This window comes from Momordica charantia (genome assembly GCF_013281855.1).
Source record: "Momordica charantia cultivar OHB3-1 chromosome 6 unlocalized genomic scaffold, Mcharantia_2.0 BLBB01000006.1, whole genome shotgun sequence".
NCBI lineage: Eukaryota > Viridiplantae > Streptophyta > Magnoliopsida > Cucurbitales > Cucurbitaceae > Momordica > Momordica charantia.
This window is the reverse complement of record NW_028275164.1, coordinates 15,824,058-15,896,146: the sequence shown is the minus strand read 5'-3', so window position 1 is coordinate 15,896,146 and position 72,089 is coordinate 15,824,058. Positions and strand designations below refer to the sequence as shown.

Genomic DNA, 72,089 nt, shown 5'->3' with positions numbered 1-72,089 from the left:
TAGAATTTGATTCTAATATGGTTGATTAATTTAAGTTTAATTTAATTAAATATGATTTAATTAAATTAATTAAATTAATAGGTTATGTTAATTTGATTCAATTAAATTAGATTTAATTAAATTAAATTGATAATTTTTTTGTAATTAATAATTAATTATTAATTAAAATAGTTTTAATTAAATAAAAAGAAAAAAAGAGGAAGAAAATCTCGTACTTCCCATCATTAATGGTGGGAAGTGGGAGGTGGTGAGTAGGGAAGTGGTGACTTTTTCTCACTCTTCTTTCCTTATAAAAGAGAGGTTATCCTCTTCTTTTTCAGGGTTGAATGAGTTTCCCAAAACTCTAACGAGAAACCGCTCTCTCAATTTCTCGATCTCCCTCTTAATTTTAAGCAGTTCCCACAAACCGAGTTCTTAACATCCAGAGAATAGCGAGATGGGCTTTTTGGTGGTGTTGGTGTAAACATTGAAGAAGTGTCTTCAAAGGTATGTTTCACTACTTCCGTTTTATAATGCTTTTGTCTTTTTTTTGTTGTATTTCCAAAAACAAAATCGAAGCACACGCGTTCACGCGCTTTCGCTGCAGGATTCGATCCCTTCAATTTTGAGAACAATTACTCCTCGGAATCTACTTGATAAGCTCAACATCCTCCAGCTAAAAAACCATATTTAAGCCTGAACATCCCAATCCCCATTGATACCAATAAAGTTCGCCACTTTTAATTTAGAGTTCACTAGCTGTGGAGAAATTGGTTTAAAGGTGCTTTCCCTAGGGATCCAAAGGTTCTTGAAAGCGTAAACAAATCTTTCATCCCCAATTCTCCAACGCAAAACTCTACTTAGAAGCTCACTCCCCCACAGAAAGCTCCTCTAGAAATAATAAGGGTTATGACCCTGCGTAGCATTCAAGAATGATGAACTAGGAACGTATCTGGCTTTGAGAATACGAGAAACATGAAGATTTGGGCAAGTAATTAGCATCCTCCAAACTTGTTTTGCAAGAAGGGCTTTATTAAAACCCTTGATATCGTAAAAGTTGAGACCCCCAGCTCCTTCAGGAGACACAAATACTCCCAACGAGCCCAACTGTTAGGGTTGACTTTTTAGTGCAGAAACATGTATCGGTACCCCTGTTTGACCACGTTTTTTACCCCTTTCTCATTATTATTTGCCAAAAAGGACCACATATTCTTAAAGTAGAACGTGTATAGAACATTTATGCATAAAAGTCAAACTAATGGTACTTTAGGAAAATTATGAGAAAAATGCGGTCAAAGTTGGAAGAAAATAACAGAAATCTGTTTTTGCAGAATTGCGTCTAGCGCATTTTTGGAGAACAAAATGGCAAAACGCACGTTTTGATTAATGAAGGGCAAGGATGACATTTCCCACATGTTCGAACACATCCCAAACCATGAGTCCAAGTCCAAGTGAAGTGGTTAGGTGAATCTCAACCCATTTCCACCTAAAATAGTGGGGAGTTTCAACCAATCTATGGTGCTATAAAAGTAAGCCATCCCTTCAGCAGAATTTGATCCCTTCCAAGCTTCATTTCATCTTCTTTTAGTTGCTCTCTAGTTGTATAACACGTTTTAAGGTTTATGTTTATATTTTAGTTGTTCATTTCTTTGTTTTTCACACTTTTATCTTTTGTATTGCTTTTAATTCAAGTTCATACTTCCGTTCTTTGTTCATTACGTTCTTTTAAAGTTCTTTAGCGAGTTTCAACTCCTCTCACGCTCGAGAGAGAAAAAGGTCAAGCTAGAACTCATTGTACGACTTATTTATTAATTTAAATTCAATGAAAAATACTTTCTTTATGTTTTCGTGCAGTTATTTTCCTTTAATTATGTTCTAAATTAGTTACCAATCTTTTTGTGGAATGCCTTAGTCAAAATGATTTGATTTTCAACACGCTCGAGATTTTGGCCAGATTGCGTGACAATTTTTTGGGTTGGTTTCCAAAAACTTCTATTTACATCTTTTTTCCATTCGGCCGGTGGGAACTTGATTTATACACCAAAACCCAACCTTGGGAAAGGTGAGTTAGGTAAAATAATAGGAAACCAATATGGGATGTGACTTAGGCATAAGCGCATAAAACATGGTCCTAGACATAGACCCTCTGACCTATAATGCAGTGAGTTGGTAGATATTCTCTAGGATTGTAATCACACATAGGCATATGATTGTAGGTTACCCTAGCCTCTACAGCAATAAAAAACAGTAGTGAAATAATAGAACTCAAATCCCAAGAAAAGTCAGGAATTGTGCTTGGCGCAATTTCTCCAACATAGTGTGTTTTCTATGTTTTGCATCAAGACTAAGGTAGGAAGCAAAGAAGTTGAGTTTTATTAAATTGCTTGTTAGTTTAAACCCCAAACAACAACATTTCATCACATTTTTTTTCCTAAATCACAATTGCATATTTGAACCATTTCAAGACATTACTTGATTTTGAAAAGCAACAAGTCCCTGAGGATTCGACCTTGGATTACTTCCGAGTATTACTTGTGATCGTGTGCGCTTGCACAAGTCTCTAATCTTTTTAAAGGTAGAGAAAGTCCCAACACCAAAAGATCTTCCTTCTGTCCTCCGACGAGCCCCACCAAAATCTGGCAAACATTATAGAAAGATCATCCCATAAACCCTTCGGAAGACGAAACACACTTATGGAATATGTCGGGATGAAGGGATTGAATCTCTAGCGGAAGCGCATGAACGCATTGCTCGAATTTTCCGATTGAATTAAATCACATAGAGAACTAAAAATAGAGGACAAGTGGTTACCTTTGAAAAACCTTTTCTTCACCGTAGACCAATCGAACACCGACACCACCACAAGGACTTCCTCGCTATCCTTTAGATGAAAACTGATTTGTGGAAATCGTCTTTGAAACATGGAATTTTTTAGAGAGATTGTAAGAGAAATTAATTTGAGAGAGTGTTATAGAAATATGCATAGAAAACTTAAGGAAACATGAAATTAAATCATCCGAACCCAACATAGCGTTGTTTCCTTAAGACAATTTTGTTCCCTCTACGGTGCTCAAGGTTTCATGAACAATTGTCTCACAGGATAGGACGGATATACCAACCTGTGAATGCAGCACTTCATGCACAGGACTTAACGAACATTTAGTATTCAAGTACTCGTACAGAAAGAAACGAGAGAATTTTTAAGGATAGTTTTATGTGTTGCGAAACTGAAAAGTGCCATATATTTATAGACTATTTGTGGTCATTCAAATAGTCATATCTTTTCATGTAAGGTTATGTCTTTTGATAAAAGGACATAACCTTTACAAAAGACGCACCAATTCATAAAAAGTTGTGATTTTTCATTTTTAACAAAAGAAAATTTATTCAAAAATTCCAACAATCCCCTAGATGAATAAAATTTATTTTTAGAAACGTGTACGATTACTCATGAAGAATAACTACATCAAGATAAGTAGTCTAAGACGTTGAATTTTCCTTAGTAAAACTATGAAGTTTACAAAGCCGATCAGTAGTTAAATAACTTTGAACTGTCAAATTTTTAAGAGTAAATCAAATCATATTAATTACATAGATATTCTTCGAAATACTAATGGTTCTCATGTTTGTATTCATTTTTGCCCTGAATACTGCCTGGTTTTATAAGTGTTTTTAGATAATTCAGCCTTGAAAATTCTCATAGAAGCAGCCCCTTGACACCCACATAGGTGACTTCTTTAAAGAGTATCTTGACAATACCACACTCTTATGAGTCATTAAAAGCATATCTTAATCTCATCCGTTTCCAGGTTAGCACTAATTTTTACAATAGGAATGGTTGGGAATTTATAATTCCTTTTCTTAGTGCTCTTATGAGTTGTATACATAAATTTGTTTTCCCTTTGGAACCTAGATCTTGGGATCTCCAGTCAGCTAGATTGGTTACCATTATGTTAACTCTTATATAATAGGCTTTAATCCCATTCCTATTGAAGACAGTTTCACTTGCCCTTTTGCTAAAGTTTTCATAAGCGGATCCGAAATATTATCCTTTGATTTCACATAATCAATTAATATAATTCCATTAGAGAGCAATTGTCTTATGGTATTATGTCGTCGCGTATATGTCGAGACTTACCATTATAAATTATGTTTTGCGCTCTTCCAATAGTGGCTTGACTATCACAATGAATACATATTGGGGGTACATGTTTCGTCCAATTAGGATCTTCCAAAAAGTTTCGTAACCATTCAGCTTTTTCCCCAGCTTTGGCCAAGGCTATGAATTCAGATTCTATAGTTGGCCTTGCTATATAAGTTTGTTTGGAAGATTTCCAGGATATAGCTCCACTTTCAAGTGTAAAGATATACCCACTTGTTGACTTTGAATTTTTCATACTAGTTATCCAACTTGCATCACTGTACCCTTCAAGTACAGTCGAATATCTAGTAAAATGTAAACCGTAATTTTGAGTATATTTTAAATATCCCAAAACTCTTAAAGATCTTTCCAGTGATTTGGACTTGGATTATTTGTATATCGACTCTATATTCAGTCTTTTACAATTAATAACATACATTAAACTTCCTATTATACGAGAGTACTCCAATTGCATACTATCACTCGTATTTAAAGAAAATTGATGGCTAGCATCCAAAGGTGTCTTTACAACTTTTATATCATATTTTTTGAATTTTTCAAGATTTTTTTTCGATATAATGTGACTGAGAAAGTGCTAATTCATTAGATGTTCTATGGATCTTGATTCCCAGGATAACATCTATGACACTCATATCTTTCATTTCAAACTTTCCAGTCAATACTTGTTTTGTAGCAAAAATAATTTCTTTACTGCTACCAATTATTAATATATCATCAACATACAAGCATACAATTACGAACTCCATTTGATTTCCTTTAACATAAACATATTTGTCACATTCATTTATTTTGAAGCCATTTGTTATCATAACATGATCAAACTTTTCATGTCATTGCTTAGGCGCCTATTTCAAACCATAAAGAGATTTGACCAATTTGCATACTTTCTTCTCTTGTCCAGGAACAACAAAACCATCTAATTGTTTCATATATATTTCTTCCTCTAACTCACCATTTAAGAAAGTTGTTTTTACATCCATTTGATGTATTTCAAGGTTGTATAAAGCTATTAACATGCGAATAGAAGTAATTCTAGTAACGGGTGAATATGTATCAAAATAATCAAACTCTTCTTTTTGTTTATAACCTTTGGCTACAAGACGAGCTTTATACTTATCAATTATTCCATCTGCTTTCATCTTCCTCTTAAAAATCCATTTACAACCCAATGGTTTAGAACTAGGAGGAAGACCAACCAATTCCCATGTATGGTTTTGCATTATGGAATCAATTTCACTTTGTATAGCCTCTTTCCAATATGGTGCTTTTGGAGAAAAAATTGCTTCATCAAATGTTTGAGGTTCATTTTCCAACAAATTTTTCAGAAAGTCTGGCTCAAAAGTTTTTTCAACTCTTGTTCTCTTACTACGTCTTGGCTCTTGAATATCATCCAAATTTTCTTGATAAGATGATGATTCATGTGTCATTTTCCTTATATTTGACTCATTTTTCATATTATAAGGAAACACATTTTCAAAGAATGATGCACTCTTGGACTCAATAATTGTATTTGCACGTATGTCAAGATTTTCTGACTTATGTCCAAGAAACCGATATGCACTATTATTAATTGCATACCCAATAAAAACACAGCCAACTGTCTTTGACCCTATTTTAACCATTTTAGGTTTAGGAATCGCCACCTTGGCCAAACACCCCCACACTTTCATAAATTTATAAGTCAATTTTCGTCCCTATTTTAACCATTAGAGCTTCCTTCATTACTCCTCCTCTTCCGAAGAGTCCCCCGTAGGCTGATATTCCTCTTCGAAACTGCCAAATTGCTCCAGCGAAACCTTCAAGCCAGCAGATGTCACAGTTGATGTAGATGGGGCTTCTGCCTTCAAACGCTCTAGCGCTGCGAAGATGTTAACTTCTCTCTTCTTTGCCTGATTGGCAAAGGCCGACTGTGCCTCCTCCATACGCGTTAATTGCTTCTGGATATTTGCGAATTAGACCATCATTTTCATTGATGAACGTGGTAGGCGTAGCTCCTCACCTTGTTGGATCTTGGAGCATCAGATGCTCCAACGTATTTTTGTTGATCACCAATTTATCTTTAATATGATCCTCATTCTCAAAGACGGGAACATCCCTGCACAAGCACAACTTGGTGATGAGGCTCGGGAAAAAGAGGCGACCGGTTTTCTTGGAGGCACATTGGGCAATCTCCCTGTGAATGAGTTGTCCGACATCTATTGAGCGCCCCTCTAGGATACAGGCTAACAAAAGGTCCCTGTCCTTTGTAACAGACGAATCATATGTTATGGGTATGTCTCGACTCTTGACAAAGTAGTGTCAGACGTTGGCCTCCGATGTGAGCTGACTAGACTTCAGTGAGCGGGCTCCTTTATCATTGACTTGCCATGAGTCACCTTCTACCCCTACCAGTTGTAGGGCATGGTCAAGTTCACGAATGAAGGGCTGTTGACTAGCTCATTGAAGTCAGTGCGTGGGTTGTTTTTTTTTAGGATTTTTTTGATCCTCTCTGGCGTCCAATCCACCTCGATATCCCTCACGGCTGTGCAGCCCACCCTATCAGCATCAAAGTTCAAGTAGAACTCTCGAACAAGCTCCGTCAGCACTGGGATAGAGGGTCACATAAATGCTCCCACTTCAGCTTTTTCGCTCCCTCCTTAATGAATTGGGGCATATCCTCTATTTTGAACCCTTTCTCCAGGTAGAGATCTCTGCTCTTGATGGCTCTGTATTAGCCCGTGCCGCTGGGTCCACAAACCTCTGAAAGGTTGTCTGGTGCAAGGGCACGATGTTGATTCATTTGGTGGAGCTAGGCATCGGTTAGACCTGCAAAACAGAGGGCATGCTATTGCGCCGCTTCCCCTCAGATGGGGAAGCGGACTTTACGGATTTCGATTTAGCAGGCGGGGGCGGAGGTACGCTTGGGGCTTTTTGCTTTTTGGTTGGGTTAGGGCTGGGTAGGGAGGATGAAAGGCGCTTACTCATACGAGTGGGCGAAGCAGGACCGGAGGCGGAGGCGTTTTTGGGTGCCGCCGGCGAGTGGATCTCCTCAACTACTATGGACGAGTGGAGAGTGATAATAGGAGTGGGGTTGGCGGGGGTTTGTGAGACAGCCGTTTGGATGGGAGGAGGGGGCAGATTTTCATGAGTGGAGGTCGATTCGGCGAGGCTGAACAATGGAAGGTTTTCAATAGAGGGGGGAGGGTTTTCGGTTTGGTCTTGCTGGAGAGGGGCGTTGAGGTCAGAGCACTTACTTAAGGGTAGGCGACTGGTGGAGGCGGTGGCGGGAGTTTCGAATTAGCGGAAGTGTGCTCCGAACTAGTTGGCGTTTGCTGAACAGGGCTCCACTCGCCTGAAGCTTCCGACGGCATGATCGTCTCCCTGGCTTCTTGGAACTTTTCGCTAGAGCTTCGCTCGCAGAGAGCTCCAGCTTTAATGCCCTCTTTCGATTCGCCTTGTGTTTGACTCTAAGCATGGCGAGGCTAGGGTTTCTGGCATGCACGGAGAGAGGAAGGGATTTTGGTAAAGCTTAAAGGAGAGTAAGGAACGGTTATAGAACATAATGAGGGAGGAAGGTGTAGGGAACGTGGGTCTTAAAAAGGAAAAATGAGATTTGTATTAAACACAAATCTTCCCCACGATTTCATTTTTAATTTTCAATTTGAAAATCCTTCCCAAAATCATAAATAGCCCCAAATCATGATAATTAGTTTATCTTCCCCAAAATCATGATAATTACTCACCTCTTTCCTTAAGTGATGTAGTCGTATTTGCCTTACATGCAAACCTGCATGCCTGCCACGCTTCAACGCTCCCACCTGCCCTCTCTCTCTTTCTCCGTCAGCGACATCACTTCATCGTTACTGCTGCCCGCATTTTCTTGTAAACCATTCTATGCATGATTTAAACCTTATCCCCTTCCAAAATAAAATTGCAAGAATTAAAAACAAACCAACAAAATATCTAAAACTCAAATTTAAAATGTGGGAGCAGGAAAATAATTTGGCATTGAATCCTGCTCTACTATTCCTTCTTTGATTGTGCTCGATCTATAGCAAAGTGGTGAGCTTCGACATCTCTCACCACATTCTCGCCATAGAAATGCTTCAGCCTCTATCCGTTTATTGTAAATTCTCTTCCCGAATCAATTTCTTGCACCTTAATAGCTCCATGAGAGAATACATGTGAGACCAAAACTGAACCTGACCATCTGAATCTGAGCTTTCCTGGGAAGAGCTTCAATCTTTAGTTGTAAAGCAACATTTGTTGGCCTTTTCCAAACTATCATGGCTGGATTCGCGCATCATGCCATCACTTTGTTTTTTCCTTATATATTTTGGCATTTTCATATACATCTCGTCTTAACTCCTCAAGCTCCAACAATTGCAAGCGACATAAGTCCACTACTGCAGCATGGTCTAGATTTAGCTTCTTGAGGACCCATAACGCCTTATGCTCCAGCTCTAACGGGAGGTGGCATGGCTTTCCAAAACCAACTTGTACGGAGAAGTACTCAGAGGTGTTTTGAACGTTATGCGGTAGGCCTATAGAGCATCATCCAGCTTTATAGCCTAATCTATTCTATTAATGCTGACTACCTTCTCCAAACTGCTATTTATTTCTCTGTTGGATATTTCAACTTGCCCATTCGATTGGGGCTGGTAAGCTGTAGATACCTTATGTCTGATGTTGTACTTGGCAAGGAGCGATGCCACAACTTTGTTGATGAAGTTGGAGCCTTCGTCACTGATCACGGCTCTGGGTGTGCTAAACCTTGTACATATATTCTTGTGTAAGAACTTGGCAACCACCTTTGCATTACTGCTGGGGCATGCTACTGCCTCGACCCATTTTGATACATAGTCAACAACTAACAAAATTAAGAGATGCCCATTGGATGGAGGGAATGGTCCAATAAAGTCCATGTCCCAGATATCGAAGAGCTCCACCTCTAAGATGTAGGTGAGAGGCATTTCAGACCTCTTGGAAATGTTTCCAACTCTCTGAAATTCGTTGCAATGCTGGACTAACTCATATGCGTCATTGAAGATTATGGGCCAAAAATATTCGCTCTGAAAGACTTTTGCTGTTGTACGCTACCCTCCAAAGTGCCCACCATAAGATGCGGAATGGCATTTGATCAGCACCTGGCGTGCTTCAACATTGGCAATACACCTTCTTATCATCTTGTCCTAGCAAATCCTATAAAGGAATGGGTCATCCCAAAGATAGAATTTGCTCTCATGCATAAACTTCTTTCAGTTGTTTTTGGTTCATATCAGATGGCAATATCCCACTGGCAATATAGTTGGCCAAATCAGCAAACCATGGCTCGTCCCCCTACTCATTTAAAATTTCAATAGCTAACAACTATTCATCCGGAAATGTTCCTCTGATTTCTAATTCTTCCTTGGAGCTTCCTACACCAGTCAACCTGGACAAGTGGTCAGCAACCAAATTTTCCGTTCCTTTCTTGTCTTTGATATCTATGTCAAACTCTTGCAACAACAAAATCCAGCAAATCAGCCGCAACTTAGCGTCATTCTTTCTGAGCATATATTTCAATGTTGCATGGTCTGTGTGGACAGTTACCTTGGATGCCACCAGATATGCTCTGAACTTTTCAAATGCGAACATCACTGCTAATAATTCCTTCTTTGTGGTGGTGTAATTGATCTGTGCTTCGATAAGAGTTTTGCTGGCATAATAAATCGGATGCAACAACTTTCCTTTGCGTTGAGCAACGACTGCTCCCACAGCATAGTCACTGGCATCGCACATCAATTCGAAAGGATGCGTCTAATCTGGTGCTGTTATTATTGGTGCACGGGTGAGAACATATTTCAGTGTTTAAACGCCTGCAAACAATCAGATGTGAAGTTAAATTCTTTATCATTCTCAAGCAAAGAACAAAGAGATTTAGAGATTTTCGAAAAGTCCATAATAAATCTGCGATAAAACCCATCGTGCCCCAAGAAGCTGCGAATGCCCGTGACATTCACAAGTGAGGCAATTTCTCTATTGCCTCTATCTTTGCCTTGTCCACTTCAATGCCTTTGCTGGAGACTCGCATAATTCCTTCCTGCACCATGAAGTGGTACTTCTCCCAATTTAAAACTAAATTTGTTTCTTCACATCTTTGCAACACCTTCTTCAAATTTTCCAAGCACTCTACAAATAACTTCCCAAACACTGAAAAATCGTCCATGAACACCTTGACCACTAATTCTACTAAGTCAGAAAAGATGGTCATCATGCACCTTTGGAATGTTGCGGGGCATTGCAAAGCCCGAATGGCATCCGTCTGAAAGCAAATGTTTCGTAGGGGCATGTAAATGTCGTCTTTTACTGATTTTGAGGTGCTATTGTAATATGATTATACCCACTGTAGTCGTCTAGAAAACAATAATACCCCTACCCTGCCAGCCTATCCAACATTTGATCAATGAAAGGGAGAGGGAAATGGTCATTCTTTGTGGCTATTCAGCTTGCGATAGTCCATGCATATACGCCACCCTGTCCTTGTTCTCGTGGGTATCAACTCCTTCTTCACATTCTCCATTACAACCATGCCTCCTTTCTTAGGCACATACTGCACTTGGCTTACCTACTCACTATCTGAGATGGGGTATGATAACTCTCCAAAAGAGAGTTATTTTGCAATAATTCCATATAAATTAGCTAAGGATTACATCACTAACACCCAATCTACACTGATATTGTGCAAAAAATGTTATGAATTCACTATCCTCATTATTTTTTATGATAATGTTGAGAGTTATGAAGAATGATCTAATTTTGAATGTTTTGTTGCAGCATCAACAATGCTGCAGCATCAGAATCAAAAAGGCACAGTTTGCATTTACAGCTTTTATCCAAGAAATTACTGCAGTAAAACGAAAAAAGTACCTGATATTTTGAGCTGGGACCCACTTTATCATTTGTGTTGCCCTAAAATCAAGAGGGGTATAAAAGTTTGCAGGTAAGGTTGCCTCCAACAATAGTCCAAGACTCTTCATCCCATCACTTCACTCTCACTTAAACAAAGCTTCCAAGAAACCGTTGAAGAAGACAACAAAGAGAGAAGAGCAGCTATTATTATTCATTTTCCTCTTCTTTTGTACTCTTAAGTGCACGGGTTTTGTATTTTCTTCCTCTCTTTTCTTGTATGATGTTGAGTACCTAAGTTTATTTGTAAGGGGGAGGATGTTGTGAACTTGTTCTTAGGCTATAAACTTTGCTTTGTCTTTAATGATGAATATATATACTGAGTTGAAGTTGTTTTTAACGTTTTATTTTCAGTGTGTTTGGTCAACATATGGAATATCTTCTTATTAACTGTTGGAAAATTTTAATAGGATGTGTTTGGCTTCAACTCGTGCTAGATCTACATGAGTTTAGAGTATGGGTACTTAGGAATAAGACTCACCTAGCAAGGTTATAAATTGAGTATATATGATGTCAAGTTTGTCTAAAAACATGAATAGTAGAAAATCTGGAAATCTGTGAAGATTTTGTGTCTGTTTGGCCAGTATATCAACATCGTTAATGCTGCAGCATCATTAGAGTAGCCCAGAAAAAATCGCATAAACTCTTCCCCGTTACCCTTTTAAATATTAATAGTTAACCTCTTGTTTGCATATTTTTCTTTAATCGATTTGGTTTTGCTTGTTTCTGCCTTGTTTTTAATCAACAAATCATGTATACACTATTTTGTTTAAGTTTCTTTAGTTTTTCTTATCTAAAACATATTTCGTTAATTTGCTCGTTTTCTTAAGTAATTGTTGGAGTGTTTAGTTATCAATCCCTGTGGATACGATCTTTTTATCATTTGCTACAACAGTTGTGTACACTTGCACAAAGGGTACTAAACCGTAACCAACAAGGTATATAATGCCTGCGTCTAACCACTTTATAATTTCTGTCTTCACTACTTCCTTCATTGCTCAGTTAAGTCTACGCTGGTGCTCAATAGAGTTTCTGCATGCTTCTTCTAGTACGATCTTATACATACAAAAGCTGGGGCTTATTCCCCTGATATCAGCAATAGTCTACCCAATTGCTCTCTGATGGGCTTTCAGCATACTCAGCAACATCTGTTCCATTTCCATGGATAGGTTCCTGCTATGATGATCGGCAATGTCTCTGGCGAACCCAGGTAGGCATACTTCAGATTCTGGGGCAATGCCTTAAGTTCCAGGACTTGCGACTCTTCTATAGATGGCTTCAACAATTTATGCTCACGTTTTGCGAGGTCTAAGGACTTGTGCATGTGCTTAGTTGACGTTTCACTGTTCTTCATACTGTCTAGGTAGATAACCTCAGGGTTCTCCTCTACATCATCAGCATCACTTCCAGAGTCGACAACTTCCAGATGCTCTAGCATGGCTTCTGCTTCCAACTCTTCCATTAATGCTTCATCTAGAATCTTTAGTACTAAGAACTCTTCTGATTCAGCAGGGAATTTTATTGAATCATACACTGAGAATTTTACTTCCTGATCTTGAACACGCATTGTCAACTTCCCTTTGTGGACGTCCACCAATGCTCTTCTAATTGTAAGGAATGGCCTCCCAAGGATGATAGGGACCTTCTTATCTGCATCATAATCCAAAATAATAAAGTCAGGAGGGAAAATGAATTTATCTACTTGTACCAGAACATCTTCAATTTTTCCTTCTAGGTGCGTGATGGATCTATCTACGAGCTGCAAGGTAACTGTGTGGGTCTTGCTTCTCCTATTCTTAGCTTGTTGTAAATAGATAGAGGCATAAGGTTGATGTTGGCTCCCATATCACATAGTGCAAGCCCTATTTTCTGTCATCCAATGGAAATAGGTATGGTGAAGCTCCCAGATCCTTCATCTTTGCTGGAATTATGCTTGTGAAGATATTGCAGCAGGCCTTAGTCATTGTCACAGTTTCATACTATCCTAGGTTTCTCTTCTTTGTAAGTATCTCTTTTAGGAACCTCAAATAATTTGGCATTTGCTCTAGAGCTTCCACCAAAGGTATGTTAACATGCAGTTGCTTCAGCACATCTAAGAATTTCTTAAACTGAACATTCTGTTCTTTCTTCTGCAACCGCTTCGGATATGGTGGTGCTGGTCTGTATTCTGCTGGAGCATCATCATCCTCTGCCTGCTTTCTTTTCTCGAGCACTCTAGTCTGCGTTGATCCTACATTAGCTGCTTCAATATTCACTGGGATGACCTCCTCACTAGAAGTATTCTTAACTTCCCTTGGTTGCTCAACAATTTGCACGGTGGGCTCAATAGTTTTTGTTGGCTGAGATTCTCCTTGTTCTACCTGAGTAGGCTCGCTCAGTGTGAGAGCCTTACATTGCTCCTTACCATCTCTCTTTAGCACTTCAGTATAGTTAGGCAATGCTCTGTAAGGTCTGCTTTTCAAATCGGATGCTAACTGGCCTACTTGCAACTCTAGGTTTCTTAGTGATGTGGCCTAGCTTTGCACAGCGACGTCATTATTTGCCATGTACTGCTTCATGAGCTTTTTCTAACAGTGCAAACGATCCTTCTGAAGGGTTCTGCGCTACCATCTAACCTTGATTCACAAAACCTGGGGGATAACTCCTTTTCTGCTGATAGCTGAAGCATTTGATGTACCGTAGTATTTCCTCTTTGATTTCCACTCTAACTAAAGTTGGAGTGATTTCTCCAGCCGGGGTTGTACGTATTGGAGTATGGGTTATTTCTACTGTTATATGGATTCCCTAAATAGTACACCAACTCTGGATTGCCAGGGCAATTATTATAGTGATGATCTCATTCGCAGAAAGAACAAGAAATCCCTTGGATGTGGCTAACATTAGCTTTACTCGCAGATGCTCCCACTCAGTTTTGTTGTGTCATGCTTTTTATCACCAAGTCTGTCATGTTCTCAATCTTCGAGTTCAGAGTAGAGTATGACTCAGATTTGTTAAGTCCCTTGCTTCCGCTACCTTGAATAGCTCTGGGTCAGACCATGAATGGTTGTTGGATGATATCCTTTCCAAGATGCTGAATTATTCAGCATAACGTTTTACTAGCAAAGCCCCATTTGCTAACGCATCGATGACCAAGCGCGTCACATCATCCAAACCATTGTAATACATTTCGATCTGGATGCATCTTAGGATCTCGTGATGGGGGTATTTTTGTAAAGTCGCTTGAAACGCTCCCAAGATTCGCTAACTGACTCCTCAACAAATTGCTGAAAATTGTTGATATCCCTTATGTACTTAGCATTTTTGCTAGGTGGGAAGTATTTCATCAGACATTTTTCTGCCAAGTCGTCCCAGCTTGTAATTGATTTTGACGGAAGTGATTCCAACCAGGTTCTTGCTTCGTCTCTGAGCAAATAAGGGAACAACTTAAGCTGCAGCACTTCTTTGCTGCATACTTCATCCTTAAACGAATTGCACTCCAATAAAAAATTCAGATGCGAATGTGGGTCTTCCGTAGGATGTCCGTGGAATTGACCCACTATTTGGAGCATCTGAAACATCACTGGCTTCAGCTCAAATTTGGGGGCTGTAATTTCTGGCTCCGTGATTATTGGGTTGAAATTATAAAATGTCGGAGCTGCGTACGCCATGATTTCTCTGTCGATGTCATCTGCTAGTAATACAACATTGAAAGGGGCACTGCTACCTTAGGGTTAGCAACAACAAGAACCCCGTCTACTATTTCCTTAATCCTCACATTCAGTGGAATAAGCTAGCGCAGATTTGGGTTAGGTGGATTCATATTTGCTTCAGCTTGCGCTCTCCTTTGTTCTCTTCGATTTCTATAGAATGTGCGTTCTATCTCGTGATCTATAATATACTTCAAGCTTTCAAAATCGTTCATGCACCTACAACCACACAAAAATGTGAGAAGAAAAAACTCGATTAAGCTCTGTATCCACAAACACTATTGTTTAAAATAAAATCACTAAGTCTCCAGCAACAGCGCCAAAAATTTGTTGCATCCACACAACCGTATTGACAACACGTGCAAGTATACACTAAAATTGCCGATTTTGGCACGAAACGAAGTCGAATCACAGGAACTTTGGAATATATTCTAAACTATATTTGCAGATACCAAAAATATAAAAATAAGAAAATATAGATGATTGTGTTGAAAGTAAAAGAAAATATCATAAACAAAGCAGAAAATGATCTCAACAACAGACACACTTCAAAATGTTGATAATAGAAAGAAGTTACAGCACAGAACAGCGAAAATAAGGGTTAACAGATACGGAAAAGTGGCAGAGACATAACATGCTTTCACTGAATCTCAACCTACACTCTAGCAAGACAACATTTATTAGCGCTCAACTCGACATGGTTCCCTTCTGAGACACCCAAACATGGATACCCACAACTCCCGTTGCTAGGTTTCCAAGCAATATACACAAGTTCTAAGCATGATTAGGTGACCTCATTCCTGAGCATCCACAAATTACTAGAAAAAAGTAACTAATCATAAATAAAGCAAGTCAGCTACTCGTACACTGTCTCGGGTCATACAGACGCTAGAATACAGAACAGAGTGGCCAACAATGTTAGGTAAGATTTAAGAAATAAACGCAGCCCTATTTAATAACAATGAAATCAGCTAGAGTTTTGGTTGTTCATCAGTTACAACATGTAAATCTCCCTCAAAATGAAGTTTAGCTCACGGAGGAATAAGAAAATACAATGGGTAAAGAGAGGTTACAACTCATTTCAAGAAAAGAGAAGAAAACCGAGAAAGGAGATGATAGCTTAAAGCAGCAGCCGAATATCCTCTTTTATCGTTAGCTCTTCCCCTAAAATGGTGAGAGATTCCTCTTCCTTGTCTTTTCCAACCTTCTAAAATGTATCTCTATTGGGATCTGTGTGTGCTGGCTAGGGTTAAATGTCCCTTTTATATCGGGAACCAATTTTAGGGCACCCAACTAAAGGTTGTACGGGCACGATAATTTTCCCGTGTATGGGACATTAGCTCCGCTGTAATTCCATGCTCCAGCGTTGTTTCGCTCCAGCCTTCGTCTATTCTACCTTGCAAATGCTTCACCCACTCTTGTCTGGGCTTGACCCTCTCTTCATGCTTTGTCTTCTTTTTCCAAACCTGTACATTTAAGCCAGATTTAAGAGAGTTTAGCACAATTTTTAGCCAAAGCATTTAAGACCTGGGACTTTTAGCTCGAACTTCACTTTCTAATATTATCTATGATATTTAAGAGCTAAAATGGACACACTTTGACAATTCTTTGTACAGAAATAGCCAAATATAGTCTAGAGTAACTCTCTTTTAGAAAGTTATCAGTAGTCCATTCGAATTTCTCCCTTTCCTCAAAACCTTGAAGAATGGGAGGAATTTGTCGGTTGACCTTGAAACGAACTGATTCAGCGCAGGCACACGCCCGTCAAGGTGCTGGAGTTATTTGAGGTTCTTGTAGGGCTCCATCTCGAGCACGGCTTAAATCTTGTCCAGGTTAGCTCGATGTCGCGCCGATTCACCAAAAACCGAGGAATTTGCCTGAGACAACCCCGAAGGCGCATTTCTCTGGGTTCAACTTCATGCCGTAGCAGCGGAGGACTTTAAAGGCTTCTGTCAGGTCGGTTATGTGTGAGCTGACCTGTTTGCTCTTGACTAGCATGTCGTTCACATAAACCTCCATATTCCTGTCGATCTGCTTGGCGAACATCATGTTCACCATGCGTTGATATGTGGCTCCCACGTTTTTTAGGCCAAACGAAATAAGTGTGCTCCTGGTCAGGTACATGCATCTTGATTTGGTTGTAGCCTGAGTATTCATCCATAAATATAAATATTTCATGGCCGGCAGTGGCATCGACGAGCTGATTTATTTGAGGCAGAGGAAAGCTATCCTTCGAACAGGCTTTGTTCAAGCTTGTGAAATCAATACAGACGTGCCATTTACCGTTAGCTTTTTTAAATAATACTACATTAGAGAGCCACGCGGGGTAGTGAACTTCTTTTATAAAGTTAGCTCGTAAGAGCTTATCTACTTCCCTACTTATTACAAGGCTACGCTCAGCATTGACCGGCCGACGCTTTTGCTTTACAAGTTTAAAAGAGGGATCTACGTTAAGCCTATGAACCATAATGCTCTAGTCGATCCCTGGCATATCTTCATGTGAACATGCAAACACGTCGGCATTTGCTCGCAGAAAAGTAATGAGCTTTGTCCTGGTCTCTCCCCCCAACTTGGCACTGATGCTGACCTGCTTATCTGGGCTCAGGAGTGACATAAGCTCAAGTTCCTCGGCTAGGGTCCCGCGGGTCGACTCATCCGGCGGCGGGGCCTCGGCTATGATAGCTGCACAAGTGGCGGAGCCCTTTAATGCTGTAGTGTAGCATTCTTTCGACATCTTCTGCTCGTCTTGGATGGTGGCTATCCAGCAGCAGTTGGATACTTCATCATTTGATGATATGTTGAAGGGATAGCCTTCAATTGATGTATAAAGGGTCGGCCTAGTATAGCGTTGTAGGCCGACGTGCGATCGATGACCACAAATTTTGTGACTGAGGTGACCTGATGCTCTCATTCGCCGTGGGTGACCAAGGGTGAGATACAACCCTCGGCAGTTACTGACTCTCCGGTAAATCCGACCAACGGTGTAGGACTCGGCTTGAGCTGAACTCGCTCCCAGCCCAAAGCCGAATATACTAACATTGATAGCACATTGGTCGATGCTCCTCCGATGAGGACTCGCTTGACTATAAAGTGGTCAATCATGGGGGCGATGACCAGAGCGTCGTTGTGAGATAGATAGACACCTTTAGTATCTTGTTCGTTGAACAGAATTGGAAGGGTCGGCTCCTTTGAGTATGAGGTGCAGACTTCATGGACCGCCTATCTAATCAGAGCCTTGTGCTTCTGCCCAGACTGGCCCCTGCTGGGCCCTCCGGCAATAGTGTTGATTACTGTAGGTCGATCCTCGACGCGACGAGGTGGCGACTGGGTCCTCACCCTGTGATCTTCCTTATTAGACCTGGTCGGCTCATCCCTACTGTATGAACCTTCATATTTCTTCAAGTAACCGCAACGGATCAGGTCTTCAATCTGATCCCTCAGCGCATAACAAGTTGATATGTCATGCCCGTCGTCCTTGTGGAAGCGGTAATATTTGCTTTTGTCTTTCTTTGACTCAGTTTTCCAGGTCTTCCCAAGTGGTGAGAGTAAATTCTCAAACCCGCCTTCCTCCACAGCTAATAATATCTCAACTATGGATTTGTTCGTAAGTGTATACTTAACGAACCGAGGACCTCTTTTAAAGTCAGATCGACTATCATTGCGGCAGTCCGGCTTGTCTTCGGTTCGACGAGTTGAAACCCAGTCATCATCCCACCGCTTTTGAGACTTGTCGTCTCGGTTGCTATAACGCTTCCCACCATTGGCCTTCCATAGTTCTATGCCTTCAATATACCTCCGAGCTCTTATGAGGAGCTCATTCAAGGAGGTAGTTGGATTGCTGCCGAGCTTGACCACCAGATTCTTGTCATTTAGCTCGGTGGTGAAATAGATGATAACCATCTCGTCAGTGCAATTTACAACTTTCATGTGCTCATCTATGAACTGAGTAATATAATCGGTAAAGGACTATAGATCCTGTTGTTTGACTATACAAAGGTGAGATACAGGCAGTTTCATCAGCTGTTGAGTTGAGAATTGGTTGATGAACATTTTGCGCTGTTGTTGATAGCTGCTGATAGACTTTGGTTTCAGCTTTCTGTATCAAAGCCGAGATGAGCCTTCTAGAGCAATTTGGAAGGCGCGACATTTGATTGCGTCACTTGCCACAAGAAAGTCCATCTTTCCTTAAAAAATCTCGACCTACGAGACAGGGTCTCATGACCCATCGTACAAAGTCATCGTTGGGGCTTTGAACTTGTGCGGGATCGGCTCATCTAGGATCTCCTAGGTGAATGGTGGTTCCTCACGCTCGGATAAATCCACTTGATTTGGAGCTTTGTATTGCTTTTTGAGATCCTCTATCTCTTTCTGCATTTCTTCCTTCAACTGGTCCATCTTGGACCGCAATAAGAGGCGTGAGCTGAGGCGCGATGGTCATCTACCTCCTCGCTTCTCGCCCTGATGCCATGCCTGAGGTCGTCTGGGTCATTCCTCTTACACTGAAGAGTCTCGCGATCGTTGTGGCGCACACGGAGCACACCACGAAGATCGTGACTGCCTGTAAAGGCCTCTAATTACCTCCTCGGCATTCTGACCCGAGGGCTCTTCGTTCAGTTCAGTATTGTTCGATACGGTTACACTCGGAACGATCACTGGTCCTTCCGCGTAGCGGAGAGAGAATTCCACACTCCAATGCGGGGCCAACAGCGGTGTTCCATGTGGATACCTCTGATGGGTCAATGTGGAGTGTTAGCTTTTGCCCGAGGAGTCAGGTCAGTTGATGCTTTTCCTTTTTTCGGCTCCCAACGAATCATGGGGATAGAATCCCCCTCGCCTTTCTCCATGAAAGCCAAACGAGCCTTCACCTCAGCAATGTCTGCGATGGCGTTGGCGACGATTGTCGGGTCGACCAATGGATCAAGATTGTTGCCCAAATGGGTGCGAGTGTGTCCCTAATCTTTAACCAGCTAGGCTGGCTGAACATGCAGTGGAGGAAATTGATCCTCCACGTTCTCCTGAACCAGGGGGTTCTGGTTCGGTTGTAGGTTCACCAAGGGGTCGTCAGCTCGGCGCCCTTCTCCCTGAGCCCCATTTGGGACTCCGTTCACGACCGGGCGATCGCCTACTGCTTGGAGCGTTGGGAGCCAGTCCCTTGAGGTCCCGACGACATGAGAGTAAGTTCGACGGGTGTAAGTTCGATGTGCACGGTTACAGTTGTCACCCAAGATGGGTTTCATGCCTAGCACAAAATTCCTTTATAAAATAATAGTCATCCTTGGGCTTCTCGAAGGAGAAGCCACGCGTGCCTCTAAATATCCAATCTGCGCAACGTTGGAGGTGAGAATCACCTCCAACACCATATATTAGAAAAAATTGTTTCATGCCTAGCACAAAATTCCTTTATAAAACGAAACTAGCTACCATTGCAAATGCATCATACATTCCAATAAATTTTTACAAGGTAGAAGACAAGACATGGCTAAAGTAGGTGTTATTTCCATGTTCGTCATTACCTTCCTAATTTTGTACTCAAGTATGACTTCTCTTTCAGATTGAGTTTAAAATTACTTTTATATATAGATATTTTAAGTAAGAAGAACTTTTTATATAAATATTTGTATAAAATGATATAATTATGGCAATGTATCAGAGTCACTTTTGTCATGGTCAACAATAGTTTTTAATCGAAATCATCTTCGTGTTTCGGTGCAATATGAAATTGTGTTTGGAAAATTTTAGAAGTACTTAAAGTGACTACTTTGAAAAGTTAAGTGCTAAACTGAGAAGAGTTTAAGTGTACTTAAAAATATGTAGAACGAAACATCAAAGTGAAAAGTGACTTGTTATTAAGTACACATTTGATTAATCTGATCCTCGGTAAGTTACTTTGATTTAAAACCCTATCAAACACACAAATATTACTTTTTCTTAAATAACATTAATTTTAGGAGTGAGATTGAGTACATTATGAGAAGATAACTTCAACAATAGAGCACCTTTATAGTGATAACTTCAACAATAGATCACCTTTATAGTGATAACTAAGAGAGGTTTTTTTTTGTGACTCCTCAATCGTTCTCATCAATAACAAGGACGACTTATATAGTAATGTTGTATAGAGTAAGTTCGATTTCAACCTTTTAATTTTTCTGATCAATTTGAAATCCTAAGGCTTCAATATGCATGATTTTGGTTTAAAATTTTTTAATCTATTTATTGGATGTATGAATGAAATGATCTAACAAAATTAGGTAAGCAAATATTGGAGGCTGAGGAATTACATCAAACATAGAAGAAGGATTATTCGGGCCAATTTGTAAATTTAACTTAGTAGAAGTACCAAATTCACATTACTCTTCTTATAATTTGGACATTTGACTAAACCTACAATAGATATGTTTGTCTATTTATAGTGGGGGAATACCTCATGCTTTTCGATTATCTATTCCTTTTTAATTCCGTTCATCTCGAGCTTTGAATTGTCTTGACCCGTCATGATAATCAAGAGATCAAATGTAGGGGTGCTACTAGCCCACCGAGTCGCCTATTATTTCATTGATATAGAATACTAGATTAAATAATAAGTTTCGATTGGGATGTTTCCTTTGAATTAATTACGTTAAGGGAACTTAAACTTACCACGACTCTTCCGAATACGTAAACTTAGTTCTTTAATTAAGAAATCGATTTTGCCTAATTCAAGATTACAATTTGATGAAACTCACACCTTTGAATTTGAAGTTTGGTAAGATTGACTTTTACCTTTGTTTTCGTTGACTTATTTAAATTTCAAAATTTAAATCCAAAATTTCCCATTTTATTAAACTTTAGGAAATTAATTATATTGTTCTCTTGAAGTTCGAGTTGATCTCACTACTTTTTTACAAGTTGGATTTAACTAATCAATTTTTATTTTTCGAGAGTCTCGACGACCCTTACCAAAGATCCGACTGCTCCAACATGGGTAGACCGGTGACACCAACAAATGCGCCTATATGTTCAAAATTCTTCGGCGAAATTTGCTAAACAAATTTGTCTTCAAAATACCCTTTTTAAATAGTACATGTCTTGAAGCTTCGTCCGTAACTTGGAGCCCAAAATCCTATTATGATTTTTCAATGATTTGAAAGCAAATATTTTGATTTCAAGTTCAACTGAAAAGATATGAGTAGGGGTGAGCATCGATCGGTCGGAGTCGATTTTTTACCGACCCTGTCACCAAAAATCGACCTAGTCGGTTTCCTATTATGGAAGCCGACTTTGCTGTTACACCAACTTATACCGACCGATCGGGTCAATCGATCGGTTTCTTCGGTATTGTAATTTCTTTTTTTTTTTGATAGAGATGCTGGTGTCGGAGCCTGATCGAGTTCCTGTGTGAAACGAAGTAGAAAAAGAAGTTAGGAAGATATGGGTGGTTCTTCTGTACGGTTCGAAAGAGGGAAGAAGAAAAATGATGAAGATGAGGAAGAAGAAAATCTTCTGTACGATTCTAGAATGGGGAGGGAGGAGAAGAAAATGAGGTGGTGGTGATGTGAGGTGTTTATGCAAAGAGTTGCACAACGCTGTTCTATGAACCTAGCTTGAACCCGGTCCTTGGCTCAACCTGAACCCAAGAGTGAACCTGCACAAGAGGGTAAACTCTCCGACGCTCAAGTCAGTATAGATCGGACTCCGTATTTAGTTCGAGGTGAGATTCAATATCTGAGCATGAAATGAGTCCCTCTATTTATAGGTGGTGGATCCGACAGTACTCGCGACCGGCGGTTATATGTCTTTTCTCATGTCGAACCTGTCGGGTTCTGTAACGCCCTGAGTTCCTCAGGTTAGTTAGTCTCGAATCAGGAGATTTTATTTTCCTTCATTTAATTTTAAATTGATTGTTAATTAAATTTATCTTTACTATCGGGCTCTAAACTCCAACTTAAATTAATAATTACCGGACTTCGTGTGGTGGGTCTTGTTTTAAGGGGGATGGACTTCTTTCCTCTTCGGCTTGGACGCGTTGGGCCTCCATTGAGGTAATTTGGTTTTTAAAACAAAACAAAAGGAAAAGAAAACCCTAGCCCCAAGCCCCTTTTCTTCTTCTTCTTTTTCTCCTACCCTAGCCCCCCCCCCCCCGGATTTCTCCTTCATCTTCTGACCCCGCCGCCCCCCTTCTCTTGTTTTTTCCGGCGAGGTGCAGCGGCTCCGGCGGCGCCCTTCGGATCGAGCAGCAGCGCTGCGGTGCTCCTTCGAACAGCAACGACGACGTCCCGATCCAGCGGCGGCGCAGCCCCCCTCCTCGCAGCGGCGCACGGCGGACTGTTACAGCGACGGACCGGCGACGCTCCCCGACGTTCCGACGGTCTGCAGTAGTGGCGGCGCGCCCCGGCGATCTGCAACGAACCAGCGCGGCCTCCTCCTCGCGGCGGCGCACGGCGGACGAGCGGTACAGCAGTGGAACAGCGGTGACTTGCTGCTACGACCTGACGAACAACGACTCTAGCGACGGGATTTGTACGTTACAGCGGTGTTTAGGATGTTTAGCGGTGGCCCACTTCCGTTCGAAGCTCGATTTAGGCTACCCACACCTTGGCGAGTTAGATCTAGGTGACCCACATCTATACGAAGTCGGTTTTGGTGGTAATGCGTCATTCGAACCCTTTTAGAGTTAATTTCGAAGGATAAATAGCGTACATAACGTGCTGTATTTTCTGTTTTTGTGTGCTTAGGGTGAGGTCGACGCAAAACTTAAGGGCGAGGTTGTGGGTAAGTAGACAAGGGACGTGTACGTGTGTTAGTGTATGCTCGATGGTCTCTAACGTGCTGATTTTGTGGCGTTAAATACTAATTTTGTGATGTCATTATGCTAAATAATTTTCGTCGTGTTAGTCGATATACTTGGAATGGTGTTGGATATTTGTCGATGAAAATGGTGAGTTTTCTGCTTGCTAAACTGTGAGTATTGCTGTGGTAATGTTTGTTGTCTGGATATGCATGTTTTGTTCGGCGTGTTTAGTGAGCTATTATCCTTAGTAATACTTGCTAAATAATGGTGTTGGATATTGAGCATAATTGGGTTATTATTATTTCGTTATTAGAAAGTTGTCAAGGTTGTGAAAGCATGCTGAACTGTACTTGTGAGTTGAAAGATGCAGGGTTAATGGTAAAAGAAAGTATATAGTAAGACTCGGGTGAAAGCTGGATTTCTGGAAGGAATGAAGGAGTGGGTATCAGGGCCTCGGGTATAAATGGTCGGGGGCTGATACGTCACTAATGGAGTATCGAGGCATCGGGTATAAATGGTCGAGGGTCGATACGAGGAGTCCTTTGGAGGGAAGACTATTGGGGCCTTGGGTATAAATGGTCAAGGGCCAATAGATGGTGAAGTCATCGGGGCCTCGGGTATAAATGGTCGAGGGCCGATGCAGCAGGGTCGGGGCTCTGGGTATAAAGGTCAGGGGCCGACCCTACTCGAAGGAAATAGCTGTGATAAGCGTAGAGGTACTGGAAATGTTAGGGAGACTGGAGGTTGGTTGTTAACGTGTTTCCTGGTTGTGGTTGTCACTAAAATTTTATGGAATGTGTATATGTTTGAATGCATAATGTATTGAAAAGCATGATTACGAATGTTTCTTGATATAGTTGAGCATGACGTGTGTGTGTGTGTTGGTGAGGGCTACTTACGGAGTATATTTTATATACTCACCCCCCCTGTACAATGATTGTTTCAGGTGAAGGACTCGTGGGCGACCACGGTGATGGGACGGAGGAGACATGACGAGCGAGGACCATAGGCTGCTTAGTTACTCTTGTTTAGTTCAAGTCTTTGGTTAAGGCCTTATGTTATGGCCAATAAACGGTTTATTCGTATTTGAATAATTGAGAGACTTTCCCTTGTTGTTAGTTTCACTTCGGGATAGGTGCCTATTTGAGTTTTATTCCATTTATTTAGATTCATCTAGATTGAATAATAAACTTGCCTCGTGAGGTGGTTCATGAATGTTGTTGAATGATATTCTATGGGATTGATTTATCGCTAAATTGATGAGAATTGGAACTTGATGTTATATGTTTGTTTGCATAGGAAGTTGGCAGGATGTAGTTGGGGTTAAATTTAATTAGTTGGGTAGTTAACGTGACCTAGAGGTGTGTGGGAAATTCTGGGTCGTTACAGGTTCCGAGCAGATCGAGCCCCAGCCAGGTCGAATCTCGACATCTATACTTAGCCTTTTTCAATGGGCGAACCCGGTCTCCTCGGTAGGGCCGAGGTGGACCTGGGTAATTCCTTTTATTTAATTCTTCAAACACCAATAAGTGTCCTCCACGTGTCCTAGGTATTTTTACCCCCAAACATTGGCCCCCTCTCTGTCAGGTTCGATCTCGACCTGGCAGAGAAGTTCATCCGATTCCATTTTGGACACGTGGCGACTTTTAATTCGTAGAGAGAGTGTGATCGTTGTGGAAGATGTTTCGATCTGCCAGGTTGTCGGAGCACTCAAGTATTCCGTCGTTACGGATCTCGAGATGATCCTAGTCGCTCGTTGATTACACGTGTACGGTGCAGAGGTTTTTCCGATTAGCTATAAATAGTTCTGAGACTTCAGGTCAAACCTTACGTTCCCTGAATTCTTGGAGTTCGATCTGAAACCAGCTCGAACCTTCTGTAGGTCAGTCATTCTCGTTTTACTCTTCTTTTTCAAATATGGTAGTTTTCTTGTCTTCCCCTTCCAGTAGTGATAGCCTAGGTAGTGCAGGTCGGACTGTAAGTAGTTCGTCCCCCAAACCAACTGATTCTGGGGAGGACTTAGCCCTTAGGTTAGAGTCCGAGCTGGAAGAGATAGAGAACTTTAGGTTTTCGGATGATGGTGAGGATAGCGACACTTCACCTCGGGCCAGGGTTTGGAATACCCTTCGAAAATGCCCGAGCACTATCTCGGACCCCTCCGTAGGGGGTTTAAAATTCCAAACGACGTCCTCCTTAAGATTCCGGAGGAAGAGGAAAGAGCTGACAGTCCTCCAGAGGGGTGGGTCACTCTTTACTTAAAAATGTTTGAGTACGGCCTCAGACTTCCTCTTCACCCTTTTGCCCAAGAGTTTCTCAACCGAACTGGATTGGCTCCTGCTCAAGTGCCCCCAACGGATGGGGCGTCATTTTTGCGTTGGCCATCTTTTTCTGGTTGCGAGCTCGGGACGTGGATGAGGCCGAGCTGCTGAACGTTGAGCAGCTTTTTGGATGCTTCGAAGCCAAAAGGATAGCTAAGAAGCCTGGTTGGTACTATATGTGCGCAAGGAAAAGGCGCAGGTGGTATAGTCAAGGGGCGACCTCCATCAAATGATGGGTAGGAAAGTGGTTCTTTGCCTCAGGTGAATGGCTGGCAAAGGACGAATCAGGTCGTCCCTTCCATGACGTGCTTGTTAGGTTTGGGAACCTAGGTATGAGGCTGTTATGCTTACGTCTTTAAATCTTTCCGTTCTTCTTTTTTCATGTCTAACTTGAATCTTTTCTGTCTTGTACAGTGTCGATCAAACCGATTCCCGAGCTCACACAAGCCTCTTTTGACACTCTCAAGTTTTACAAAGACCATTTCCCAAGGGGTCGGAAGATCGGAACCTTGGTGACTGACAAACTGCTCCTAGAGTTGGGGCTGTTGGACTACAACCCTTTAGTTCGTCTCATCAAAGCTTCTAGGCCAAACTCCGAACTCGGTAAGTCGAGCTCGGCCTTACTTCTATTTTTTAATTTACCTTTCATTTCTGACTTTTTGTTTTACTTGCCTTGCGGCCATGGTGTGTGGATTCACGAGCAGCGTGAAGCGCAAGTCTAAAGGTCGTGCTCACGCCCTTAAGACTGTTCAAAGCTCTGATCCAGTGACTACTGCTGTGGATCAACTTGCGGTTCAGGACCAGGCTGGGCCATCCTCTGAAGATCCAACTCTGGTGATCGAGTTGGATTCTACTGGGGAGCGCTCCAGGGAGAAGCGCTCGAGGAGCGAATCTGAGGCGCTAGACGTGTCGCCTCTTTGCGAGGTGAGGAGGGCTCTCCTCTGAAGAAGAGAAAGAAAAATAAGAAAGCCATCTCCTCCTCGGAGGTTGGACCTCGTGGCCAACTACCCACGAGCCATGTTGACCTCGTGGACGACCTTGAAGCTCAGATGGGGGGGACGTCCGACGTAAAGATGCGGTTCCGAATGGAACCGTCAAGCTCCGGGGTGAAGGACCAAGTGTCACGCATCTCGACTTCATGCTTGGATCGCTGTCTCATAAGAGCATCCAAGTTTGTGAGCGATCCGGGGTCCGTGCTGCAACGGACTATTGACCACGCTGTCGAGGTAAGATCTACTCCTAAACTTTGTTTCATTTTCCCAACTTATGGCTTGGTTTGACCTATGTTTGCTTTCTGTGTTTTGCAAGTGTTCACTGCTTCCATCCATTCGGCAATTATGATCAAGGCTGAGCTGGATGTAAGGGAGGCCTTGGCAGCGAAAGAGAGGGAGAATTCTTCTGCTGCCTTAGAGGCTGCCACTACGCTCAAAGGCGAGCTGCTGAAGTCTCGGAGCGAGGTGGACATTTTGAGGGCCGAGGTAGAAGCCAAGGCCGAGCTGCTGAAGAGGGAGGATGAGAGGCATAAGGCCCACCTCCGAGCTGCCCACGCCATCACTAAAGGGCTGGAGAAGGAAAAGTTCCAACTCCTTAAGGAGAAGGACGACATGCTCTAGACCCTCGAAGGGAAGGACGCTACAATTGGGCGCCTTACTGCTGAGCTCAAGGCGGAGAAGGAACGCCTTGCCAACGGAGCTCTTCTGGAAGCAGCCTTCAGGCAACACCCAGATTTTGATGGGTTTGCCAAGGACTTCAGCGATGCAGGCTTCAAGTTTCTGATGAAAGGCATTGCTGCTGACATGCCCCACCTCTAGGTCGACCTCGGCAATCTAAAGAAGAGGTATGCTGAGAAATGGGCTTCTGGGCCCAACGGCACTCCAGGTCCTGCAACCCTGGTGGACAAGTACGTCAGAGATCTGGACTCTGACTACTCCGACCTGGACGAAGACGATGCCCCTAGTCAGGAGCCTAACGAGGTCGGCACTACCCAAGAGGAAGCTCCTTCGCAGCAGGGCGGATCTCAGGAGGTCAACCTTCTGGTTCTCAGGGCGAGCTATCCTCTCATCTCGGGAGCAGCTGAGATTCCTCATTGATTTTGTTGTATTTTTATTTCCTTTTTTTTTGTAAGTCTCAGGGCAGAGCTGCAAGGTATACAAGCCTTGGCTCTGTCTTTTAATCAATGAAGTCTTCATCCCCTTACTTCTGTGCAATGAGCTCTGTCTATTCTTTTATTACTTTTTCCCTTGAGCTTTTTAAACTTGCTTTTGTAAGTCAAAACTCATATATGAATAATTTCATCTCGCACCTCTAACTCATAAGTTTAAAGGATTAAGTGTGGGATAAACTCTTTTCACATCGCACCTCTTACTTAAGGTTTGAATTTGAGAGTTCCTTTTATATTTCTCCTCGAACTCGGAAGTCCAAAAGATAATATTAAGCAATTTGAACTTTCTACATCGCACCTTTAACTTGAACGTTCAAAGGGTTGAATTTTGAGTCCATATTTAACATTCACATCGCACCTCGGACCCGTGGGTTTAGAGGATTGAATTTCTTGAACCTTCCACATCGCACCTTTAACTTAAACCTTCAAAGGATTGAATTTTGGTTCACAATTGATTTTGACGTCGCACCTCGAACCCGTGGGTTTCGAGGTTTGAATTCGATCAATTTGACTGGGCGTTTATGCTGAACGCACGCACTAAGCGTGGTAACAATTATATAGATGCAAGCGCACACCTGTCAGAGTAATATAAAATGGATGGAGTATCCAAGTATCGATCCTCAAGGACTTCTAAACAATTTCCAAACTCTAAAGTTTTAAAGAATAGTGAATGTTGGAATGAGTGATTCTTGTAAAATGGGAAGTGGTCACAAATAATGGTTTGGATTTGGGATTTGGACTTAGAATGATAAAACCTAGCCCGAATTACTTCAAGTTAGCCATCAAAGAATCAAGGACATGCTAAAGACAATATGCATTTTACTTTAGAAACCAACGACTACGCTTCTCACTTGACTTATGTCTAAGCAAGTTCAAAGTCCTAAGACATTCCCTAATATGTCTATTATGAGAGATATCTTAGTTTTAGGATGGAAATAGTCGCAACCTCGAGTTAAGGTCCTATGTCTAGGCTACTTAAGCGGAACCCTTATGTCTAAGGCGCTCCTCTCCTCGGTTTAACCACTCAACAATGCAAATAAGCAACCTTTTCAGTATTGACTTGTTAAGACTTACAGTGGCCTTCTCTAAATCCTAACTTTTTGGGAAAACATGTTGAGCAATGAATGGAAAGCAAAAACACTACTTCTTAGCAACCCTTTTTAGACATAAAAGGCTAACTATCCATAACCGGGCTAGAGACGGGAATTTAGAAAGACATATTGAAGAAAATACAGCAAGTAAAACGGTTGAATGTGGAATGCATGTGTGAAAAACAAAAGTTAACTAACGGAGAGTTTTTATCGGGATTGAGAGCTTCGCCCTTCTCTTTCAAGCAAGGGAGAGTGTCACGTGCTCTTTCCTCCAAAAACACAACTCTCTTAACTAAAAATAAAGTAAAGGCAAAGGGAAGATAAGCAAAGTGCTAGATTTTTATATATTTGAATAAGTAGAAAATAACTAAGTACAAATGGAAACAAAACAAAGCTCAATAAAAGAATGTAAAGTGCTCGGGATTTAAAAACGAAAAGCAACTAATGAAAGCAACTCAAAAGTACTTAGAAAGCAACAAAGAAGCACTAAAAATGATCAAGAGAAGGAAGCAAGACTTGATGATTTTGGTGGAGAAGTTGCTGGAATTTATAGCTGTGCAGAATTGGTTAGGTAGGTCCTAAAACGATGGTGAATCACCCATTTCCAACTCTTTTGACTGACCAAATCGTGCTCAAACTGATAGTGGAACACTTCTTCTACACGTATGCATCGGTTGGAACCACCAAAACGCATTGGAAGACGCGTTTCATTAAGGGCAAAGTTGGAAGAAAAACAGTTTTTCTGCAGGCTTCCGAGGCGCCTGGCGCCTCCCATGAAGCTTTTTTCGTCTTTTTGCTTCTTTTGATTAATTTGCACTCCCAAATGGTCCTAAAATGTCATAAATACAATATAAGCCAACCACAAACCATAATATATGAATTTTGCATGAATTGGAACTCAAACGGCCGAGAAAAATCCGAAACAAAGCTGAAACATTGTAAAAACAGCATCTAAAACCTTCTTTTTACGCATGTAAACAAGCGTAATCACACCCCCAAACTTAACTTTTTGCTTGTCCTCAAGCAAAACTTAGCAACTTTAATCAGCTTTCTAACACATGGACAAGGAAAAGCAAAAGCAACCGAGATGTTCAATCATAAATTGTCTCGAGGAAAAGATGTCAGAGCCTACCATTCTATTGCCTTTGTAAACTTAGTCACTATAAACCAAGTTTGAAATGATAAAAACTTTTTCTTTCAAAAACAGAAAACGTTTTCAAATACCCCTAAGGAATCTGCACACTCCCTCCTTACACTAAGACTTTTACATCTGACAGACCGGCTACTAGCCCCTGAGGTTTCCACACACTAACATCGGTTTCAACCACAGCTACTCGTAGAAAGACTTTGAACTAACAGCTAGGTCATAAAACGACGACAATGAGAAACACGAAGTCACTTATCACCATCTTTACTGCTATTTTCAAAGTCAACACCCAACCTAAAACTAAATGGGTGTCTACAGTAGGACTCGGGAATCATAAATACATTTTCTTTAACTCTCATTGTTTTTACCGCTCTTTTCTTTCTAACACAAGTCTTTTCCCCACTCTTATTTTCTCTCAACAAGAATCTTTTTACTCTTTTGCAATTTTTTTTATTGTTTGTTGTGTTTTTTTTTCTTTTCAACACTTTCTTTTTTTAATAGCATTTGTTTTTCCAACTGACTCTTTTTCAAAAGAAAATAGCATGATTTTTCAAATATAAATAACACCTTATCTTTCTGAAACAACGACTGACACAACGACTGTCCCCCTAAAACTTAAGAGAGACAGTGTCCTCACTGGGAAAAGACTTTTGCATCGGATGAAAAAAAGCTTAACAGTAAAAAGGACAAGGACTTCCTATATAGGGGCAAAGAAAAGAGCCTAAAGTCTGTAAAGATCAAAAAGACATAAAAGAAAATGAGTTTATCACATAAACAAAGGAAATAGCTCAAAGCTTAGTCAGGCATACAACAGAAAACTCAACAATCTCTTATAATCATCATCGACATGAAATCACATGCACAGCACAGATGCTTCAAAATAGGCATGTGAAAAGCTAAACTAAGGTTAAGTGAAGGCATACTTTAAGTGATCAGAAGATAAACGATACTAATTTATTCATGCTTCAACTGAGCTCGAAACATAATCAATACAAAAAAACATGCGTAGTAATGCTAGAATATGCAAACTACGTCATTAACCAAAAGAAGAAAACACAAAAAATAGCAAAGAAGGAACCTCCCCTTCATGAAGTCGGAGGTTGTGGACTAGGATCAGTGTCAGTGCTGGGAGATGGATGACCAAGGATAGCAGCTAGCGCTGGAGGCCATGAAGGTAAAACCGCAAAATCCAATGAAGCCCTTAAGTTGTAGATATGTTGCACGACTTCTCGAACCTGATCTCGCAGCTGTTGGTTCTCCTCTCGAAGACGACGGATCTCCGATGTAGGAGACATCCCAATACCTTCCCTTCTTTGTAACGCATGGGCGATAATACGCCGAATATTCTTCTCTTCCACAATTGGGGCATCTCTCTTAATTTGATCCTCAGGGAGCTGTACACCTTGTCGCAAGCATAAAGAAGTGACCAAACGTGGGTGATAAAGCTTACCACGTGTTCGGTGGGCACACTCATGGATACTAGTATTGATCAATTCTCCATAATTCACATCTATGCCCTTTAGCAGGGCATAAACCAGCAGTGCCCTATCCTGAGTGACATGCTCATCATGCTCCGTTGGCAGAATTCTGTTTTTGACTATGTATAACCATCCTGCAGCAGTTAGGGAAACATCCTCGGGTTTTAGTCGTACCTTGCCATGTGTAGTCAAATCCCAAGTGGCAGAGGGCTTCCCAACACATTCTAAAGCCTCATCAAGCTGTGCTAGAGTCGGAGTCACTAACATCTTATTGCCCACAGCATCTCTGATATTCTTAATGTTGAAGGTGTAGTTGATCTGAGTGGCATCAAACCGTATTTCCTTCCCGCGCACTATGGCTATATGTGACTGGGGATGGACAGCAGCATAGAACTCTCTGACTAACTCCAAAGCCTCACATTGTATGGGCTGAATGAGTGGTCTCCACTCTTTGTCTCTAGCGGTCTCCCTCCAATCATCAGGCACATCTCCTAGAGTGAGATCGAATCCCAATTCTGTCATAATCTTACGGGATTTCATTAATGAAGTTCGAGTGGCTAAATTTGCCGCGTTCCATTTCGTCTCGACCTCCTCTCCCTCAGACAAGTCTAGTTCAATTGTATCAACTGGCCCAGGTGCCACTACCTTCTTCTTAGCTTCAGCTGCTTTAGCTTTCGCAGCTCTCGTTTTAGGTTCATTCACGGGCACTGTTGGCTTCTTAGCCTGAACTGCACGACGTTTTGAACTTTTTCTCTCCTGCCTCTTGTATTGGAACATTTCCCTTATCGTCTGCGTGTCCTCAAGATCTTCTTCGCTGGTAGGTTCTTGAGTACTATTCTCCCCAACCTTGGATCTACCTGTATCACACCCAAGCGGGTTAACTGTATTAGAAGGAATAGTGTGAGCATCCCTTACCCCTGGTAGAGTGGCCATCGGTGTGACATACTCATCCGTTGCCAACGGAGTAGATCCAGTTGCCCTAGTAGGCAACTCTTGGTGACTACAAAACGCTCCTTCTGTAGGTGTATCCAATGGGGAAGGTTCCTGAGTATCTGTTCTCACCACTTCGTTCTCGGTATCCTCTGTTTCCGGCATATTTGAACAATGTCCTCGTGAAACCAGTAGAAAATCATCATTACCATCTTCCGGTGTAATAATCAATGGAGATGAATAAAACTGCTCCTCGTCCCTGTTCTCCATAGTTGAATCCTTATGCGTCAGACGCCTACTACTCCCATCTTCCTCAATTTCTGGGTCTATCATCACCTCCTTGCCCTTCCTCTTTTGCCCTATCGAAACCCCGGGCTCTAGCCTATGGCTATGGCTCTTCTCTTGCTCTCCTCCATGCTCATCTCCTGCATCCATTGGCATATTGGTTGGGGTTGGCAACCTAGGAGGCTCTAAGGGTTTTAGTTATCCCATGTTGAAGGTACTCGATATGTTAGGGTTCAATTGGGGTGCTTGAGGTCCTCTTTCTAGGAATGGAAGTTGAGGTGGTGGGGAAACTCTAGGTGAAATCATACTATAATTATGTGGAGGTACCCAATGACCCATTCCATAATAAGGTGGAAGGCTAGGAAATAGAGTAGATGGGTTTGGCATTCCATAAGGATGAACACTAGCTGGAATTTGCATTTGAGACAAGGGAAAATGATAGGAAGGAACCGGGTTAAACATAAACGGTTGGTACATACCCGGATTGATCATTGGAGGAAGTTGTTGAGGATTTTCAGCCCTAAACTCACTGTTTTGAGGTATATTAAAGGTGGGTAGTTGTTGAAAATTAACATAACCATGTGGGCTCATTATAGGATGTTGTGTAGGAGCTTGGGATGGAGGACATTCAAATGTTTGAAGCGGGTTTCCTCCCCTAACAGCAGCTAGCCTAGAATCTGAACCCATGTGGTGTTGGAAGTTCTCCAATGGTGGAAAAGGAATGCTTGTGGCATTTGGAGCTTGAGTAGAAGAGGTAGGAAGTGAAGTATGTTGAGAAGAGGAAGCCATAGATGTAAGCAAATGCTGGAAATTTCTTCTTCTCTTTGGTAGCTGAAAATCGAAAACAAGGGTGATGAAGGGAGTGGGTTTTTGCCGAAAAAACAAGGGGAAGAAAAGAGTTGTGTGGGTTTTGGTGGAGTTGTAAAGCTTAGGCAATGGGTCTATTTAAAGCTTTCCCCAAACTAAATCCTAAATGGAAAGGGATTGACATTTAAGTTCAACTAAGTTTCCTAAACCTAAAAGGAAAAGAAAACAAATTTGAATACAAAATAGGATTAGGGAAACAAAATTTGAGTTTGAAGAGAAGTTTTTAAAGCTAAATCATAGAGGATTAATGTTTGACCCAAAATAAAGCCCATGCTATCGAAAATTAAAACCCAAACCATGAAGGAAAACGAAATTCGAACTGCTGGAAAACAGGGCAGGCGCCAGGCGCCTGCGTGATTTATTTTCGCAAAGGGCAGGCGCCAGGCGCCTGCGTAATTATTTATTTTTTTTTTTCAACGTTTTTTTTTTCTTTCTTTTTTTTTGTTTCTTTTTTTTCAACGTTTTCAAAAACATTCTCTTAATAAGAAAAATTTTATAATGATACAAAGAGAAAATACAAGATACAAAAAGACTTCCTTCCTTTACTTTTGTTCTTTCAAAAACAGATAAGAAGGAAAAAACATTTTTCGCAAAAATTTATTGACCTGAAAGTTGAATAGAGGTTTTTCCTCTATCCACTGGTTCTCCAAAATACGGCTTAAGTCTCTGCCCATTTACTTTAAAAACATTTCCCTTAGAGTCAACTAGATCCACTGCCCCATATGGGTAGACTTTAAAAATTTGAAAGGGACCAGACCATCTAGACTTAAGTTTTCCAGGAAAAAGTTTCAACCTAGAGTTGAATAACAGAACCAGATCACCTTCTTGAAGATTGTTCGGCCGAAGACGCCTATCATGCCACTGTTTAGTTTTTTCCTTAAACAACTTAGCATTCTCATAAGAAAAGTGCCTGTGTTCTTCTAATTCCAACAATTGTAACTTCCTCGCTTCACCTGCAGCCAACAAATCAAAATTTAATTTCTTAGTAGCCCAAAATGCTTTATATTCTAGCTCAAGAGGCAAATGACATGCTTTTCCAAAAATTAGCCTATAGGGGGACATGCCGAGGGGAGTCTTAAATGCTGTCCTATATGCCCAAAGTGAATCATCAAGCTTAAAAGACCAATCCCTACGGTTAAGATTTACAGTTTTTTCTAAAATGTTTTTTATCTCCCTATTAGATATTTCGGCTAACCCATTCGACTGACGATGATATGCTGTTGCAACCCTATGACGCACATTGTATTTAGTCAGCAACTTTTGCATAGACCTATTCACAAAATGAGCCCCCCCATCGCTTATCAGACAACGCGGGGTTCCATAACGCGTAAAAATGTGCTTTTGCAGAAAACGAATGACAACTTTGGAATCATTGGTAGCAGTTGCAATGGCTTCTATCCATTTCGAAACATAATCTACTGCTAACAATATATAAAGCTTACCATTAGAAGATGGAAATGGACCCATAAAATCTATACCCCACACATCAAATATTTCAATCTCCAGGATCGGGGTTTGAGGCATTTCGTGGCGTTTAGATATATTACCTGTCCGTTGGCATTTGTCACAAACCTGGGCAAACTTATGTGCATCTTTGAACAGAGTGGGCCAAAAGAACCCACTTTGCAAAACTTTAGCTGCGGTTTTGTGTCCTGCAAAATGTCCTCCATATGGAGACATATGACAAGCGTCTAATATCGCCTCGTGCTCTTCTTCTGCGACACACCTGCGTAAGATATTGTCAGGTCCTAGCTTATATAAAAAAGGCTCATCCCAACGATAAATCGAACTTCATTTAGAAATTTCTTTACCTGTTGCTTGTTGAACTCATAAGGAACTATTCGACTTACCAAATAATTTGCTATATCGGCATACCACGGAACTGAATCAACTCGCAAGAGTTGCTCGTCAATAAACTGTTCACGTATAACAGTTCCATCATCACAGAGCGGGCATTCCAATCTAGACAGGTGATCAGCAACTTGGTTTTCAGTACCCCTCCTGTCCCTAACTTCAATATCAAACTCTTGAAGTAACAAAATCCACCGTATCAAACGTGGTTTAGCATCTTTTTTAGCAAATAAATATTTTAAAGCAGAATGGTCAGTAAAAACAATGACTTTTGTGCTTATCATGTAAGACCTAAACTTATCAAAGGCGAACACAACTGCTAACAGTTCCTTTTCAGTAGTAGTGTAATTGAGTTGTGCACCGGTCAGAGTCTTACTAGCATAATACACAGGATGCAAGATCTTGTTTTTACGTTGTCCTAACATAGCTCCTATTGCATAATCACTGGCATCACACATGAGCTCAAAAGGTAAATCCCAATTAGGTTCGATAATTATAGGAGCTGAACTTAGAGCAACTTTCAACGTTTCAAATGATTTTAAACAGTCATCATAAAAAACAAATGGTCTATCATGTTCTAACAATTGACACAAGGGTTTAGAAATTTTAGCAGAGTCTTTTATAAAGCGGCGGTAAAATCCCCCATGCCCTAAAAAACTTCTAATCCCTTTGACATTTGTAGGAGGAGGTAGCTTTGAAATGATGTCTATCTTAGCGTGGTCTACCTCTATTCCTTGCTTGGAAATTTTGTGACCCAAAACAATACCCTCTTGTACCATGAAATGACACTTCTCCCAATTTAGGACTAGGTTTGTTTGTTCACATCTCTCCAATACTCTCTCCAAATTAACTAAACAAGCGTCGAAAGAATTTCCAAAAACAGAAAAGTCCTCCATAAAAACTTCTAGAATATTTTCTACCATGTCAGAGAAGATGGCCATCATACACCTCTGAAATGTCGCGGGTGCATTTCATAGTCCAAAGGGCATTCGCCTAAAAGCGAACGTACCATACGGACACGTAAATGTTGTCTTCTCTTGGTCTTCTGGAGCAATAGTAATTTGATTATAACCCGAATATCCATCTAAAAAACAATAGAAATCCTTACCTGCCAGACGGTCGAGCATCTGGTCAATAAACGGGAGAGGAAAATGGTCTTTCTTCGTTACCTTGTTGAGTTTGCGATAGTCAATGCAAACTCTCCACCCACTCACAGTTCGGGTTGAGATGAGCTCATTCTCCTCGTTGGCCACCACGGTTATACCCCCTTTCTTTGGTACACACTGTACTGGGCTTACCCAGCTGCTGTCGGATATTGGGTATATAACACCGGCGTCAAGCCATTTAAGAATTTCTTTCCTTACAACCTGTTTCATCTTCGGGTTCAACCGCCTTTGACTCTCAATAGAGTTCTTAGCATCTTCTTCCAATAGAATTTTGTGCATGCAAAAGGCCGGGCTTATCCCTCGGATATCTGCTATCGTCCATCCAATGGCCTTTTTGTGCTTCTCCAAAATCTGCAATAAAGAATATTCATTAGTAGGTGATAAATTGGAAGCTATAATAACTGGTAAAGTGTCGTTATCCCCTAGATACGCATATTTCAAATGCGACGGCAATGGCTTCTGCTCCAACGTGGGTGGTTCCACTATGGACGGAAGTAACGACTTGCATTCTTCTTTTGTATTTTTTCAATAGGACTAGCCACATCTTCTGGTCCTTCTGCTATCTTATCAGGCTCTTCTTCAATCTCTGTAACTAATAAGTCATAAAACTCATCAAACATAATAGGATTCAAGCTATTTATAGCAGAGCACTCTTCAAAGTCTCCTGGTAATTTCATGGCGTCTAGAACGTTAAATTTAACTTCTTCATTATTTACCCTCATTGTAATTTCTCCCTTCCTCACATTAAAAACTGTATCCACAGTGGCTAGAAATGGTCTTCCCAAAATAATGGGAACGTCTAAGTCTGCCTCGCAATCTAGAATGATAAAGTCCGCAGGGAAAATGAATTTGTCCACCTGGACTAAAACATCTTCTATCTTTCCCTCAGGTCTTATAATAGATCTATGTGCTAGTTGGAGGGTAACCGTAGTAGGTCTAGCTTCTCCTATGCCTAAAGATTTGAAAACTGATAATGGCATAAGATTAATGCTAGCGCCTAGATCACATAATGCCTTACCTAAGTTTTTTCCTCCTATGGAACATGGAATGGTAAAACTGCCAGGATCATTACATTTCATGGGTAGCGGGCTGCCTACAGCTTCACTACTACATTTTGTCATGGCTACCAGTTCATGCTCTCCTATTTTTTTCTTCCTAGAAACTATATCTTTCAAAAACTTAGCATAATTTGGCATCTGTTCTAGAGCATCTACTAATGGTATATTTATATGCAGTTGTTTTAAAATATCTAAAAATTTTCTAAACTGGGAATCATTATTTTTCTTAACTAATCTTTGTGGAAACGGGGGAGTAGGGGTAAAAGAAGGCTGTACCTGTGGAGGAACACTCGGGGTGTCCTCATTACCTTTTCTAATATTTTCTTTTTCTGGTGTTGTTGGATTTTCTGGTATCTTTACAATTGGTTCAGTGGACGGAATCTGTACATCTGTTGTTGGCATTGTTGGTCCATCATATGCCAGTCCACTCCTGAGGGTGACAGCTTTGCACTTTTCTTTCCCTTCTCGTTTTGGTAATTCAGTATGGCCTGGAAAAGAACCTTGTGGTCTATTCTTCAATTCATTGGTGAGTTGTCCCAATTGGGTCTCGAAATTCCTCATTGATGCCGCTTGGGATTGTATCACTGCGTCGGTTCGGGCCATGTACTCCTTCATCATATTCTCAAGATTTGAGTTGTTATTTTGAACTGGTGGAGTCTGTGTTCTCTGATTGTACTGCTGTTGCGGTGGTGGGATGTATTGCTGTGTAGGTGGAACATAGGGCTGCTTGTTCTGTTGGCTCTGCCCTTGATTAAAACCGCTCGAACCTCCTTGTCCTCCCCATGAGAAATTAGGGTGGTGCCTCCAACCTGGGTTGTAGGTGTTCGAATATGGGTTAAAGTTCCTATTGTTCCCATGTCCTACATAAAAAACAGAAGCAGGGTTATGTGGACAATTATCATAAATATGGTTTTCACTGCAGAATGAACAAATGAGATCGTTGACTTGGCAAACAGGGGCAGGAGTGCAATAATCCGACTGCACAGGTTGTATCGGCGTGGCTAATGGATTTTTTATTCCCAATGCCATCTCTTTTAGCCTCTGGTTCATTGTAACCATCTCTTTTTGCATCGAGGTCGCAATGTCCAGAGCCAAAACTCCAGCTGGATCTTGCTTCTTTGGTGCTGCCCTAGATCTTTGCGAACACCATAGTTCGTTGTGTGAAGCTAAGTCATTTAGGATGTCAACTATCTCGTTGAATGTCTTCTTTGTAAAGGCTCCGTTGGCAGCATTGTTTAGCATCATCTTAGTAGGATGATCTAAACCTCTAAAGAAATGTTCTATCTGGATGCATGCCGGCAAGCCATGGTTCGGACATTTCCTGATTAGTTCTTTAAATCTCTCCCACGCCTCGTGAACAGGTTCACGATCATACTGTCTAAAGGAGATGATCTCCTCTCTGATATCAGCGTGGCGAGTAGGTGGGAAGAATTTTGTTAAGAACTTCTCCACTAACGACCCCCATGTGGTGATGGATCCCGGTGGAAATGCATTGAGCCATGCTCTAGCTTGGTCCTTCAAAGAAAATGGAAAAAGTGTTAGTCTCAGAGCATCGTCTGTTATACCAGGTAATCGAAATGCATTTGCTATTTGAATGAATGATTTCAGATGATCATGTGGATCCTCATGTTCCTGCCCTCCAAAATGTCCAATTGTCTGCAACATTTGGAACATCATTGGTTTAAGCTCAAAGTTTGCGTGGGCTGGAATAGGGTTGACTATCCCTGAATCAAAGTTCTGAAAAGCCGTGGCGGCATATTCTCGCATTGCCACGTCTCTGTTGTCCGCCATCTGGATATGGTTGAATTCATCATTTCTTGCATGATCCCTCATATTACCGTTAACAGCAGGTGGATCAACCGGATCACGAGGTGGAATATCTGCCATTGATGTGCTCGTACTCTCTACCTCACTTTCAGGACTGATTTCACCTTCTCTCTCTTTTGCTTTTCTATTTGTTTTCGAAGTCTTTGCTCCTTTCGAGTTTTTCGAAGGGTCCGCTCAATCTCAGGGTCAAGGGGTAGAAGAAAAGATCTTGTGCTCATGCACTTTAACTTACCCTTGTGAGATAAACGACCAAAAATATAGAACAAAAACGGTGGATGGAAATTACACCCAACAACAATTCACAAAAAATAAAAACTAAAAGAATTTGAAAATAATTTTAAAACTAAAGTCCCCGGCAACGGCGCCAAAAACTTGACTGGGATGTTTTTGCTGAACGCACGCACTAAGCGTGGTAACAATTATATAGATGCAAGCGCACACCTGTCAGAGTAATATAAAATGGACGAAGTATCCAAGTATCGATCCTCAAGGACTTCTAAATAATTTCCAAACTCTAAAGTTTTAAAGAATAGTGAATGTTGGAATGAGTGATTCTTGTAAAATGGGAAGCGGTCACAAATAATGGTTTGGATTTGGGATTTGGACTTATAATAATAAAACCTAGCCCGAATTACTTCAAGTTAGCCAACAAAGAATCAAGGACATGCTAAGGATAATATGCATTTTACTTTAGAAACTAACGACTACGCTTCTCACTTTACTTATGTCTAAGCAAGTTCAAAGTCCTAAGACATTCCCTAATATGTCTATTATGAGATATATCTTAGTTTTAGGATGGAAATAGTCGCAACCTCGGGTTAAGGTCCTATGTCTAGGCTACTTAAGCGGAACCCTTATGTCTAAGGCGCTCCTCTCCTCGGTTTAACCACTCAACAATGCAAATAAGCAACCTTTTCAGTATTGACTTGTTAAGACTTACAGTGGCCTTCTCTAAATCCTAACTTTTTGGGAAAACATGTTGAGCAATGAATGGAAAGTAAAAACACTACTTCTTAGCAAACCCTTTTTAGACATAAAAGGCTAACTATCCATAACCGGGCTAGAGACGGGAATTTAGAAAGACATATTGAAGAAAATACAGCAAGTAAAATGGTTGAATGTGGAATGCATGTGTGAAAAACAAAAGTTAACTAACGGAGAGTTTTTATCGGGATTGAGAGCTTCGCCCTTCTCTTTCAAGCAAGGGAGAGTGTCACGTGCTCTTTCCTCCAAAAACACAACTCTCTTAACTAAAAATAAAGTAAAGGCAAAGAGAAGATAAGCAAAGTGCTAGATTTTTATATATTTGAATAAGTAGAAAATAACTAAGTACAAATGGAAACAAACAAAGCTCAATAAAAGAATGTAAAGTACTCGGGATTTAAAAACCAAAAGCAACTAATGAAAGCAACTCAAAATTACTTAGAAAGCAACAAAGAAACACTAAAAATGATCAAGAGAAGGAAGCAAGGCTTGATGAATTTGGTGGAGAAGTTGCTGGAATTTATAGCTGTGCAGAATTGGTTAGGTAGGTCCTAAAATGATGGTGAATCATCCATTTCCAACTCCTTTGACTGACCAAATCGTGCTCAAACTGATAGTGGAACACTTCTTCTACACGTATGCATCGGTTGGAACCACCAAAACGCATGGGAAGACGCGTTTCATTAAGGGCAAAGTTGGAAGAAAACCTGTTTTTCTGCAGGCAGCCCAGGCGTCTGGCGCCTCCCATGTAACTTTTTCGTCTTTTTGCTTCTTTTGATTAATTTGCACTCTCAAATGGTCCTAAAATGTCATAAATACAATATAAGCCATCGACAAACCATAGTATATGAATTTTGCATGAATTGGAACTCAAACGATCGAGAAAAATCCGAAACAAAGCTGAAACATAGTAAAAACAGCATCTAAAACCTTCTTTTTACGCATGTAAACAAGCGTAATCAATGGTGCGGAGGAGACTTGAGAAGAAAGACTATGGCTAGTTTTGTGTAGATTCATTGAGATTAGATTAGGTTGTTATGAGGTTACTTGTTTCGGTTATGTATGTGTTATAACCCTGGTTGTGCAAAGTTCAGGCGGTTGGCAAAAGCTTTAGCTTGTGTTGTTACTGAGTTTGACTTCTCATTAAAAGTTAGGTCGTTGAGTTCATTAAAATTATGTTAGGTTTGTTTATTTTAGAACTCGTTAACTTTGGAAGTTAAAGCTTGGATAAACTCTTAGTTGGATGTTTTTGTCCTTCCTTTTATTGTTGTTATTCAAAGTGGCGCAGCGGAAGCGTAGTGGATTTAGGCGTTGAGTTTATTGCTATTATTAGTGCATGATTAATTTACTGTCAAATAGGTTGTTGTTAGGCCATGGTCGTTTACTCATGTTCGCCTAAGTTTAACTCAAGTAGAAGAGAATTGTATTACTTGTCTACGGAGGACAAGTTATTTTGTTTGTCTGTGAAATGAGGGATTCATAGGCTTAGGTCGAGCAATTAAAATGGTGGTAGGATTTGCCCAGTTCGAGTAGTTAGTTGTCATTTCTTTATTTCGAGTGGGACTTTTAAGGTGGTTTTAGTAACGGTCCCCGTTTGGGATGTTGAAAATCCTTGGGCGTTACAGATGGTATCAGAGTGGAACCTCTCCCAGTAAGATGTGCTTCGGGGACGAACCAAGGCGGAAGCTGGTGGGCATGTGACGCCCGAGAGGAGGCGTACATGAATGAACCGATACCACATCCGAATGAGAGGGATCCTGAGATTATTGAAGAATGGTCAATAAAGGGTTAAAAAGAATTGATAGTCACTACCTAAACCAACAATGTGCACCTTCCTTTTCGGTGGCTCAATCGTAAGAACTCCAAAGTTAAGCATGCTTGTCTTGGAGCAATCTTAGATTGGGTGACCTCCTAGTTGCTTTACTAGGAAGCATGTGAGTGAGGACAAAGCATGCTGGAAGGACTCGTGCAAAATTAAGCCTGCTTGGCTTGGAGCAATCTTAGGTTGGGTAATCTCCTAGTTGCTTTACTAGGAAGCATGTGAGTGAGGACAAAGCATCTGAAACCGGATTCTGAATCCTGGGCCTGGGGCGTTACATTAGGTGCTCTACATTCCATGGATGTGCAAGCACATTTCCTTCCAGATCGGCCAGCATGTACATTCCAGGTCAGATTATGCCTTTAACCTCGAACAGTCCTTCCCAACTCGGGCCAAGAGTGCTCACATGACTCTGAATCTTCCTTAGGACCAAATACCCAACTTGAAAGCTTTGAGGTCGAACTCGGGTGTTGTAATGTCTGGCCATTCTATTCTGATACTCTGCTAGGCGTGTTAGGGTTGACTTTTTACTGCAGAAACATGTGTCGGTAGCCCTGTTTGACCACGTTTTTTACCCATTTTCCATTATTATTTGCCAAAAATGACCACATATTCTTAAAGTACACATACATAGATTATTTCTGCATAAAAGTCAAACTATGGTACTTTACGAAAAATATGAGATAAATGCGGTCAAAGTTGGAAGAAAATAACAGAATTCTGTCTTTTGCATAATTGCGCCTGGCGCATTTTTGGAGGGCAATTTGTCAAAACGCACGTTTTGATTAATGAAGGGCAAGGAGGACATTTCCCACATGTTCAAAACCATGAGTCCAAGTCCAAGTGAGGTGGTTAGGTGAATCTCAATCTTTTTCCACCTAAAATGGAGGGGAGTTTCATCCAACCTATGATGCTATAAAAGGAAGTCATCCATCCCTCAGCAAATCATTCCTTCCAAGCTTCATTTCATCTTCTTCTAGATGCTCTCTAGTTGTAGAACACGTTTTTAGGGTTTATGTTCATGTTCTAGTTGTTCATTTCTTTGTTTTTCACGCTTTTACCTTTCGTAGTGCTTTTAATTCGAGTTCTTACTTTCATTCTTTGTTCATTCTGTTATTTTAAAGTTCTTTAGCGAGTTTCAACTCCCCTCACGCTCGAGAGAGAAGAGGGTTAAGCTAGAACTCTTTGTACGGCTTATTTATTCATTTAAATTCAATGAAAAATAATTTATTTATGTTTTCGTGCATTTACATTCATTTAATTATGTTCTAAATTAGTTATCAACCTCCTTGTGGAATGCCTTAGTCAAATGATTTGATTTTCAACACGCTCGGGATTTTGGCCAGATTGCGCCTGGCACTTTTTTCGGTTAGTTTCTAAAAACTTCTCTTTACGTCTTTTTTCCATTTGGCCAGTGGGAACTTGATTTATACACTAAAGCCCAACCTTGGGAAATGTGAGTTAGGTAAAATAATAGGAAACCAATATGGGATGTGACTTAGGAATAAGCGCATAAAACATGGTCTTAGGCATATGCCCTCTGACCCATAATGCAAATGAATTGGTAGATGTTCTCTAGGATTGTAATAACATATAGTAATATGATTGTAGGTTACCCTAGCCTCTGCAGCAACCAAAAGCGGTAGTGAAAGAGTAGAACTCAAATCCCAAGAAAAGTCAAGAATTGCGTCTGGTGCATTTTCCCAACATAGTGTGTTCTCCATGTTTTGCATCAAAACTAAGGTAGGATACAAGGAGCTCGAGTTTCATTAAATTGCTTGATAGTTAAAACCCCAAACAACAACATTTCACCATTATTTTCTTCCAAAATCACAATTGCATATTTGAACCATTTCACTGCATTACTTGATTTTGAAAAGCAACAAGTCCCTGAGGATTCGACCTTGGATTACTTCCGAGTATTACTTGTGACCGTGTTCGCTTGCACGAGTCTCTAATCTTTTTAAAGGTAGAGAAAATCCCAACAAGGCGCAGCTGAGCCATTTCCCTTTTCTGTTCTAATAAATCAAGGTTAAGGAGTAGCTCTTCCTTGTTCCTTGTTGGCTCGTACTGCTCTACCCTGTCTGTTGGCATGCCGATCTCTACTGGAACAACAGCTTCAGAGCCAAAGGCCAGCGAAAACGGAGTTTCGCCAGTTGACTCTCTTGGGGTGGTTCGATATGACCACAATACTTCGGGTAGCTCCTCGGCCCATCTTCCCTTTCTAGAGTCCAGTCTCAGCTTGAGTCCTCGTTTTATAATTTTGTTTATCGCTTCAACCTGCCCGTTGGCCTTCGGATGAGCAGCGGACGAGCTGAGATGGCTTATGCCTAACTTTTTACAGAAGTCCTTGAACTTTGTATTGTCGAATTGCTTTCCGTTATCCGTCACGATAGCGTTCGGTATACCAAAACGGCATACAATGTTCGTCCATATGAACGATGTGACTCTAGTCTCCGTAATGTGAGAGAGCGCCTCGGCCTCGGCCCACTTGGTGAAGTAGTCCACGGCGACTACGACAAACTTGGTTTGCCCTTTTCCAAGAGGAAAATGACCTATAATATCTACTCCCCATTGCACGAATGGCCATGGGGCCGAGATGGGGGTGAGCAATTCCGGAGGCTGATGGATGATATTTGTGAAGCACTGGCAGTTGTCTCAGGTTTTCACAAATTGCTTCGCATCCTGCTCGACAGTGGACCAATAGTACCCTTGTCGAACCACCTTGGCCGACAACGACCTGGAGCCAGAGTAGTTCGCACACACTCCTTCATGGATTTCCCTAAGGATGTAAAAGCCTTCTTCGGAAGTCACACATTTAAGCAGAGGCAGGGAGAAGCCACGTCGGTACAACGCCCCTTCTCGGAGTATGAACCGAGCTGCTTTCCGTGCCATCTTCTTTTGCTTCTTCAGATCTTGCGGCGGATTTCCGTTGATGAACTCCACGATTGGATCCATCCATGAGGGTGATGGAGTGTCAATCTCCATCACGTCTGGATCCAGGATTGAAGGATTGTCCAAGATCTCCACTGGGACTGACCTGGCCAGGTCGGTCTCATATGCTGATGCCAATTTGGCTAAGGCATCAGCATTTGAATTTTCTGACCTTGGAACCTGACTCACCTCATAAGTCTCGAACTGGGCGAGGTGCGATCTGACTTTGCTTAGATATTTTTCCATTCGGGGGTCTTTCGTTTGATACTCCTCCTTAATCTGATTTACGACCAATTGAGAGTCACTAAAGACCTTGATGTGGATGGCCTCCAGTCCTTTGGCAACGCGTAGGCCTGCTAGAAGTGCTTCGTACTCAGCCTCATTATTTGAAGTCCGAAAGTTGAACCGTAGGGCGTATTCGAACCGCACGCCACTTGGTGCGAGTAAGAGGATTCCTGCTCCTCACCCTCTCTCATTGGAAGATTTGTCAACGTAGATCGTCCACAGGAGGTCGGATTCGGCCGACTGAGATGGTGGGGTGAGCTCTACGATGAAATCTGCCACTGCTTGCCCCTTCAACGCAGTTCTGGGCTCGAATTGGATGTCATACTCGCTTAGCTTCAGTGCCCACTTCATCAGGCGCCCTGATGTTTCTGGCTTATGGAAGATGGTCTTTAAGGGCAAGTTGGTAAGTACTACGACGGTGTGCGCTTGGAAGTACAGCCTAAGTCTTCGGGCTGAGGTGACTAAGGCGAGGGCCAGCTTTTCCATTTGGGGATATCTGGTCTCGGCCTCAGTCATGGCCTTACTGGTGTAATAAACGGGACTTTGGCGCACTCCCTCCTGCTTGATTAGGGTCGAGCTGACAGCGCTATCAGACACTACCAGGTATAAGTGGAGCTTCTCCCCTGGCAACAGCTTTGCGAGCAGAGGTGCCGAGCAGAGATAGTTTTTCAATTGATCCAATGCTTGCTCGCACTCTGTCGTCCATTCAAATGGTCCCTTATTTCTTAGGACTTTGAAGAAAGGAAGGCATTTGTCAGTCAACCTTGAAACAAACCTATTCAAAGCTGCAATCCTTCCATTGAGGCATTGAAGCTGTTTCAGAGTTTTGGGCGCTTCCATCTCGAGCACGACCTTTATCTTCTCTGGGTTGGCTTCGATCCCACGGTTGTTTACCATAAAACCAAGGAACTTCCCCGAGGAGACTCCAAAGGCACATTTGGCTGGATTGAGCTTCATTTGATACTTCCGCAGAACTCCAAAGGCTTCGGTCAGATCGGAAAGATGCGACTTTGACTGCTTACTCTTGACAAGCATGTCGTCCACATATACTTCCATATTCCGACCGATCTGCTTGGCGAACATTTTGTTCACCATCCTTTGGTAGGTCGCACCCGTATTCCTTAGGTCAAAGGACATCACCTTGTAGCAGTACAGACCTTGGTCTGTTATGAACGTGGTATGATCTTGGTCTGGCACATGCATTTTGATTTGGTTGTATCTGGAGTAGGCATCCATGAAGGTGAGCAACTCGTGCCCGGCCGTTGCGTCCACGAGCTGGTCGATCCTCGGCAGGGGGAAGCAGTCTTTTGGGCATGCCTTATTTAAATTTGTGAAATCCGAGCACATTCTCCACTTCCCATTGGATTTTTTAACTAATACAACATTAGAGAGCCACTCGGGATACATAATTTCTTTTATATATTCAGCCTTTAATAGTTTGTTAACCTCCCCAACAATTACATCACTCCTCTCCTTATTTACAGGTCTTCTTTTTTGCTTTACAGGTTGGAACGATGGGTCTATGTTGAGGCGATGAACCATGATCTTCGGGTCGATGCCTGACATGTCCTCATGGGACCACGCGAAAACGTCTGAGTTGGACCTGAGGAAGTCGATCAGCTCCTCCCTATCAGTGGCCTCCAGCTTGGTTCCTATGCTTACTTGTCTTTCAGGGCTAAGCAAAGGAACAAGCTCGAGTTCCTTGGTTGGTGCTGAGAACTCCCTTTTATCAGATTTCGATAGGTCAGCCTCGAGCTTCGGCAACTCGTCCCTGTTAGCTTGTCCTTCCAGGGCGCATACTAATGACCCCTTGAGTGCGGAGGCGTAGCACTCCCTTGAAGTTCTCTGCTCTCCTCGGACCGTGCCCGCACCATTAGGAGTTGAGTATTTCAGGACTTGATGAAGTATTGAGGGAACGGCCCGGAACGAATGGATGATGGGTCTCCCGAAGATGGCATTGTAGGCCGACCTTCCGTCGATCACAACGAACTCGGCCATCTGGGTTACCTGTGTATCATCTTGCCCAATCGTAACCGGCAAGTCGATACACCCTTCTGGAGAGACCGATTCTCCAGAGAATCCAACCAAGGGAGATGGACTTTTCTTCAGCTAAGATCTGGTCCATCCCAAAGCCAAATATGTCGAAAGGGACAAAATGTTGGCAGACGCGCCTCCATCTACCAACACTCTTCTGACCAGAACATGATCGATGAGGGGAGCGATCACGAGTGCATCATTGTGGGGCAAGTGTACCCCCTCCAGATCGGCATCGCCGAAGGTAATGGAGCAAGTTGGTTTCTGCTCCCTGATGATGCATACCTCGCGCCTGGCCTCACGAGCTAGCTCTTTCCTTTTATTTCTAGACTGGCCCCCACTAGGGCCCCCGAAAATAGTGTTGATGACTGCAGGTCGGTCATCTCGACGAGGTGGCGTCCTTGAACGCGTCCTTTCTTCTTTCTTCTCTACCGAGTTGGACCTCGGTTTTCCAACAAATTTTTTGCAGTAACCATCTTGAATGAGGTCTTCAATTTGGCGTTTTAACTCCCAACAATTTGATGTATTATGGCCGCTATCGCGATGAAAACGACAATATTTATCCTTATTACACTTTTCTGGGTCTCCTCGGAGCTTCTCAGGTCGCTTGAGGAGCTTCTCCATCCCATTTTCCTTGATGTTTGTAAGTATTTCAGAGATGGGGATGGTGGTCGGAGTATAACGTTCGTAAGGTCGGCTTCGACTGGGGCCGTTCTCCGACCTACGATACTCAGTTCGGCCACTGGAGGAGGATGGTCCCTTGTCTTTGGACTTGGCATCAGTCTTTCCCTTATCTTTGTCAGTTCTCCCCTGGTCGATTTTTTTTTCTGGTCAGCCAGTCTTGGTTCGAAGGAGCTCTTGTCCATCAATGGCTTTCTTCGCCTTCTGTAGCACTTCGGCAAAGGTAGCTGGAGCCTCCTCTCAAAACTTCACGGTGAGGGTCTCATCGGTCAGACCGGTGAGGAAGTAGCACATGGCCGAATCATCGGAGCAGTGCGCGACTTTCAGCCGCTCCTCCTGGAACCTTGTGGCATATTCTCTCAGCGTCTCACCTTCCTTCTGTCTGATGGTGGCAAGGTGAGTTGTTGTCTTTCTGTCGTAATGCCAAGAAGAGAATTGACTAATAAACTCTTTCCTCAGCTGAGAATAGGTCGAGATCGACCTGGCCGGCAGTCTTCAATACCACAGGCGCACGCTGCCGGTGAGCGCGATCTTGAAGGCGCGGCACTTGATTGCATCTGTTGCCGCTTGAAAGTCCATGAGGCCTTCGAATACCTCAACATAGTCTTTTGGGTCCTTAGACCCATCATAAGGCTTCATGGTAGGAGTCTTGAACTTTGGAGGGATTAGAGCCTCCAAAATGTCCGAGGTGAATGGCGATTCTCCCAGGTCGCCATCGTCAAACAAGTTCTCCTTCTACTCGCACCTAGCCTTAAGCGCTTCGACCTGTTCGTCGAACCTGTGTTTCATCAGGTCGAACTCTTCCCTGGTGATCACAGCTTCTGGTGTCAAAGGCTTATACTTTGATTGAGCTTTGAGGTCGGAGTTGGAGAACTCTCGGGAGTAAGACGGAGAGTCTTCCGGTTCTCGCGATGCTCTCTTCTTTTTATCAGCAAGGTGCTTCCGAAGATCGTTGTCCCGCAAGCTATAATCCACCCCCTCATTGTTGGGAATGGTCTCGCGGTCACCAGGGTGGAGAGATGGAACTTGGTCTTCCTTCTCTCCGAGTACGCCTGGGACTCTTAAGGGAGACACTGTTCGGTTAGCCCGCGTTGCCTCGGTGTACATTTCTTCCATTGTGCGCAGTCGATGGCGCATGTCATCCAACTCGCGTTGGAGGGTAGCCAGAGCCTCAGGGTCTGCCGTCGGGGCAGCCCTTCGGGAGGCCTTTCTTGAGGTCCCACCTCGGCCTCGGTTGGCTTTTGAGCGTTTCGGGTGAGCAGGGGGTAACTCCTGATTCGTATGGCGGGTAGATCTCCGTGGCAGATCTCCCTCTTGCCCTGCTCGGACCTGGTCCTCAACTATTCTAGCTTCGAGGTCTCGTTGAGTGTCGTTATCAGCGTTCAAACCCCTTCATTCCGTCGTATTAGCAGAGTTTGCTGGCTGCACCATCTTTGCGTATGCTTCCTAGATCGGGATGACTTAAGATGTCTATTCCCCACAGACGGCGCCAAATGTTTATCCAAAGAGTTGCACAACACTGTTCTATGAACCTAGCTCGAACCCGGTCCTTGGCTCAACCTGAACCCAAGAGTGAACCTGCACAAGAGGGTAAACTCTCCGACGCTCAAGTCAGTATAGATCGGACTCTGTATTTAGTTCGAGGTGAGATTCAATACCTGAGCATGAAATGAGTCCCTCTATTTATAGGTGGTGGATCCGACAGTACTCGCGACCGACGGTTATATGTCTTTTCTCATGTCAAACCTGTCGGGTTCCAAGCAGATCGAGCCAAAATTCTGGGTCGTTACATTGCAGGTCTTGATATCATCTTGAAGGAATTCAATCTGTTTTTCCTTCTTTCCGATACTATTGATATAGAGACTAATATCTTCTTCAATTGATGAAAGATATCTCGGAATCATCGAATGACTGAATTCGAAGATAATCTCTTTGTTGAACTTCTTAGAAACTATTTCTTTATCAGTGACTGAAAAAGGATATAATTGAGTTAAGAAGGGAGTACCTAGTATGACTCATTCATTAAGGTTTTTGACCAGGATAAAGGTGTTGATAAGACACACGTCGTCTTTGCAGATGTGGACCTTCGATAAATTGTATTTGATGCTCAACGGAGTTCTACCGGCTCCGCTGACAACTTCTTTAGTTTTCTCGAAGTATTTAGAAGGAACTAAACCTTCTTGAATGACGTTCTGATCGGCTCCAGAGTCGATAAGAGCGAATGTCTCCAGCTGGAAGTCTCTGATTTTGAAGATAATCTTAGACATACACTTCTGGTTTTGAACTTTACTAATATAATTGATTCCACTTGGTGAACGAGTCAGTAGAGTTTTCTCAGGTGTTGAGGAGGTTTCTCCTTCCGTGGGTTCTGACTCTTGAAATCTTTTGAAGGCGTATTCAAGAGTAGAAAGACGTTGCTTATTTTCAGCAACTTCCCTTTTGAGAGTCTTCACTTCATTGTGGAGATCTTCAATTTGGATAGGCTTCTTAGCTTCTCCTTTGACCCTTTTTAGAATATCTTGGAATGAATATTCTATCAGGTTTAATTCTGGCTTCCTTTGAAGAGCTTCTGTTTCAAGGCTTTCCCGAAGTTTGATAAGACACATTCGTTTAGAGTCCTCATCGGGTAATTGCTCAATTAGATCAAAGAGAGCCTCTTGATCCTTACTGATGACATTGATATGGCCGTGACATTTTCCAGCGCAGTGGCCAGTGCAGGGAATAATTCCATCTTCCTCAGAGGAATCACTTTGAGAGAAAAAGGTTTCTTCATCTGAATCTTCTTCATTTATGAGATTAATCTCATCATTATCAGTTGAAGACTCGAAGTATGAAGAGTATTCTTCTTCGCTTTTGATGGCATTGAGAAGAGATTGCCGCGTTTCTTCATCTATGGTCAAAGAATTGATTTTGTTCCTTCAAAGGGCATTTGCTAGAGTAATCTCCTTTGCGGTTGCACTTGTAACAAGTAACAGAGGATTTATGAGAATGATTCTTAGAATAATTCTTCTTTCCTTTGTTCCTGTTGTAATACTTCCTTTTACGCCGTGGTAATTCGGAATCTTTAGATTTACTCTTGCTGAAGAGTCGCTTGTTGGAAGATTTCTTTTTCTTCTTCCTTTCATCTTTGGGTCCATAGTCAAGACCGTATTGTTTGCAGAAAGTCCCCAATTCTTTTCGGTAGTCAGGATCTTTGATAACTTTGGTTGTATGCTTATCTCTAGGTAGAGATTGATGCATATTCCTTGAATTGTGGCAGTGATATCTCCAATGGTTAACTCTGACCAATTGATTTGATTGGTTGTAGAGTTTGTTACTGCCGTTTGGTAGAATTTTTTAGCAATATAATGCGGAAGTCCTTCAACAAACTTTTGTTTTCAGATATCTGCTCTGCATGTCGTAATAGTATAAAGACGTGTTAGGAAGGTGTCTTTATACCATTTGTAGTTGTTCATCTTCCGACATCGAAGGCCTAAGAGAGCTTCGGCATTAAGGTCGGAGTAGACTTTAGTACTACCAATGAAATTTTTTGTCATTGCATAAATTAATTGATTTACCATGTCTGGTTCATCAATTTGCATTGCATTTGATCCTTCCTATTTGACAACTGTTTTAGTTGCCGTCAGGATTCTTGTTCTATCCTCTTCTGTCAGCTGGTTATGCCACCAGCTCCTTAGGTTTCCAGAGAGACCCGAGATAAGGATGTGTGCTGTCTGTAAAACAGACTTTTTGGTACTGAAGACTGTAGCAGCCATCATCATTTCTTGAAAAGTATTCATCATTTGAGCTTCAGAATATCTGTCGATATTCCAAGTGACTATAGACGATCCGTCATAAGCTCGTTGATCATGGCGGAGATCGTCCCATCCTAGATCAGGAGGAGATGCTTGAGGATAATGACTCTTCATTTCCGTATGCATGGTGACCGGAAGGATTGTTGAATATGAGGCTTGAGTTGTAGTTCGTATGGTAGCAACTACGTTTATATTTTTAACCACATCATTCTTTTGGGAAGAGTCTCCTTTATCGATAGACAAAGAAGAAAGTCTTCTATTGATCTCAAGCAAAAGATCTGAGGAGTCTTCTTTGAGAGGTCCAATCTTAAAACTGTTTGGTTGAAAGATTGGTTGATAGGGGTCTACTGGTGGGATCCCTGGGATCTTGGAGACGGTAGGAAGAACCGGATTCTCAATTCTTTCGACAGCTCTAAAGACTTCAGAAAGAATCTTGTTTGAGTAATTAAGTTGATGCTGGATGTTCTTAATCTCTCTAACACCAACTTTCTGGACCTTGTCTTCGTCTATTGTTTTATAGGGTGAAGACACCATCTTTATGACAGGTATCACTGGGTGAGAAAAGGTAGCTTCTTCTTCTGGAGGGAAGGTGGAAGCTATCTCTTTGCCTCTTGCCGTGACCCAAACAGTGCCATTTTTAATGACTGCTACCTGTCCTTGGGCTTGAAGCTTTTCAACTAGAACTTCGTTCCTAGCTAGCTCTTTTTGTTGTATTTTTGAAGTGAAATCGCCAATACTCATGACAGGTTTCCTTGTTTCTTTTAGTGCTGCAATCCACATATCGATGTATTTGCCGTATAGTTCTTCATAACGTTTCTCGGGTTTTGAGATAACGTTTATTTGGTTGAAAGCAGGTTCAGTTCTCCTTTCCATGTCGGACTGGGTAGGAGAGAGTGATCCTTCTTCGTAATGAACGTCAGGGATAGGATGAGTGAAGTCTACCGACGCTCGCATTGATTCAGACCTTTTAAAAGATCTATTAATAGTGTTTACCGATCTTGTATCTGAGATATACTTGGGCGGCTACTCATAACTTCTCTAATTCTGGGGTATCTTGCCTTAGAATTAAATTGTATTTCGACGTTTCCATCTGAAAATTCGGTAATTGATGCCTCTGTACTAGTTCTTCTGGCGGGGGCTGATACTCCTTGGAGTCTCCAGATATTGTTTCTGGAAATCTTGTCCCAGCGAAGCGTCTTTGGAATGGTCATCGAAGATTTTTCGATATTGACTTCCATCAGCATGGTGTAACCTTTTGGAGAAACACCCAGAGCTTTTGGAGAAAGATTGGTATGCATCAATTTGTAATAGATGCGGTAAGAGACAGCAAACGGGAGAGATCCGTCCTTTAATTCTAATCCTTCAGAGTGAACATCTAGACATAGGACGTCCATAATGTTTTTATCTTGAAGGGAGATGGTACGATCGGGTTTGCAGTTGAAGTATACTGGGTCTTGTACCAGATTTGATTCAACGATCCCTAGTAGAGAGGGAGTAAAGTTAAGATGCCTCTTATCTCGTAGGGCGAGATAAACTGGGACATCTAAGCCTTCTCTGAAGAAAGGTTTCAAAGCAACTTGGACACATCCAATATGGAGTTACTTGAATTTGTTCCTAACTTTGAAGAGGGTTTCTTCAGGGAGAAGGGTGATTTCGGTGAATTCATCCTTCATAGCAACGTTTTCCTCGGTGATGATGATAACATCTTGCTGGGAAAAATTGAAGGTATTTATCTTATATACCTGATTTGGATCTATCTTGGAGATAGACCAATTTTTGAGACGGTCTTCAACCTTTGCCAGATGGACTTCGGCTGAACTGTGCTCGGCTAAGATTTTTGAAGAATCATTTTCTGATTTTCGTTTGCTAGAGGAAGAGGAAGAAGAGGAAGCTGTGTCAACGATCGGTTGTGAGTGGGGGGAGATTTTCGAGAGAACTTAGAAAGCATAAAAGAGGGAAAGGGAGAATCTGGAGATATCTAGGAGATGGAAATAAAATCTTAATAAGTTTACATTCTTTAATTTTGATAATAATCTATCTCTTAATTAAATCAAATTCTTCGATCAATCGATCTTTATCCAACCATCTCCATATCCTTTAACTAGAGATTCTCAATCATGAAGGTTAACCACGCCTTTATCATGATTTTTGAGAATAGGTAGCTAGAAAATATCAAGAGATCGAACAAGAGAGATACGATATTGAAAATCCCAAAACAATTGAAAAAATTAATAAAAAAATATATTTATAAAGTAATAAATTAATTGTAATGATAATTTATTCATTATAAAAATAATTTATTTATTTGAATTTACTGTTAAATATAAAGTATTTTTTTTAATAATTTGATAATTTTAGAATCGTGAAAATAAAACATTAATAATTTGAAATCACTTCTTATTACATGAGAGTCAATTTTAAGAAACTAGAAATCAAACATTAAAATGCTTATATAAAAATATCTTTTACTAATTATTTCTTTTTCCAAAAATCATTCCTTCTATCCTCCTCCTAAAACATACCTGTTTGGGGGTAAAAATACCTTGGACACGTGGAGGAAGCTTATTGGTGTTCAAGAATTAAAATATCCCAGGTCCACCTCGAACCTGCCGAAGAGGTCGGGTTCGCCCATTGGGAAAAGGCTAAGTATACATGTCAAAGTTTGATCTGATTGGGGTTCGATCTGCTCAGAACCCGATAGGTCCGACATGAGAAAAAAATATGTAACCGCCGGTCGTGAGTACTGTCGGATCTACCACTTATAAATAGAGGGCCTCATTTCATGCTCAGGTATCGAATCTCATCTCGAGATAAATACTATGTCCGACTTATACTGACTTGAGCGTCGGAGTGTTTACCCTCTTGTGCAGGTCCACTCTTGAGTTCAGGTTGAGCCGGGGACCGGGTTCGAGCTTGGTTCGTAAAGCATCGTTATGCAGACCTTTGCATAAACATTTGGCGTCGTCTGTGGGGAAGGACGATCTAAGTCATCCCGATCTAAAAGCGTGAACAAAAATGGTTCACCCAGCAAACTCAACCAACACGGTAGACTGAAGAGCTTTGGCTACCAATGATGGCCACCAGAGGGAGGTCGGGGCAGAAGTGGTAAACGGACAGGTTCATGAAGGCCTTGGGACCAAGCCTCTCCGCAGGTCGGCGCGCATAACCACGCCCGTTCTGCGACCGGCACATCCAAAGCCGTCTAAGGCCAATCGCGGCCGAGGTGGTGCCTCGAAGAGAACCACTCGAGGACCAGCCCCAACTCCTACAAGGGAGAATTTTGATGCACTCCAGAGAGAAATGGAGGCAATGCGTGCTCAGATGCGCACCATGGAAGAGATGTACAATGAGATGGTGCAAGCTGCAAGTGCTGGGTCTCGGTCTGAAAACCGGGTGGCGCGCGATGAGATGCGCGAGCAAAGGGGTTTGCACCTCGGACCAGTCGAGGAAGAGCACCCTGGAGGAGATGAGGACGAAGAGTACACTCATCAGAGAGGCGATCTCCGCGAGCATCTCAACAGAAAGAAAAGCTCGTCCCTCCAAAAGGGACGATCTCCGTCCTACTTGCACAAGAGCTCCAACCAGCAGGCCGAGTCCTCCTACAACCCAATAACTCCCAGGGAGTGATCACAAGGGAGGAGTTTGACCAGCTAAAGAGCAAGTTCGATGCTCAGGTTGAAGCCTTGAAGGCTAGGTGCGAGAAAAAAGAAAGTTCGTTCGATGATGGCGACCTGGGAGAATCGCCATTTACCTCGGACATCTTGGAGGCTCCAATCTCTCCGAAGTTCAAAACTCTCACCATGAAGCCTTATGACGGGTTTATGGACCCAAAAGACTATGTTGAGGCCTTCGAAGGCCTCATGGATTTTTAGGCGGCAACAGATGCAATCAAGTGATGCGCCTTCCAGATCGCGCTCACCGGCAGCGCGTGCCTGTGGTATCGAAGACTGCCGGCCAGGTCGATCTCGACCTACTCCCATCTGAGGAAAGAATTTATTAGCCAATTCTCTTTTCGGCACTACGATAGGAAGACGGCAACTCACCTTGCCACCATTAGGCAGAAAGAAGGTGAGACGCTGAGAGAGTATGTCACAAGGTTCCAGGAGGAGCAGTTGAAGGTCGCGCACTGCTCCGATGACTCGGCCATGTGCTACTTCTTCACCGGCCTGGCCGATGAGACCCTCACCGTGAAGCTTGGAGAAGAGGCTGCAGCAACCTTCGCCGAAGTTTTGCAAAAGGCGAAGAAAGTCATTGATGGACAAGAGCTCCTCCGAACCAAGACTGGCCGACTTGAGAAGCAGATCGACCAGAAGAAGCCAAACCAAGAGAAGAGGAAGGTTGATTCCAAATCTAAGGACAAGGGATCGTCCTCTTCTATCAGCCAAACTGAGGATTGTAGGTCGGAAATCGACCCCAATCAAAGCCGACCTTACGAATGTTATACTCCAACCACCATCCCCATCTCTGAGATACTTACAAATATCGAGGAAAATGGGATGGAAAAGCTCCTCAAGACACCTGAGAAGCTCCAAGGAGACCCAGAAAAGCGCAATAAAGATAAATATTGTCGTTTTCATCGCGATCACGGCCATAATACATCAAATTACTGGGAATTGAAGCGCCACATTGAAGACCTCATTCAAGATGCCTACTTCAAAAAATTCGTTGGAAAACCAAGGTCCAACTTAGTGGAGAAGAAAGAAGAGAGGAAGCATTCAAGGACGCCGCCTCGTCGAGATGACCGACCTGCAGTCATCAACACTATTTTTGGGGGCTCTAGTGGGGGCCAGTCTGGAAATGAAAGAAAAGAGCTAGCTCGCGAAGCCAGGCGCGAGGTATGCATCATCAGGGAGCAGAAACCGACTTGCTCCATTACCTTCGGCGATGCCGATCTGGAGGGGGTCCACTTGCCCCATAATGATGCACTTGTGATCGCCCCTCTTATCGATCATGTCCTGGTCAGAAGAGTATTGGTAGATGGAGGCGCGTCTGCCAACATCTTGTCCCTTCCGACATATTTGACCTTGGGATGGACCAGGTCTCAGTTGAAGAAGAGTCCAACACCCTTGGTTGGATTCTCTGGAGAATCGGTCTCTCCAGAAGGGTGTACCGACTTGCCGGTTACGATTGGGCAAAATGATACACAAGTAACTCAGGTAGTCGAGTTCGTCGTGATCGACGGAAGGTCAGCCTACAACGCCATCTTCGGGAGACCCATCATCCATTCGTTCCGGGCCGTTCCCTCAACACTTCATCAAGTCCTGAAGTACTCAACTCCTAATGGGGTAGGCATAGTCCGAGGAGAGCAAAGGATGTCAAGGGAGTGCTATGCCTCGGCACTTAAAGGGTGTAACGCCCCTAGTCCCTCAGCTTAGTTAGTCTCGAATCAGGAGATTTTTCATTTAATTTTAAATTGATTGTTAATTAAATTTATCTATATTTATCGGGCTCTAAACTCCAATTAAATTAATAATTACCGGACTCCGTGTGGTGGGTCTTGTTTTAAGAGGGATGGACTTCTTTTCTCTTGGGCTTGGACTTGTTGGGCCTCCATTGAGGTAATTTGGTTTTAAAACAAAACAAAAAAAAAAGAAAAGGAAAAACCCTAAGCTCCCTCTTCTCCTTCATTCTTACCCTAGCCGCCCACCACCCCCTCCTTCTTGTTGTAAAGTTCGGCAGCCACAAGAGCGTTTCCAGGCGAGGTGCAGCGGTGGCCGACGACGACACGACGGTGGAGTAGCAACCCACGAGCGACGGCGCTTCTTCGGATCGAGCAGCAGCAGCAGCGGCGCTTCTTCGGATCGGACAGCAGCGGCGGCGGCGCTCCTTCGGATCGAGCAGCGGCAGCAGCGGCGCGACTTCCCCGACGTCCCGGCGGTCTGCAGCAGCGGCGGCGCGTTCCCCGGCGATCTGCAACGAACCAGCACCGCTCCTCCTAGAGGCAGCACACGGCGACGGGCCAGATCCGCGGCGGCGCACGGCGAATGGGCTGTACAGCGGCGAACCGGCGGCGACCTGCTGCTACGATTCGACGAACGACAACTCCAGCGGCGGGATTTGTGCGTTACAGCAGTGTTTAGGACGTTTGGAGGTGACCCACATCCGTTCGAAGCTCGATTTAAGCTACCCACACCTTGGCGAGCTAGATCTAGGTGACCCACATCTATACTGTAACGCCCCGCGTTCTCTGACTCGTTTATTTTAAGAGATAAATAGTGTCTTTTGATTTTTTCCCTAAGTTGATAACTTTAATTCTTAGATTTTATAATTTTGAAATTCTAATTTTTGGCTAAAGTAGAACTAAGTTTAATTTCATTGGATTAAGATAATTTAAGTTCTCGACCTGGGTAGGAGATTTTTAGTTAAATCTTAAATTCATGGTTTTTGGGACTCTTAATTTCTACGTATTGGATTAATATTCTTGGCTATTAGAGTTTAAGTTAGCTATTTTATTTCGGGTTTCTTGTTTTGGGCCGTTAGAACTATTTGAAAATAGAATTCTAGTTTCCTCTAGCCCATGGGCTTTCCATTAGAGTTGGGAGTTGGGCTTTTCATTTTTAAAACTAATTAAGAGGATTCTTTAAAAATTGGGAATGTGGATTTTTTGGTTTAAAAACAAAATAAATAAAATAAACATAAAACAAAGAAAACCCTAAGTGGCCTCTCTTTCCCCCTCCTTCTCCTCTAGCCGTCAACCTCCCCCCCCTTCAAACTTTCTTCTCCGGCGGCTCTTCCTTCTCGGCAACGCAGATCCTTGCATGGCGGCTCACGATCCGGCAGCCCATGACAGCAGTGCAACCCTGCGGCAGCGAGACCCAGATCCGACGGACCCGACAGCGTGCGACCCCGATGCCCAACACCATGGCCCACGACAATCGACTCTTTCGGCGGCGACCCACGAATTCGAATACGCTCGTCCCCTAGACGTTCCTCCGGTAACTGACCCGACGCACGATGACTTCCTACGGTGGCGCATCCTTGCGGTCATCTTCTCTCCGGTGTTTTGCGTCAGTTTTTGCGGCAGCCCGAGCACTGGATGGTGCTGCAGCGGCGGGTCATGGCGTTCCGACGATGTCTGCCTCAGTTCATGGCGTCCCGACGTTCTTCAGCGGTTGAAATGGTGACGCAACTCCTCGATTAGTCCAGATCTGGTGCGTCTAGCCCTCCCCGACGCTAGTAGTAGCTTTCCGGCCCGTTTGAAGTTTACCCACACCCGTTCGAAGCTCGTTTTTCGTTACTCGTCCCCTCCGGCATTGGTTCGGCGTTGACCCACCCATAATCGAAGCCAAACCAGCGTTACCCATCACTTTTTGACATCGAAATAGCAATCGCAAAGTCCTTCAAACTTGGATTTGGAAGCTCGGACCTCCTCGGCATCGACCCACTCCTAACACAAGAGGTCTTAGAGTGAGTTAGTAGGTAATAACTCACCTAAACCTTGTTTCGATTCAAATTACATGTTTTTAGATGAATTCTAACCTGAGTTGGTTGCGTTTGATGTAGTCAATCCTTCAGCGAGCCTAGTAGCGTGCTAGGACCCTTGTGTAAGTAGTTCTTACTTGGGGAATGTTTGCTGATTGAATATGTATGAATTGTGTGGTGCTTTCGGTGTGTTTATTATTTATTAATATGTAAGTTAATTGTGTCTTATGAATATTGGCTAATGATTGTAAGTAGTTTCTTATTGGAGGGATTGGTTGTTGTGTGCTGATATGATATGGTTGTTTGCTCGTGTGCCCATGTGTGATATTTGCATGTTGCTTGTCGTTGTTATCATTTAGTAAACGTCATTGTTGATAAAACTGTTGACATATCTTGGGAAAATTATGTGGTTGTGTGAATAAATTGTAGCCAAGTAATCTTGGATGACTATGATTGAATTGTTGTTATGTTCCAAATGGTTTTCATGATGAAATTTGTATACCGGTACTATAATCGGTTGTTTCGAAAGCATATTGAATATTTATGAGAAATCGGTTGTGTTTGATGTATGTTGGGTATCTATCGATTATATTTTGGTTGAGTTGTTGGTTGTGCCTCTTCTGTGAACGATGCCTGTTGGAGCTGTTGGATCATGTTTGATTATTTTAAATTGATTGGTTTTTACATATATCATTTTGGTATATCGCATATTGGACTGTTATGAGATTATTGATGCATGAGGCATGGCGTAGTAGCAAGTAGGACTCTTGTGAGAGTTTTGAGACATAACAAAGTAAGTAGACAAGGGGCGTGTGCGTGCGTTAATGTATGCTAAATGGTCTCTAACGTGTTGATTTTGTGGCGTTTAATGTTAATTTTGTTACGTCATTGTGCTAAATAATTCTCGTTGTGTTAGTCGATATACTTAGAGTAGTGTTGGATATTTGTCGATGAAAATGGTGAGTTTTCTGCTTTGCTAAACTATTGAGTATTGCTATGGTAATGTTTGTTGCCTGGATATGCATGAATTGTTCGGCGTGTTTTGTGAGTTATTATCCTTAGTAATGCTTGTTAAATAATGATGTTGGATATTGAGCATGATTGGGTTATTATCTCATTATTAGAAAGATGTCTATGTTGTGGAAGCATGCTGAATTGTACTTGTGAGTTGAAAGATGCAGGGTTAGTGGTATAAGAAAGTATATAGTAAGACTCTGGTGAAAGTTGAATTCTTGGAGGGAATGAATGAGTGGGTGTCAGGGCCTCGGGTATAAATGGTCGGGGGCTGATACGTCACTAATGGAGTGAATGAGTGAGTGTCAGGGCCTCGGGTATAAATGGTCGGGGGCTGATACGTCACTAATGGAGTATCGAGGCCTCAGGTATAAATGGTCGAGGGTCGATACGAGGAGTCCTTTGGAAGGAAGACTATTGGGGCCTTGGGTATAAATGGTCAAGGGCCTATAGATGGTGAAGTCATCGGGGCCTCGGGTATAAATGGTCTAGGGCCGATGCAGCAGTGTCGGGGCTCTGGGTATAAATGGTCAGGGGCCGATTCTATTCGAAGGAGATAACTGTGGAAGGTTAGGATAGCTGTGATAAGCGTAGAGGTACTTGTGATGTTAGAGAGACTAGAGGTTGGTTGTTAACGTGCTTCCTGGTTGTGGTTGTCACTAAATTTTATGGAATGTGTTTATGTTTGAATGCATAAGGTATTGAAAAGCATGACTACGAATGTTTCTTGACATAGTTGAGCATGATGTGTGTGTGTGTTCGTGAGGGCTACTTACGGAGTATATTTTATATACTCACCCCCCCTTCTACAATGATTGTTTCAGGTGAAGGACTCGTGGGCGACCATGGTGATGGGACGGAGGAGACATGACGAGCGAGGACCATAGGCTGTTTAGTCACTCTTGCTTAGCTTAAGTGATTAGTTAAGACCTTATGTTATGGTCAATAAACTATTTGTTCGTATTTGAATAATTGGGAGATTCCCCCTTGTTGTTAGTTTCATTTCGGGATAGGTGTCTATTTTAGTTTTATTCCATTCATTGAGTTTTGCCTAGTTTGAATAATAAACTTGCCTCGTGAGGTGGTCCACGAATGTTGTTGAATGATATTCTATGAGATTGATTTATCGTTAAATTGATGAGAATTGGAACTTGATTTTATATATTTGTTTGTATAGGGAGTTGGCATGAAGTATTGGGGGTTAAGTTTAATTAGTTGGGTAGTTAACGTGACCTAGAAGTGTGTGGGAAATTCTGGGTCGTTACAATTGGTCATCAGTATGCACCCTCGAGAAACAAGTCGAACGAGTTGGAGAGCAAAGCTTAGAAGCCGACCTACCAAGGGAAGGAGGAAGGGAGTTTTCTGCACCAACAGAGGAGTTTGAGCTTGTTCCTTTACTTAGTCCTGAGAAGTGAGTAAGTATAGGAACCAAGCTGGGGGCCACTGAGAGGGAAGAACTGATCAACTTCCTCAGGTCCAACTCGGATGTCTTCGCATGGTCTCACGAGGACATGTCAGGCATCGACCCAAAGATCATGGTGCATCGCCTCAACGTAGACCCATCATTCCGACCTGTAAAGCAAAAAAGAAGACCTGTAAATAGGGAGAGGAGTGATGTAATTGTTAAGGAAGTAAACAAACTTTTAAAAGCTGAATATATAAGAGAAATTATGTATTCCGAGTGGCTCTCTAATGTTGTATTAGTTAAAAAAGCTAACGGGAAGTGGAGGATGTGCGTAGATTTTACAAATTTAAATAAGGCATGCCCAAAAGACTGCTTCCCACCACCGAGGATCGACCAGCTTGTAGACGCAACGGCCGGGCATGAGCTGCTCACCTTCATGGATGCCTACTCCAGATACAACCAAATCAAAATGCATATCCCAGATCAAGATCATACCGCATTCATAACAGACCAAGGTCTGTATTGCTACAAGGTTATGCCCTTTGGCCTAAAAAATGCGGGCGCGACCTACCAGAGGATGGTGAACAAAATGTTCGCCAAGCAGATCGGCCAGAATATGGAAGTGTATGTGGACGACATGTTTGTCAAGAGCAAGCAGTCAAAGTCGCATCTTTCCGATCTGGCCGAAGCATTTGAAGTCCTCCAGAAGTATCAAATGAAGCTCAATCCAGCCAAGTGTGCCTTTGGAGTCTCCTCGGGAAAGTTCCTTGGTTTTATGGTAAACAACCGAGGGATCGAAGCCAACCCAGAAAAGATAAAGGTCGTGCTCGAGATGCAGGCACCCAAGACTCTGAAGCAGCTTCAGTGCCTCAATGGCAAAATTGCGGCCTTAAATAGATTTGTCTCAAGGTCAACCGATAAGTGTCTTCCTTTCTTCAAAGTTCTAAGAAAGAAGGGACCATTTGAATGGCTGGCAGAGTGCGAGCAAGCATTGGAGCAATTCAAAAACTATCTCTGCTCGGCACCTCTGCTCGCCAAGCCGTTGCCAAGATATAAGCTCCACTTATACCTGGCAGTGTCTGATAGCGCTGTCAGCTCGGCCTTAATCAAGCAGGAGGGAGTGCGCCAAAGTCCCATTTATTACACAAGTAAAGCCATGACTGAGGCCGAGACCAGATATCCCCAAATGGAGAAGCTAGCCCTCGCCTTAGTCACTTCGGCCCGGAGACTTAGGCCGTACTTCCAAGCGTATACCGTCGTAGTACTTACCAACTTGCCCCTAAAGAACATCTTCCACAGGCCAGAGATATCGAGGCGCCTAATGAAGTGGGCAATGGAGTTGAGTGAATACGACATCCAGTTCGAGCCCAAAACTGCGTTGAAGGGGCAGGCAGTGGCCGATTTCATCGCGGAGCTCACCCCACTGCCTCACTCAACCGAGTCTGATCTCCCGTGGACGATCTACGTTGATGGGTCTTCCAATGAGAGAGGGTGCGGAGCAGGAATCCTCTTGCTCGCACCGAGTGGCATGCGGTTCGAGTGTGCCCTGCGGTTCAACTTTCGGACTTCAAACAATGAAGCCGAGTATGAAGCACTTTTAGCAGGCCTGCGCATTGCCAAAGGACTGGGGGCCTCCATATCAAGGTCTTTAGTGACTCCCAGTTGGTCGTAAATCAGATTAAGGAGGAGTTTCAAGCAAAAGACTCCCGGATGGAAAAATATTTAAGCAAAGTCAGAGCGGACCTCGCCCAGTTCAAGACCTACGAGGTGAATCAAGTTCCAAGATCGGAAAATTCCAATGCAGACGCATTTGCCAAATTGGCGTCAGCATATGAGACCGACCTGGCCAGATCGATCCCAGTTGAGATCTTGGACAATCCCTCAATCTTGGAGCCAGATGTGATGGAGGCTGACACCGCAGCACCCTCGTGGATGGATCCATTCGTGGAGTTAATCAAAGGAAATCTGCTGCAAGATTCAGATGGCACGGAAAGCAACTCGGTTCATACTCCGAGATGGAGCGTTGTACCGACGTGGCTTCTCCTTGCCTCTTCTTAAGTGTGTAACTCCTGAAGAAGGCCTTTACATCCTTACGGAAATCCATGAAGGAGTGTGTGGAAACCACTCTGGCGCCAGGTCGTTGTCGGCCAAGGTGGTTCGACAAGGGTACTATTGGCCCACTGTCGAGCAGGACGCAAAGCAATTTGTGAAAACCTGCGATAACTGCCAACGCTTCGTAAATATCATCCATCAGCCTCCCGAACTACTCACCCCCATCTCGGCCCCATGGCCATTCGCACAATGGGGAGTAGATATCATAGGTCCTTTTCCTTTGGGCAAAGGGCAAACCAAGTTCGCCGTTGTCGTTGTGGACTACTTCACTAAGTGGGCCGAGGCCGAGGCGCTATCTCACATCACGGAGTCCAGAGTCACATCTTTCATATGGTCACATCTCACATCACGGAGTCCAAACGCTATTGTGACAGACAACGGAAACAATTCGACAATGCAAAGTTCAAGGACTTCTGCAGGAAGTTGGGCATAAGTCATCTCAGTTCATCTCCTGCACATCCGAAAGCAAATGGGCAGGTTGAGGTGATAAACGAAATTATAAAACGGGGACTCAAGCTGAGATTGGACTCCAGAAAGGGAAGATGGGCCGAGGAGCTACCCGAAGTATTATGGTCATATCGGACTACTCCTAGAGAGTCAACTGGCGAAACCCTATTCTCCCTGGCCTTTGGCTCTGAAGCTGTCGTCCCAGTCGAGATCGGCATACCAACGGACAGGGTAGAGCAATACGAGTCAACAAGGAACAAGAAAGAACTACTCCTTAACCTTGATTTATTAGAAGAAAAAAAGGAAATGGCTCAGCTACGCTTAGCAGAGTATCAGAACATAATGGCCAGATATTACAACACCCGAGTTCGACCTCGAAACTTTCAGGTCAAACATTTGATCTTAAGGAATATTCAAGGTCATGTGGGCACCCTTGACCCAACTTGGGAGGGACCGTTCGAGGTTAGAGGCATAGTCCGACCTGGAACATATATGCTGGCCGATCTGGAAGGAAATGTGCTTGCGCATCCATGGAACGCAGAACACCTAAAGCTCTATTACCCTTGAAATGTCAAAATGGTCCTAAAATGAACTTGTAAAAATTTTCAAGGGGCGGAACTTTTAATAAACGGAGTTATTTAATTTCGTGACTCCGAGTTCGATCAGAAATTAAATGGGAGCCACAGACTCCGATAAGACTTATAAACCGGTAAGGTAAATGTAAAAATTGATTAAATTCAAACCTCAAAACCTGCGGGTTCGAGGTGCGATGTCGAAATCAATTATGAACCAAAATTCGATCCTCTCAACCCACGGGTTCGAGGTGCGATGTGGAAGGTTCAAGAAATTTAATCCTTTCAACCCACGGGTTCGAGGTGCGATGTGAATATTAATTGTAGACTTAAAATTCAACCCTTTAAACGTTTAAGTTAAAGGTGCGATGTGGGAAGAATTCGAAGAGAAATATTAAAGACCAGGGAAGGAAACTCTCAAATTCAAACCCTAAAGATAAATACAAGTAAAAGGGGCGATGTGAAAAGAGTTCCTCCCAAACTCAATCCTTTAAGCTCACGAGTTAGAGGTACGAGATGAAATTATGCGTATAGGAGTTCGAATTTACAAAGGCAAGTTTAAAACCTTAAGGAAAAAGCAATAAAAGAAAAGACGGAGCTTGGAGTGCAGAAGTGGAGAAAAGAAGATTTCATTTATTAATGTACAGAGCCAAGGCTTGTAGACCTTGCAGCTCTGCCCAAAGACTTACAAAAAAAAATAACAACAGAAAACAAACAAAATAGGCAGGTTTCAGCTACTTCCGAGGTGGGAGGACAGCTCGCCTTGAGAACCTAGAAGGTTGGCCTCCTTGAACTCGCCCTGCTGCGAAGGGACCTCCTCCTGGGTGGTGCCGACCTCGACTTGTTCTTGACTAGGAGCATCTTCTTCCTCGAGATCGGAGTAGTCAGAGTCCAGCTCTCTGACGTACTTCTCCACTAAAGACTGGGGGCCCGGAGTGCTGTTAGGCCCTGAGGCCCATTTTTCGGCGTACTTCTTCTTCAAGTCGCTGAGATCGATCTGAAGATGGGGCATGTCGGCAACGATACCTCTCATCAAAAATTTGAAGCCTGCGTCGCTTAAGTCCTTGGTAAACCCATCAAAGTCTGGGTGTTGCCTGAAGGCTGCTTCTAGAAGAGCTCCGTTGGCGAGGCGTTCCTTCTCCACCTTGAGCTCAGCAGTGAGACGCCCTATCGCAATGTCCTTCGCCTCGAGGGCTTGGAGCATGTCGTCATTTTCCTTTAGGAGTTGGAACTTCTCCTTCTTCAGCCCTTTAGTGATCGCATGGGCAGCTCGGACGTGGGCCTTATGCCTCTCGTCCTCCCTCTTCAGCAGTTCGGCCTTAGCTTCCATCTCGGCCTTCAGGATATCCACTTCGGAGCGAGCTGCCCTTCATTGTGGTGGCAGCCTCTAAGGCAGCAGAGGAGTTCTCCTTCTCCTTTACTGCCAAGGCCTCCCTTCCATCCAATTCGGCCTTTACCATGATTGCCGAATGGATGGAAGCAATGAACGCCTGCAAAGCACAAAAAGTAAACAAAGGTCAGACCAAGCCACAAGTTGGGAAAACAAAACCAAGTGTAGGAGCAGGTCTTACCTCGACAGCGTGGTCAATGGTCCTTTCCAGTATGGACCCAAGGTCACTTACAAACTTGGACGCCCTTCTGAGACAGCGGTCCAAGCACACAGCCGAGATGCGAGACACCTGGTCCTACACCCCGGAGCTCGACGGTTCCATTAACCGTGTCTTCACATCGGACGTCCCCCTCATCCGAGCTTCGGGGTTGTCCACCAAATCGGCATGGCTTGCGGGCAGGGGCCCGCGATGTCCAACTTTCGAGGACGAAGTGGTTTTCTTTTTCTTCCTTTTTCTCTTCAAAGGAGAGCCCTCCATCACCTCGCAAAGAGGCGACACGTCTAGCGCCCCGGATTCGTTCCTCGACCGCTTTTCTCTGGAGTGCTCCCCAATAGAGTCCAACTCGATCATCGGAGTTGGAACTTCAGAAGAAGGTTCGGCCTTGTCCTGAACCGCAGGCCGAGCCACAGCGGGAGTTGCAAGCTCCGTACCCTCAACAGATTTAAGGGCGTGAGCACGGCCCTTAGACTTGCGCTTCACACTGCTAGTGAACCCGCACACCATTGCTGCAAGGCAGTTAAAGCAAGATGTCAGAAATAACAATTGAAATATAAGTAGAAGTAAGGCCGAGCTCGACTTACCAAGTTCGAAGTTCGGTCTCGAAGCTTCAACTGGACGCACCAAGGGGTTGTAGTCCAACAACCCAGATTCAAGGAGCAGTTTGTCAGTCACCAAGGTTCCGATCTTCAGGCCCCTTGGGAAGTTATCTTTGTAATACTTGAGGGTGTCGAAGGAGGCTTGTGTGAGCTCGGGAATCGGTTTGATCAACACTGCACAAGACAGAGAAGAATTCAAGTTCGATATGAAAAAGTTAGAACGGAAAGATTTAAAGATGCAAGAAGTGATTATAACGACCTCATACCTAGGTTCCCAAACCTAACAGACACGTCAAAGAAGGGACGACCTGATTCGTTCTTTGTCAGCGACTCTCCAGAGGCAAAGAACCATTTCCCCACCCATCCTTTGATAGAGGTCGGCCCTTTGACTATACCACCCGCGTCTTTCCTTGCGCACATATAATACCGACATGGCTTCTTAGCTATCCTCTTGGCCTCAAAGCACTCAAGAAGTTGGTCAACATTTAGTAGCTCGGCCTCGTCCTCATCCCAAGCTCGCAACCAAAAAAGAATGGCCAGGGCAAAAATGATACCCCATCCATTGGGGGCCACTTGTGCAGGAGCAAGACCAGTTCAATTTAGGAACTCCTGGGCAAAGGGGTGAAGAGGAAGTCTGAGGTCGTACTCAAACATTTTCAAGTAAAGAGTGACCCATCCCTCTGGGGGGTTGTCAGCTTTTTCCCCTTCCTCCGGAATTCTAAGGAGGATGTCATTTGGAATTTTAAACCCCCTACGGAGGGGTCCGAGATAGTGCTCGGGCATTTTTGAAGGGTATTCCAAACCCTGGCCCGAGGTGGAAGTGTCACTATCCTCCCCATCGTCCGAAAATCTAAAGTTCTCTATCTCTTCCAGCTCAGACTCTAACCTAAGAGCTAAGTCCTCCCCAGAGTCACTTGGTTTAGGGGGCGAACTGCTTATAGTCCGACCTGCGCTACCTAGGCTATCACTACTGGAAGGGGAAGACAAGAAAACTACCATATTTGAAAACAAGATTAAAATAGGGAAAAGTGACTGACCTACGAAGGGTTCGAGCTGGTTTCAGATCGAACTCCAGAAATTCAGGGAACGTAAGGTTTGACTTGAAGTCTCAGAACTATTTATAGCTAATCGGAAAAACCTCTACGTCGTACATGTGTAATGAACGAGTGGCCAGGATCATCTCGAAATTCTTAACGACGGAATACTTGAGTACTCCGACAACCTGGCAGATCGAAACATCTTCCGCAACGGTCATATTCTCTTTACGAATTAGAAGTCGCCACGTGTCCAAAATCGAATCGGATCAACTTCTCTGCCAGGTCGAGATCGAACCTGACAGAGAGGGGGCCAATGTTTGGGGGTAAAAATACCTTGGACACGTCGAGGACGCTTATTGGTGTTCAAGAATTAAAATATCCCAGGTCCACCTCGAACCTGCCGAAGAGGTCGGGTTCGCCCATTGGGAAAAGGCTAAGTATACATGTCGAAGTTCGATCTGATTGGGGTTCGATCTGCTCAGAACCCGACAGGTCCGACATGAGAAAAAAACATGTAACCGCCGGTTGTGAGTACTGTCGAATCCACCACCTATAAATAGAGGGCCTCATTTCATGCTCAAGTATCGAATCTCATCTCGAGCTAAATACTGAGTCCGACCTATACTGACTTGAGCGTCGGAGTGTTTACCCTCTTGTGCAAGTCCACTCTTGAGTTCAGGTCGAGCCGGGGACCGGGTTCGAGCTTGGTTCGTAAAGCATCGTTGTACAGACCTTTTTATAAACAATACCCTTTAAATTTTTTTACTAATTATTGTTTAGATTGAATAAATTTACGACCCAAATATATTTAGGTTGCATATAAAATTACTTCAATCTAATTCAATTTAATTTAACCCTTTCTCAGAAAAAAAAAAATCAATTTAACCCATTGACATTCCTAGATATACAAAACTCGCTGTCAACCATTGAAGTAGTTTTTCATCAACCACTCTTTGTCAAAATGCTTATAGTTAAACTACTTTTTCTTAAAATATTCACTTTAAAATAACATTATTTTTATCTCAACCTAAATATAACTCAATTGATTAAACTATATATTCTCGATTAAGAAGAGTTCAAATCCCTATCACACATGTCGTTGAACTAAAAAATATAGGTTAAAATATTATTTTGGTTATTTTACTTTCAGTCTTGGTTCATTTTGATCATGTACTTTCAACTTTAATTTATTTTAGTCTTTGTACTTTCAAAATTTTCGTTTTAGTCCCTATACTTATAAAAAGTAATCATTTTAATCTCTTAATTTTATTTTCAACTTCATTTTTTCTATCACAATTTCAACACGACAATACATTAAATATACTTATTAAAATGTAGTCATGATTTTATATTAAATGATTTCCGTTATGTGTAGAATTTGTGTTAAAAGTTTAAAAGTATGAACTAAAATGATCACTTTTTAAAAATACAAAGACCAAAAATAGGGTATAGAGACTAAAATAAATAAAAACTGAAAGTATAAAACAAAAATGTATATTTTAAAAGTATAGAACCAAACTGAACCAAAACAAAAAAAAGGACCAAATAGATGATCTTTAAACAAAAATATATTATTTTTATCAGAATTTATTATCCAAATGTCGTGATCATATATAACAAGACGGACAAAAATCATTAATCTTTTTTTATTTTCTATTTATTTATTTTATTTTCTAAGAATAAGGACGTGTTTGTCAGGCAATGGCATTTACTTTGAAAGCAATCATTTAAAAGCATATTCGAAAGCATCCAAACAAAGCCTCCGCCGGCCCAACAAATAGGATTGCGACACCTATCCACCCTCTACCTTATCCATTTTGAATCATGGTAAAAAATGAATAATATTATATTTAAGCTATTTCACATATGTTTTACAAGTTAAATTTACGACTTTAATTTAAATTTTTAAAATTGTATCTAATACATCCTCAACTTTAAAAAATTTATTGCTTCTCGTTTATATTTTCATTTTTCTTCTAGAGGTAAGAGCATTGTTTTATTATTTTTATTTTAAAAGTGCATAATATATATATATAAAATAAATATAACATCAAATTTGTTAATATTTAATTTAAAAATTAAAGTTCAGATAAAACTTTTATTATTTTTTAATCTAAAATTTTAGAGAAAAAAAGACAATAGACTATGACTAAATATGTTTACTTTCTTTTTTCAATAAAAAGATAGAGAAAGAATAAAAAACCAAGAAGCCCTTATTAAATTAGTTTCGTGTCTGTTTCATAACTATTTTGGTTTTAATTTTTGGTTTTTTATTTTTAGTTTTTAAAAACAAATGTTTTTTTATAACCAATTCAATATTCTATTTTTTGTTTTTTAAAAATCAATTTGAAATTCTACGTAAATTTCAAAAAATATATATATAGTTTTCAAAACAGGTTTCTGTTTTGTAAAAGCTGACTTTTTTCTTAATATTCGACCTTTTTTTGTTTACTATATTTATCTCTAAAACTTTCTTTTTCATCCTAAAACATTTTTCTTTCTAAATTTATTTTTTCTCTCTAAAATTTTAATTTTAATTGATTATTATTTGTCTCTATCTCCAAATTTTCATCTTTATGTATTTTTATTTTTTATTTTTGTTTCTAATAGATCAGTTTTATTTCTCAAGTTTAAATATTTAATATTTTTTCGAATTTTTTTCTCTCTAAAATTTCATATTTTATTACTTTTCTTTCTCTTTTTAATCTATTTTTTCCTCTCAAAATTATATCTTCTTTTTTCGTTCAATTTTCTTTCACTATAACTTTTATTTATCTCTGTATTTATTTATTTTCTCTAAAAATTATATTTTAAATTTTGTTTTTATCTTAAAATTTTTTTTTCATTATAATTTTTCTCTCTCTAATTCCTTTTTTTCGTTAACATATCTTTTCCTATAGACTTTATTTTTTTCTCTTTTTGTCTTAACTTTTCTAAATCTTTTTATTTATCTCTCTAAAATTTATCTTCCAAGTTTATTTATTCTGCAAGGTCAGAGCCCCAAAATAGAAAATGTATGTCCCGACTCCGTCCCTGATTCTATTTCTTAAATAATTAATACATATCCCTACACTTTATTATTTTTTAAAATTCTAAAAATAATTATAAATCCAATAATTTTTCTCGAGAACATCTCTCAGACCGAAGAACGAGGAGGAGACGAGGATTAAAAATTTTCACGAGCATGAAAAGAGGGAGAGCATCCTCACTCACACTCACATCATTATCATCTCTACCCTACCTAGAATTTTCTCTCTCTAATATATATTTTCAATTTTAAAACTTTTTTTAAAAAACTGAAAACTAAAAATTGGTATCAAACATATATAGTTTTTGTTTTTGTTGGTTAAAAACAGAAGACAAACAAAAAACTAAGAACACATAAATAAAAAATAAAAAACCAAAAACAAAAATAGTTATCAAAGACCCTTCATTTTTCTTGATTGAAAAAATAAATCATAAACATGTGATGAGAAATAAAGCAAAAATGTTCTCAGACGTGCTCGTAGAAAACAACTTTTTTGATGACGTGGCAGTGACAGTGCTAGGAAGTTGGTTAAACTTTTAACTTTTCTTTTATCTAAATTATGTTGTCCCTTCAAAGGGAGGTTTATAGTTTACAAAATGGTTTGTGGAACCC

General features: G+C 42.1%; 1 non-coding gene and 1 pseudogene across 1 annotated transcript; one reads left to right on the top strand and one right to left on the bottom strand.

Annotated features, from left to right (window-relative positions):
* Nucleotides 1-28,505: 28,505 nt before the first annotated feature.
* On the bottom strand, nucleotides 28,506-45,494 carry LOC148210774 (uncharacterized; annotated as a pseudogene).
* Nucleotides 39,177-39,283, top strand: LOC148210775 (small nucleolar RNA R71). The gene has a single exon (XR_015792107.1). It is a non-coding gene; the product is annotated as a small nucleolar RNA R71 (small nucleolar RNA).
* Nucleotides 45,495-72,089: the final 26,595 nt, after the last annotated feature.